At 40.0% G+C, this 52,849-nt stretch overlaps 2 protein-coding genes across 3 annotated transcripts in view; one reads left to right on the top strand and one right to left on the bottom strand.

Moving 5' to 3' along the window:
• Nucleotides 1–11,555: 11,555 nt before the first annotated feature.
• CGRRF1 (cell growth regulator with ring finger domain 1) lies at nt 11,556–40,598 on the bottom strand. Of its 2 annotated transcripts, XM_032405147.1 has the most exons (6): nt 40,372–40,598; nt 27,618–27,757; nt 20,688–20,865; nt 20,383–20,530; nt 14,172–14,279; nt 11,557–13,751 (listed from the first exon to the last, which is right to left on the bottom strand). In XM_032405147.1, the coding sequence occupies exons 1-6, from the start codon at nt 40,473–40,475 to the stop codon at nt 13,431–13,433; spliced, it is 999 nt and encodes a 332-aa protein (XP_032261038.1). In that variant the 5' UTR covers nt 40,476–40,598; the 3' UTR covers nt 11,557–13,430. The 2 variants fall into 2 exon arrangements, with proteins under 2 accessions (XP_032261039.1, XP_032261038.1); XM_032405148.1 differs by lacking the exon at nt 14,172–14,279 and having other exon boundaries at nt 11,556–13,751.
• A 10,875-nt stretch (nt 40,599–51,473) lies between these two features.
• Nucleotides 51,474–52,849, top strand: part of GMFB (glia maturation factor beta) — a 14,627-nt gene continuing 13,251 nt past the window's right edge. Inside the window, 1 exon segment of the mRNA XM_032405146.1 lies at nt 51,474–51,618. Within this exon segment, the coding sequence (XP_032261037.1) occupies nt 51,616–51,618 (3 nt within the window). The 5' untranslated portion in view covers nt 51,474–51,615.

Here is a 52,849-nt window from a genome sequence, read left to right as displayed (position 1 = left end):
CCCCCCCCCCCCCCCCGGCTTATGTTCAGTTCCTCAAATGGGCCAAGCTCACTGTCTTCTGGAGGACTTTGCACTTACTATTCCTGGAGAACTATGTCTTTCTGGCTCCTCATCCAGCACTTCAAAAGGTTGACTCCTCCCTTTGCTCAAATGTCACTTTCTTAGAGAGGCCTTTTCAGACCACACTATCTAAAGTAGTGGCCCTTTCCTTCCGGGAGCAGGTACCACAAGGGAGACTGTAGTGCTTATTCATTTATTTACCGCTTCATTCTCTCTCTCCACACACCAGATTTTAAGCTCTACAAGTGTAGGGACCAGCTCAGGACCATCACTGTCTTTCCAGGACCTATCACACAGAAGTGCACAGTCAATATTTGTGAGTGGAATGAACAAGTCTCAGGGTTAGAAGCTACCTCAGAAGACCCCAGGTCCAGTGCCCCATCCTGTACTTAAATACCCTCAAACTGTATTTTGAGACCCAGTCCATGAGCATGTTTTTACCTAAACTGCGACAAAACAAGAGTAGCAAGGACAATGTTTTTTCACTGTTCTAAATGTATTCAACTCAAAGGGCTTCACTTGGAGATTATGCTCTTCTTAGTTTTGGGGGTTATTAAAGCATCTTATATTAAATAACAGTGGTAGTAAGGAGTATTTGGCTATTAATGTCTTATGTGGAGAAATAAAAAAAAAAAACTTTGGGTGACTTTAGTTGGTCTCCTGGTTTTTCTGGCCCATGAAATTCAGAAGTCTGTAGGTCAGAGGTCACATCATTCCCTCTAAGTGGCTGTTTCCGGGGGTGGCCATTGACACGGATGATTATAATGTGCTTTCTTTAAGTCCTCTGTTGTGTCTCTGTAACTTGCACCCATGGCAGCCATAGGCTCGCACTGGTCAGCTCTCCTCCAAGGGTCTGCCCCGGGATGGTGTGGCCGACTCCAGCTGCCGCCTCTTTCCTCAGGGACACCCCACGCACTTAGTAGACTTTCTCAGAACTGTGCTGTGGTCTGAGGCCCTTCCTTCCCACTCCTTCTTCCCTCTCTGCTTTCACGGTCCTCACCTGAAGGCTGTCCCTGCCTGGTCCTGCTCCCTCCCCATGGAACCTTCTTGGGCATTTCCCCCCAATGAATGGCTTACACGTCTAATCTTGTCTTGGCATCTGCTTCTTGGAGGACCTTCCTGAACAGACATCCTATCCACTGGCTTAGAGTGACCCTGGGAATGAGACAAAAGATTCCAAATGTGATCTGACCAGCTATGCAACCAGGGACAGATGACAATCTTATTTCACCACCTATAAAATGGAGAAAATACTACTCATCTGTCAGGGTTGTTGTGAGGCGTGAGTAAATAACACGGACAGTGCCTCACAGTACTTGACACTCAGTAAAGGCAATGACCTGTCCCCCACACACCGTTGCCCTGAGGATATGGAAATGTCTGTTCAAACGTTGTTCTGATCTATGAAGAAGTGTTTTATAGGTTCAAGGGAAAAGTGAACAGAAGTGTAGATTTTTTGAAAGTTGTACATTTTAAAAGACCTGAATGAAGGTCTCCTAGGGTTATCAGTGTGTAATATCAGACAATCACATGTAAAATGAGCTCTAGTGCAAATTCTAACTTCCAAAGAGCAGATGATTAGGCAGTTGTCTGAGAGGAATGGGATTTAGCTGAGCTAGAAACGTCGCTGGCAGGTGGGGGAACCATTTCCTGATGGAAGGAGACGAGTGCAGGTGGTTCTTTGTCCTCTGTCCTCAGGAAAGGTACAGAACCACTGATGTGCATGCTGGTGAGAATAGGCTGTTCAGGTGGAGATGCAGAGAAGGAATTGACAATAAAAATATTAGACTTGGGTGAGTGAACAGAAGTGCCAGGACTGAGGAAGTTTGAAGACTGATTTAATATGAACCAAGTCAGCATCTGCATCAGACAGAACTCTGTATTTGCCACTGGGGTCTAGTGTGCTTCCTGAAAAGCAGACATAGCTCTGGCAAAGTAGCTTCTGCATTAAAAGTACTATTTAGGGGAGCCTGACTAGCTCAGTCAGTGGAGCATACGACTCTTCATCTTGGGGTGCTGAGGTCAAGCCCCACATTGGGCATAGAGCTTACTTAAAAAATATATTATTTATACACAATTGCAAGGTTCTCTCATAAGCTCATTAGAAGGCCTGAACATAACTGGCACATTACTTGGCACTTAGGAAGTACTTGATAAATATTAATTTTCCTTCTTTCTATGCCCAGGTTAAGAGTGTGTTCATTTGGTTACTTTACATCTTGGGTCTGCCTCACACAGAGACTTGCTTGATTCACTCTTCAAAGACATGCTCTCTCAAAATCCATGCAATGAGGCCTAGGACAGGATTGCCAAGGCTTGAGTCAGGATTGGAGGGGATGAAGAGAGAGAGATGTGGAGGAAGGAACCGCAGAACTAGTGACAGATGGAATGTGGGAAGGCTAAATCAGGAGTCAGGTTTGCGAAGATAGCAACAGTGAAAGGCAAGCCGGGTAAGGCCCAGGATCCGTGGTTTAGGAGACTACACTTGAGTTCAGCTCTCATCAGAAGAAGCTCAGAAACATCTCAGTGTTGGCAGGGGCACACATTCAGATGGAAAGCCGGCATTCTGTGAGCCCAGGGCAGGGTGGTGATTGCCTGCACCAGCTTCCCACATCCCGAGTACACTCTCACGTGGCATCATGGCTCAATCCAGGCCAAAACCCGAGCCGCTAGCTGGCCCCGGGTCAACCTGGCTGGGCAAGACTCAGGTAAGGCAGGGGAACTTGAGGAATCGGCTTTCGCTTTTCATTAAAGTTCTTAATTCTCTCAGGATAGTTTTCAAATTTTCTTCAGTTCCTCCATTTAAAGAATTCTTCCCCCCCAAAAAAAAGACTTCTTAAACCCAGTTTTAGGTAAATAGAATGCCACTATCCAAAGCCCTTGTTGAGCAGTTATGATTAGTTACTGTTCAAGAGTCCAACCAGAATGTGAGCTAGACAAGTATGTTTAATCCAGGAAGAAAGTGGCTTTTTTTTTTATTGTGGTAAAATATATAAACAAAACATTAAATTTACCGTTTTTGTAAACGATTCTTAAGTGTAAAACTCAGTGGCCTTAAGCACATTCACATTGTACAGCAAATCATCACTATTTCCAGAACTCTTCATCAACCCAAACTGAAACTCTGTACCCATCAAAAAAAACAAATCCCACTCCCCCCTGTTCCCTCAGCCCTTGGTAGCCAGTACCCATTCTCTATCTCTACAATTTATTTGCCTATTCTATAGGCACCTCATAGAAGTGGAATCACACAATGTTGTCCTTTTATGTCTGTCTTTTCACTTAGCATAATGCTCTCAAAATTCATCCATGTTGTGGTACGTATCAGAATTTCATTTCTTCTTAAGACTGAAGAATATTCTAAGAAGAAACCTTTTCAAACAGCTTTCTCTAAGATGGAGTTAGATAAGAGGGGGTTAACTCTAGTTTTTAGAACACTCAGTCAGGAACACTACACTTTTTACTGATTTCTAAACAATATAATTCAAACCAATTTACTGGTATGGTTATTTAAATAAAATATAAATACTAGCAAATAAACCACAGTTTCAAACACAGATACAGATGGATTCACACTTTTTAAAAATAAACAAATGTGTGAAGAATTAATTATAGTTTTTTTTTACAGTAAAACATCTCACGAGGTGTCATAGGTAAATTTTCAAATAAATACAGTCAGAAGGTTAAATGTAAGCATTGCAAAACTACTCCTACTTACAGGATTTATATAGGTCAGAATTACAAAAGTGGGACCTCAGACCTTTTGGAGGGATAACTTGTCCCAGATTGGCATAAGAGAGTAAAAATCACTTGTTCTCATCAAATCTTTATTCTACTCTGGTTATTAATTTAAGAATTGCCAGTATCTTTTCAACTAAAAGTGCGATTGAAATGTGTCCACAGATTTGAAAAGTTGAAATTTTAAAATGTACAAATCTAGGGTCATATTCTTTTTTTAAAAAAAGATTTATTTATTTTGAGAGAGAGAGAGTGGGGGGGGGTAGGGTCAGAGGGAGAGGGAGAGAGAGAATCTTGAGCAGACTTCCCCTGAGCGTGGAGACTGATGCAGGGCTTCATCTCATGATCCTGAGATCATGACCTGAGCTGAAATCAGGAGTCAGACGCTTAACCAACTGAGCCACCCAGGCACACCTTGGGTCATATTTCTACAGTCTAAGCAAAGATCAGACTCCCCTTCCCCAATATTCTTTTTAAAATTTATTTAATATATAGATTTTGTGGTACTTGTATTAATCCGCTTTGTTATATTTGTAATTTGTTACACTTTCCCCCAGTGCTCCTTGCAGCAACCTCTGTATGATGAGAAGATCCCACCATTGCCGGCACCAACAACTACTGTTGCACAGGATCTGTTAGATTAAATATTGATTAATCCCACATTTTCCACATCCTCAGAATGTTCCCAGTCAGAAAAGGTATGAGAAACTGCCTGGTTACGTATTTAAATTTTATTGCAAGATTTTTTCAAAGCCTTTATTAAGCTAATGTTCATTATGCCTCTTCTGGAGAGTATAGTCTAGGGCAGACCCTAAATTTACTTGAGCCCAGAACCCATTCTTCATTGTGTAGTCTTGTAGTATAGTGTTGCTTGGAATATGTTTTAGGAAATGCTTGGCTCTGATAATAGGGTCGAGAAAAGCAATAAAAATGATGAAAGAATTTTTAAATTGTATCTACAGTTCAGTGATGAAAAACCATGTGTTTTTCAGACGATGTAGGAAGGCAACTAGTGACTAAGAGTACAAGCTTCAGGCAAAATAAAATACAACAAAACTGCATTCAAGTCCTCACTCTTCCATCATCAAGTAGCTGTGTAATATGGGCCATTTAGCCTGTTGGTCTCAGTTTTCGGTCTACTTTAGTAAATTGAGCCAGAATTATGGGAGATAATATCTAATTGTATCAATTAGACTATAGCTGGGAGACAAAAAACACAACAATCATTTTATCAGAGATTATTAATATAAAGAGTCGTTAACTGAAAAGTCAAAAGGAAAACATGAAGGTATTTTAGAGGCAGCAACTGCAGAGAGCAGCTACCATCCCCAGGGCTGGAGAAACAAAGTAAAGAAGTTGGAATTACAAGAACGGAGAAGTTTGGAGGAGGGGCCTCCCAGAGCTGAACTTCTCAGACCACTGAGGACGGGGTGTTGATGGGCTGGGGCTGGTGTCCTGAGGGGGGAGGTGAGGAAGCAGGGTTGGCAAATGTCAGAAGAATGGCAATGGGGATTCAGCTGCTGCTCCTGGAATCAACCACCACTGCCCAGTAGACTGAGGTAATGCTCTCGAAGGAACAGGAAGCCCACAGGAAAGACACAGAAAGGAGCAAATCTTTTCTTCCTCTTATCTGCCAGTCTTCCTCTGTCGCTCTGATTTGCAAAGCTTTATAAGCAGCCCACTGGGGAAGCATAAATGTGGTCTACAGAGTCTTACCCCAGCGTCACAAAGCAGAGAATAGAAGGATGGGTCTGGGGCTGAGAGGCAATATCTTCATCACTGGCACAAACACAAAGTGCTTAGATCATAGAAACTAGACAACAGCTATTCCTCCTCCTAACATGACTAATTGACTCAGTCCTATACCTGGTACAAATTTGCAGAATTTCTGTAGGACGTAGCTATGATAAACACAGAAGAGACTAAATGCTAGAGGTTCAACCAATTACATAAAACAAACAAGGTAAGCATACTGTCACATCTTAAACTTAAAATGTCTAAAATAGAACTCTTGATTTTGCACAGCCCCTTCCCCAAATGTGTTCCCCTTTGGTCTTTTATTTTTTATTTTTTATTTTTTTTTAAAGATTTTATTTATTTATTTGAGAGAGCGAGAATGAGAGAGAGAGAGAGCACGAGAGGGAAGAGGGTCAGAGGGAGAAGCAGACCCCCTGCTGAGCAGGGAGCCCGATGTGGGACTCGATCCCGGGACTCCAGGATCATGACCTGAGCCGAAGGCAGTCGCTTAACCAACTGAGCCACCCAGGCACCCAGCCCCTTTGGTCTTTTAAAAGTGCAATTCAAACAAGGTCACCTCCCTATTTGATTCTAATATCTTCCCACTGCATAGAAGACAGTCCCAGCTCCTGCCATGGCTAATAAGGCCTGTCCTCTTTCCAACCCCATCCACACGGCTCCTCCTCATTTAGTCAATTCCAGTCACACAGGCCTTCTCTCTGTTTCTCCAACACACAAGCTCTTTTTCACTTTGAGCCATTGCACTTTTCATTTCTTCCACCCAAGTGCCAGACCTACCACCACCACCACCACCACCACCACCAGATGACTAGTCTCCTATCAGTCTCTGGGCCTTCTGTCTTGACCCCTTCCTTCTCAACAACATACCAGTTCATTCTCCACATTCAGCCAGCTAGCTCTTTTTTTTTTTTTTTATAAAGAGCAACTCAGATAAGGTCACCTCCTTACTTTAACTCTCCAGGGTTTTCCCATTGTTGTTGTTGTTTTTAATAAAACAAATCAAGTTACTTCTGATTAAAACCCTTCAATGACTCCTCTTTATTTCATAATAAAGCTTAACTCTTATCAAGCCCTTCCTGATCTTGCCTCAGTTTATCCAATGATACCCACTCTTGTCACTGCTATTCAACATTTTGTCAAGTGCTTTTTCTGCCATCTATTAAGATGATCTTATGACTTTTATCCTTCATTTTGTTAATGTGGTGTATCATAATCATTGATTTGCATGTTGAGACATCCTTACATCCCTTGAATAAATTTCACTTGATCATGGTGGATGATTGTTTTATGTGTTGTTGAAGTTACTTTGCTAATATGTTTTGAGGATTTCTACATGCAAAAGAATGTAGTTGAACCCCCTTCCTCAAAGTATATATAAAATTTAACTCAAAATTATTCATAGACCTAAATGATAAAACCCTTGGAAGAAAATATAGGAGTAAATCTTTGCGATCTTGACTTAGGCCAAGTCTTCTTAGATATGACACCAAAAGCACAAGTAACAAGAGAACAAGTAGATAAGTTGGACTTCATCAAAGTTAAAAACTTCTGTGCTTTAAAGACTACCATCAAGAAAGTGAAAAGACAACCAAAGGATGGGAATATATTTGCAAATCATATTTCTGATAAAAGACTTATATCTAGAATATACGCTCTTACAAGCCAATAATAAAAAGTCAACCCAATGGGCAAAAGATCTGAATAGGTATACAAATGACTAATGACTAATAAACACATGAAAACATGCCCAACATCATTGAGCTATTAGGAAAATGTAAATCAAAACCACAGTTATACTGTGAATGGTGGTTACCAGGGGCTGGAGTGAGGCTGGTAGAGTTTCAGTTTTGCAAAATAAAAAAGTTCTGGAGATTTGTTGCACAAGAATGTGAATATACCTAACACTACTGAACTGTACATCTAAAAATGGTTAGGATGATAAATTTTATATATTTTTTAACCACAATTTTAGAAGTCTAAATTATTTTTAAAACCCCACAATTATACCACTTCTACCCACTAGGATGGCAATAATCAAAAAGATAATGAGTGTTGGTGAGGATGTGGAGAGATTGGAACCTCTTTGCATTGCTGATAAGAATGTAAAATGGTATAGCTACTTCAAAAAACATTTGAGAAGTTCCTTAAAATGGTCAAAATAGGATAATATGACCCAGCACTTCCACTTGTTGCTACATATCCAAAAAGAATTAAAACATATGTCCACCCAAAAACTTGTAACCAATGTTCACAGCAGCATTACCCACAATAGCAAAAAAGTAGAAAAATCCAAATGTCCATCAACTGATAAATGGATAAGCACAATGGGTATATCTATGTAATGGAATATTATTTGGCAGTAAAAAAAATAAAATGCTGATTCATGCTATAACATGGATAAACCTTAAAAACATTATGTCAAGTGATGTTTTGTGGTCAATCACAACAGGTCACATATTGTCTAATTCCATTTGAGATTCTACATGTGATTCTATTCCATGAACTGTCCAGAATAGGCAAATCTATAGAGATCAGTGGTTGCCTAGAGTTGGAACAAGATGGCAGGGATTGGGGGTGACTGCTAATGTGCACAAGATTTCTTTTTGGGGGTAGTGAAAATGTTCTGAAATCAACTGTAGTGGTGGTTGGAAAACTCTATACTATACTAAAACCAATCACTCTATACTATACTAAAACTCTATACTATAACCAGTCACTATACTAGTAAACTATTGAATGGCACACTTTGAATAGGGAAACTGCAGGCATGTAAATTATCTCCATTAAGCTGTTAAAAAGAAAAAAAAATACAAAACAAAAAAGGCCATGCAGCTTTTACCCTGTTCACTAGGAACACTTGCTCTTGGAATCCTGAGCCCCCTTTAAAGAAATCTGACTACTCTGAGTCCACCAGGCTGTGACAAAGTCCAAGCCACAAGGAGAGGCCACATGTCCTAGATCAACCCCACTTTCAAGTCATCACAGCCCAGGCACCAAATATGTGAGCAAAGACTTCAGATGATTTTAGCCCTTTGGCCTTTGAGTCACACTCCCCATCACTTGAGTTTTCCCAACATAACTCCCAGGCAGGCCCATGCCTACCATATTCTGCCCCAATACCTGACCACGGAATCTGTGAGCATAATAAAATGGTGCTTGCTTTATACGACTCTGCTTTGGGTTGGTTTGTAAATACCACTCTTCTGGCTTTCCTCCTACCTCACTGTCTACTTCCTAGTCTACTGGTTCCTTCCTAATCTCCCTGAATGTTAGAGTATCCTCTCAGTATGTGGACTTCTGTTCCTGGGCATACTCCTTCAGCCACCTCACACAGATCCATGGCTTTACATACCACACTGATGACCTAAATTTATATCTTCAGCTGGACCTCTCCCCTGAACTTCAGAACTACTATATTCACCTGTTTATTTGACATTCTTACTTGGTTTCCAACTAGTATCTAAAATTGAACAAAAACAACATTGGTCTTTTCCTCCAAACGTGCTTTTTACAGTTGGCTCTATCTCAGCCTTGTAGTCATTAAGGTCTCTTTGCCTAGACATTCACATGGCTCACTTCCTGGCCCCTTCAGGTTTCCACTAAAACTCCTGGTGAGGCCTTCCTTGACATCCTATTTGAAGTAGTAACCCCACTTCCATCCTTCCCATTCCCTATGTGCCCAACCGAGCTTTGATTTTCTCCATAGCCCTTCCCTCCACCTGATCTGCTATATCTTTTACTAATTTGCTTCTCTCTCTCTACTAGAATGTAAGTGCCACAAAGGTAAGGGTCTTGCCTATTATTTTCATGCTGTATTCTCACGCCCAATGTGTAATGTCTTTGGCCCTCAATAATTATTTAATTATTGAATGAATAATCAAATGAGTTCAGGGAGCAGAGATGAGATCAAGAACACAAGTAGCCTCAAAAGTAGATATAATACACCTCCTCTTTTAGGGAAGAGAGAAAAGAAAGTCCACTGGCTATGAACATCTAAACAAAGTAGTAACAGTAGTACATATCACATATAGGGCTTCCTCTGTGCTCTGCCCAGGTCTAAGCACTTTACACATATTAACTGGGCTAATCCTCTCAAGAGTCTATAGGTAGGTTCCATTATCAGCATTTCTATAGACGAGGAAACTGAAGCAGAGTGAGATAAGTAACTTGTCCAAGGGCCAAGTGGCAGAGCTGGGATAAAAACCCAAGATATAGGACTTAGGGCTCTATCACCTTAACCTCCACACCAAACTACCTCTTGAAGGTTCTTTGCTGGAAGTGATACAGGACTGGTGGGATACAGAACATGAGAGGAGTTGAGGAGATTTGCAATAGCTATTGGGAGTTCAGTAGGGGCATCCAAGAGGGGGGGAAAAATGAAAGGATTGTTGAGCAGCAGTGAAGGCCTAGACACAACTAAACAACATGGCTCTGTGGTAGACTCCATTAATTGGTTAGTTCACTTGACCTTCTGTGGTAACAGCAGTAAAGAAACACAGTTGAGTTCAGCCAAGTTTGTGGGTTGATGGGGCAGGTAGAGCAGAGAGATCAAGAAAGTAAGCTAAGATAAAAACACATTTGTTTACCCAAAGGATAAAACAATACAGATTCAAAGGGGTACATGCACCCCAATGTTTATAGCAGCATTATCAACAATAGTCAAACTATGGAAAGAGCCCAAATGTCCATCAACTGATGTGGCATACATATACAGTGGAATATTACTCAGCCATCAAAAAGAATGGAATCTTGCCATTTGCAACGATGTAGAGGGAGCTAGTGTATTATGCTGAGAGAAATAAGTCAGTCAGAGAAAGGCAAATACCATATGATTTCACTCATATGTGGACTTCAAGAAGCAAAACAGATGAGCCTATGGGAAGGGAAAAAAAGAGAGAGAGAAGGAAGCAAACCATAAGAGACTCTTAACAATAGAGAACTGAGGGTTGGTGGAAGGAGGGTGGAGGGAGCTTGGATAGATGGGTGATGGGTATCAAGAAGGGCACTTGTTATGATGAGCGCTGGGTGTTATATGTAAGTAACAAATTACTAAATTCTATTCCTGAAATCAATATTACACTATATGTCAACTGACTAGAATTTAAATAAAAACTTGAAAAGAAAAAAAACACATTTGAAGTAGTTGAGTAGGGAACCTAGGAGCAAGTTAATGAATTATTAGAATAAACTCAGGGACCCAGGAACTAGAGGTCATGATGACAAGGATGAAGATTCAGGAGGAATATAATATAGGGAAGCATGTTCGAAATCTGGGAAATGGAGTTAGGGAATTATCCAGTGATAGGGCCTGTCTTAGGCAGAACAGGGGCTGAAATCATCTCCCCCTACCCTTCCTAAACCCAGACTATCTATGTTGATGCTTCAAATGCCCACAAGCCAAGACAAGGCTCTTCACCCCACAAAATTGGGAAGGCTTAAAAAATACAACAGCCCCATGGGAGATAAGTGACTCGTGTTGAGTCCTTGAGTTTTTCGGTTCCTCCTCTAGAACTGTTTTGGACATTAAGAGCCCTCCTAGGCACTAAGTTGGGAAGAAAAGGTCACTGAAGGAGAAGGTGGCCAATCACCTGTCAGGTCTGCTTATTGTAGCCCTGGGTGGGATTTTTGGAAAGTAGCAACTAATCTATATCAACCAAATATTTTCTCTAATAACCCATTCAAATAAAATGCTTTTGTAGATGTTCTCACAACATGTTACTTGTTCACTGCTACTGGAAAATTCTGACATAAGCCTGTAGGAGTCAGTGTGCTTGTTTTTACTTGATTACCTACCAAATTCCTCATATTTATTACCGCCAAGGGCAGGAAGATCAATTACTTTAGTCACAGCAAGAGAAGCTAAGGGCAAATCATCTTTAAAAGTTACAAAAAATGATGGGCGAATAGATAAACACAATGTGGTCTATACATACCATGGAATATTAGCCTTAAAAATGAAGGAAATTCTGACTCCTGCCATAGCACAGATGAACCTTGAAGATATTATACCCAGTGAGGTAAGTCAGACCCAAAAGGACTAATACTGTGTGATTCCAGGTATATGAAATATCTAGAATAGTCAAATTCATAGAGACAGAAAGTAAAATGGTGGTTACCAGGGGCCAAAAAGAGGGAGAATGGGGAGTCAGTGTTTAATGGGTATAGAGTTTCAGTTTAGAGTGATAAAAACATTCTGAAGATGGTTACTGATGATGGTCACACAACAATGTGAACGTGCTTGATGTCACTGAACTGTACACTTAAAAAAATAGTTAAATGGTAAATTTTCTGTTATGTATCTTTTACGACGATAAAACAGTTATGAAGAATGGAGGAAGATGGCAGGTGGAAATCTATCGCCAAGGAGAAAGCATATGTCTCTGACAGTTTCAGTACAAACAGATCTGTAAAGAGAAGCAGGGTGGCTGAGATGGACAAAGTGATCTTTGAGGGTCCCCCAGTTGACACCACAGGGTGAGTTTCCCAGATGAGCTGTTGCTAGCTAGCTGCTGCAGAGGCTGTAGCTTTCGCCTGCCCCTGCTTCCAGTGGGGGACGTGTTTCTAAAATGTTGTCAGTGCTCCTTTGAGGCACAGATACTTCGACCGTCAGAAGCCTTGCCTGATTCTTTGTAGCCCAGACTGCCAAAAGGTATCTGGCCCCTAGAAGGCATTTAATACACAGCTACAGAGCAGAGATGAAAGTTTGATTTGGTTTATAAAATGGAGAATAGGTAATGGCTTTTTCAGAGCATTATATTTGATTAGAATGAAATGATACTACGTAAAAACACTGATACAAAGATAAGGCAATATTCTTAATACAAACAGGACAAAGAAGTCTTGAAAATTTCCCTGAAGTTCAGTTTATTTGCCATGATCTAATTTCTTGGTGAGTGGGAGGTAATTTCCCCTGAAGACACAGAAAGCTCTGATTTACCTTTTTCTTCTTTGTCATCTTGGAAAGCATGGGGGATGGGGCTTTTTGCCTATCAGGTTACTATTCTGGAGGATATGGGTTTATTTGGAATAAAAATACAGTAGAAAAAAATAGTTATTTGTTTCTCTTAACAGCTTTTCTGGCTCCAAAACCTCTCCGGTTTTAGATGGATTTGCTATGCAGGAGGAAATCTAAGGTAAGGCATTACGAGTCTCACAGTTCTTCCCTGATAGGTCACATCCTGCTAACCTAGTCATATTTGACAATAATTTTAATTATCCAAGAAATTTTATTATCCAAGTTTTATATATCTGCTTCCTATAGATGAGTATCATTTTAACCTATGATACACTGAGAACAGATAAGAATTGTATCTTGCATTTATGATTTAAGACACTATATTAAAATTAAGACTTGTGTTTATGTGACTATAAGGAAAATTAGATGGATATTTATAAAAACTGTTATTTTAGGAAAAGATTTAGAGTTAGAAGCCCTTTCCAACTCCTTTGTAAACTGGGGAACATACAATTACTTTAGGAAGAATTCAGTTTTTTCCCAATTGCTCTCCAGATGATGTCAAAGGCAAAACATCCAGAGATCTTGACTTTTACCACCTCAGATTTTAGATGGGTTGCTTTTCAGAATTTTCCTAATCAACATCATATGAAATCCTCTAGCTGATAAAAGGCCAAACATTTACATTCTTCTCAAGAGTTGAATGAATTTTTATGTATTAACACAGATGGTATTCCAGTATTTATCATACCGAACAGGAAGGAATTCATTTTCATCATCCATGTACCATACAAACGTGAAGTTAAAATAGAATTTTCATCGATGGTCAACACAGTAGATTCCATGTTATGATTAATTCCAAGGATACAAATTTCTACATCTTCAGTGGAAAGCATACTCTTCAGTCATAACAACACTCTCAAAGAGCTCTCAGTTTGTCTTTCTCTTGCTCCTTTTGACTGCAAAGGGTAAAGGATTCCTGAACAAACTGCCTGCACATGGGGCACTGCTGGAAATACCGAACACAGCCATCACACAAGCATGCGTGTCGACAGGGCAGGAGCACCCAGTTCACAGTTCCGTTCTGGCAAACCACACAGTCCTTGCTGTTCTCCTCCGGAGGCTCCGCTTCACTCTCGGACAGCCCGGCCTTTTCCAGCAGACTGCGCTCTCTGCTTTGTTCTTCTGGAGAGGAATTGCTGGAGGGAGTGGAATTATTATTTGCAGACATGAAAAGTTGCTGAAAATCAAAAAGAAAAGGTTAAGGATAATCAAAAATGACAATTACTCTTTTTTTTTTTTTTAAAGATTTTATTTATTTATTTGAGAGAGAGGGAGAGGGAGAGAGGGGGGGAGGGAAGCAGACTTTGTGCTGAGTGTGGAGACTGATGTGGGCCCGATCCCATGACCCCAAGATCATGACCTGAGCCAAAATCAAGAGTCAGACGCCCAACCGACTAAGCCACCCAGGCGCCCCGACAATTACTCTTTAAATCTGGGAGTCATAAAAGCTGCTAAAAATTTGTGAGCAAACAAACCCAGTAGCAAATAATAGCTACCTTCTGTGATAACTAACTGAAAAATATTATCTCTTTATAGATGGTCATTCTTTGAAACTCTGCAAATAAAAGGATCAGAAATAAGACAACAGGGTACTTACCTTAAGATCATGAAATTGACCTTGAGCCAGGAGTAAATATTGATACAATATTCTACAGGAAAGTTTATAAGTCTTATCAGGAATATGAATTACTGACACCATGGAAATCTAAAATAAAAATTGAATACCAGTCAGTAATTAACCTCCTTACATTATTTCACAGGTATGTGAAATAAAAGAAAAATAAAAGGTTGATAAATCAGAAAACTTACAATAATTGATTTAAATCATAGTCACTAAAAAGGAACCAGTTACGGAACATATTTTTGCCAGAGTTATTTTTAATTATATGCAAAGTTACAAATTTAATGCAATCACAACAAAAATACCAATGAGTTTTTTCATAGAGTTATATGAGTTGACTCTAAAATTCTCATGTGGAAAAATAACACATAAGAATAGCTAGGAAAATACTGGAAAAAAGCTGTGGGGAGGATCAAGCCCAGTCAGATATTAAGACATAGTACAAAGTCTCTAAAATTAAAATAGTACAGGCACATGAACAGACAGGTGGCTAGAACAGAACAAACAGTCCAGAAACAGACCCAACTATCTATACAAATATGACAAAGGTGCCATCTGAAATCACTGGGCAGTCTTTTTAATAAAAAGTATTGGGACAACTGGATAGCTATTTGGAAAAATATAAAATTAGATGCCTTCCTCAAACCATATGTAAGAATAAACTCCAAAAGCATAAGAAACTTAATTATAAAAAATAAAACCATGCAAGCACTAGAAGAAAACATGTGAATTCCTTTTTACTCTCAGCATAGGAAAAGACTTTCTAACTATGACTCAAACCCCAGAGGCAGATGCATTCGACTGTATAAAAATTTAAAGCTTGTATGACAAAAAGCCCCATTGGCAAAGTCAAAAGACATGTGATGAACTGGAAGAAAATATTCACAATATCCCTAATTTATGAAAAACTTTTAAATTTTGAAAAAAAGTAACCAAAAATCCTATTAAAAAATGGGCAAAAGATATGAACAGACAATTCACACAAAATTATAAACATGGTCCTTAGCCATATTAATAGATGTTCAATTTCACTCACAAGATAATAAATACAAATTAAAACTTCATTGAGATATCACTTCGCACTATTGGACTAATAGCTTTCAAACGTTTATCAATATAGTCTATGGAGAAATGGTCACTTTCATATATTGCTGGTGGAAATGTATAAAAAAGAAAAAAAGGTACAACTCCAAGGATATATAACCCCAATGGAGGGGAATTTGATAATAGGTATCAAAATGACATACCTTTACCCTGCAACCATACAACCTCACCAATATGAAAATACATACGCATAGGTTATTCAGTGCAAAATTATTTGTTACTGCAGAATACTGGAAATTGGGGCGCCTGGGTGGCTCAGTTGGTTAAGCGACTGCCTTCGGCTCAGGTCATGATCCTGGAGTCCCGGGATCGAGTCCCGCATCGGGCTCCCTGCTCGGCAGGGAGTCTGCTTCTCCCTCTGACCCTCCCCCCTCTCATGTGCTCTCTCTCTCAAATAAATAAATAAAATCTTTAAAAAAAAAAAAAAAAAAAAAGAATACTGGAAATTACCTGAATGTCCAGCCACAGGAGACTGACTAAATAACTATGGTACCTATACATCTTACATACCATCGAATGCTACACAGTCATTGAAAAACAATGTGAGGAAGAGCTCTATGAACTGATCTGGAGTGATTTCCAGAGATATTATGAAGTGAAAAAAACAAGAACATGTATAGTATATAAAGTGTGATAACTTTTGAGTAAGAAAGAAGAGAAAATAAGAAATATATACATCTCTATCTTCTCATCATTACAATAAGATGTTGGAAGGATAAACCAGAAAACAATAAACTTGGTTATCTACAAGAATTGGGGTGTATAAGAATGGGGCGCACCTGGCCAGGGTGGAGCATGCAACTCTTGATCTCAGGGTTGTGAGTCTGACCCTCATGTTGGGTGTGGAGATTACTTAAAAGTAAAACTGTTAAAAAAAAAAAAAAAGGCGTTGTGGGAGGAGATGAGAGCAACATCTGAGTATACTTCCTCTTTATGCGTTTTTCTGATTTTTAGGAGAACTAATCCAAGTAATTTATGAACACAGAATTTGACTATAAACTCTGGGGCAGAAAATAAGGAGAGGGCAGTTGGGCACCAAAATAATTAAATTCAGTAATGAATTATAAATCATTGGGGGGAAAATGGAATTCGTGAGGCCATATGGATAATAAACAAAGAAATAAATGGGAGGTCTATTGCTTATAGTAGAATACTGAAGACTGGCTGAAGGGCTGGAATTGGAAAATAATCATTTTGCAACCATCATGGTAAAGATAAAATCTATTAAGAATTATCAATGGATATTAAATCCAGGGGGGCAAATTTTCATAAAGACTGGGATTTTGTGTGGTCTTAAAAGTGTCCCCCTCACGGGGTGCCTGGGTGGCTCAGTCGGTTAAGCGTCTGCCTTCGGCTCAGGTCATGATCCCAGGGTCCTGGGATCGAGCCCCACATCGGGCTCCCTGCTCAGCGGGGAGCCTGCTTCTCCCTCTCCTCCCAGCTCGTTTCTCTCTCTAGCTATCCCTGTCTCTCTCTCTCAAGTAAATAAATAAAAAAAATTTAAAAAAAAGTGTCCCCCCCCCCCAACTGCTTATTATTTGCAAGGGAGGGGAAAAAACAGAACAGAGGAGAAATGAGATACCACCTTGCTGAGAGATCAAACTTAACATCACCACTAAGGGGAAAGAACCTCATGTGCCTCCAAAGGTGAAAAGCCCTGAAAAGCACGTGTCATCACCTGTGCGGTAGACTGACTGAAAATGCACAAGTCCAACCTGATCATGAAGAAACATCGGGCAAACAAAATGGGAAGGGTCCTATTTTACAAAAGGGGTGTATGTGACTGTATTCTTAAAAAATGCTAATATCGTAAGAGACAAACCCAGGCTGTGAAAATGTTCTAGATTAAAGGATGCTAAAGATACATGACAAACAGACTATCTGACTCTAGACTAGAACCTGTACTGGAGGGGGAAACGTGCTGTAAAGAAGGCTGCTAAATCCACTGACATATTGGAATATAGGTCATAGATTGGATAAAATATTTTATCAATGTTAGATTTATAAAGTTGATGACTATATTGTGTTTATATCAGAGAACATTCCTATTATTAGAAATATTATAAAAAATACATTTTTAATATAAAAATATATTTATATATATATAAAAATATTTTTAAAATATAATAAAAAAGAAATACACACTACGGTATTTGGGGTAAAGAATCATGCATACAACTTATTCTTGATTCATTAAAAAAAATATATATGCAAACATATATGGGCATAAAATAGTGCCAATGGTGCAAATGTCAGCAAATAACAACAGGAGATCTGGGGAAAAGGTAGAGGGGTGTTCTTTTGGTTTTCTATTTTTGCAAGTTTCTAAAATTATGTCCAAATGAAAAGTTTAAAGAAAGAATCCTACTATGGTTGTAAACATATAATATTCTTTACAGCTTTATAAAGATTTAATAATTTGGCAATGGCTTCAGAACTTGTAATACTGAACCAAAATGACAGGACTGGTATAAGACAGTAATATTATCACCTCACACGAAAATCCTGCCATTCGATTTAATATTAAAAGCTTTGGAAGCTACTATCATGCTAGTTTTAAATATACATGTAGCTGTACATATATATTTGATATGGAAAAGATCCTCAAAATATACTAAATGAAAACAGGTCACAAAATAGTACATATAATTTAATACTGTTTTTGTTTAAAAATCACATATATAAAGGTCTGCAAAGATACAAATATTCACAGTGGTTAACTTTGGAAGACAGAATATAGATGATTATGCTTTTTTCCTTTTGGCTTATCTAGATTTTCTAATTCTATTTCCTGCCACAAACATGCATTATTTGAGTAACAGAGAAAATATAATTGAGTAAAAATGAAAACAAACGTCGAAGTCAAAATACTGCAATTAACAATCCCTGCTTCTACCTAAAATGACAAACTGACTACACTATCAAAGTGTAATTTTTACTGTTACAACAGGAATGGTAGAGTTTAATTTTTTTTTCTTTAGATTTAGACTCTGACCCCCAGATAAAATATTGAAAAACCAAATGCTCGGTTTGCTTTTAAAATTAAAAACAGGGAACATTAATACAAACTATGCTAACAAATATGCTTTAGTTCCAATATTAGCCCCAATCTGAGTGATAAGAGATGGAGAAGCAAGATTAACAGGAAAAAAGAGAGGGAGCCTGCTGATGAGAAGAAAAGACCCAGAGAAGGAGACGTTAAAAGGAAAAGAGAAAATGCCTATTAAACCCCTGAGGGCTGGCCATCCCAGGTCCCCTGTGGGAATGCATCTCCCACAAGTACAGCTGGGCCATATCATCTTTGTTCCAGTTGGATCTGGGAGCTGAGAGCAAATCTTTCCCTGTTTATAATGCCATTGACTTATACACTGGAAAGTGGTTAAAATGGTAAATTTTATGTTATATATATTTTAACACACACACACACACACACACACACCTCTGTTCAGATTGAGGAAGAAAGTTAGAAAACAAAGAAGACTCTGAGTTCCTTAAATAGATAGAGATCACCATCAGTGAGGGGGAAAGAAGCCAAAAGGGGAGGCTGGGAGGAAGGTGACAGATCTGAGCCTTTCTGTTTTGAATGAGAGGAAGGAAGGAAGGGAGCTTGGAAGACACGGGTGACACGGTGGTGACAGAAGGGTTACCTTGCTGGGGTAGGCGGGGTAAAGAACGGAGGCTGGAAATATGAAACACCAACCTAACAGTTCTTATTTATCTTCAACTGAACAGGGTGAGGGGGAAGAGGGGAGGAGGGGGAGGAAACCAGAAGATCTCTCATATGCGCTTCTCATGCACAAGTAACTGACTTGCTGTCAAGCTCTATGAGGCTCAGTAACATTGCTTGGTATGACTGGGTTGTTGTTTTTTGTTTTGTTTTGTTTTTCACTTATCCTGTTTATTGAGCACCTATACTGTTCTAAGCACTGTGTTAGGTGCTGGAAGCATACTGTTTTTAGTATGACTTATTTGGAAAAAAACAAATTGACTTCAGTTCAATGGAACTTCAATTTGGTAAGATTAAAACCTCAAACTGTGTATGAGCAGGGTCTAGATTTCTCAATAAGGGTCTGAACTTTCCAAATGCATGAAAATGTACACTTGTTTCGAGGAGATATTCCTTTAAAAAAAATTTTTTTTAAGGTACTGGCCCAGACTACAGAGGCTTACTGGTTCCATCTCTTCCTGAATGACTGGGAGTTTTCTTTAGACTCCCATTTCAGTCTTTATAAGAAGAGTATTTGCCCTAACACACAAGGTTGTTGGAAGGAATAAACAAGTTAATGTTAGCCAATGTACTGTATATATTACAAAGTATCATAAAAATGTTACCATATCATTAATAATAAACATATCGATGTCATGCACTTCAGAAAAGTAGTAAATTGGGCATAAGGGCATTCTTACCATGAAACAGTTTCACCAAAAGTTTATTTCATGTATATGCTTCTACCATACTCAGAGCTTTGTCAGGGCTCAGGTCCTCTTAGATCCCTAAGATGCTTTTATCTTACTAATAGGGACAAACTACCAGACTAAAGAAATAATGAGCACATAATGAGAAAAAGAGACCACTACAATTACTGAAAATACAGGGATCAAATACATAGAAGATGTAGGTGCAGCAGGGGCTATGATGGAAACAAGGTGACTTGCAAGCATGTAAAGAAAAGAGGGAATATGGTCCTAAAATGGAGCACTTCAGATGATTACAATGCTTATTCATTCAGTGTTAAAAATGCTAAGAATAAACAAGCTTCCCAAGACTCTTTCTATCTAGCAAATATGACAGAATATAGAATGATAAAATTAACTTAATTCAACTATAATATACCTTTTGTTTTCTAAATAATATCATAGTCTTGTAACTCATATGGAAAAAAAGTCATCCTCTGAAGGAGCTGTTACATGTATGATCATCATACAGGTGTACTTCCCAGGTATTCCTTCTCCAAGAAAAATGTGTCTGGGCCAAATGTAGATCCTCAGAAATTAAAATAAAACTTTTCCTATTCACCAAATAATTATGACCCATCATCCAAATCACTTAAAGGAATGCTTCCAGAATTTTAAAGTTACTTACAATATCATAAATGTCTCGGTCATCCTCATCAGCTAGGGTCAACAGTGCTACCAATGGATAGCGAGATCTGGGCACTGTACCAAAGTCTTCAATTTTAGTATCTCTTGGTAACTGGCAATATATTTCTTCTTTGCTGTCCTTTTTAATACTTTTTGAAAATGTAAAGGTAAATTGCCACTATAACCCAAAATACAGTAATACCAAAGGTGATCAATAATAACGGAGCAAATACTTTATTTTATCCATAAAAAAGTCTAAAGTCTAAAATTTTCATTGGTTAATGGATATATCAGATAAAAGGATACAAATACTGTTCTTGATAGAGGTATTCACTGTACAGAGCATCTTCCAGGGCTTGGGGAGTGCTTATTCGGAAGCAATAAAAGTGCTTCTGCAGAGCTTCATATAATTTTTGGACACTGCACCCCCAGTAGCATGTCAGGAGGCTATCTTCAAGGCAATCTGTTGTCAAAGTTATGCCAGCTGTAGAAAACAAAGAAGAAAAGAAGACAAAGAGAAGAAAATTACCTAATGTAATTTCTCATACAATTATACACAGTGAATAACAAAAGCTTCCTTTTGGAGGCTGGCCCGGCTGATGCCAGTTAAAGGAACTCATTAAAGGGCACGTGCCTGTAAATGAAGGAACTGGTCCCTAAACAAGTGATAGAAAAACCTCAACATCTACACAATTTTGAAGCACTATCAGTAAACTCTTATTATTTATACATTTACACTTGGAAATTATCAAGTTAGTTTTTTGTGTGTGATTTCGAGACTTCTCCCACATAGAGTTTAAAAACTGAAACATAGTTCACTATTGATAACCTACTGCTCTAATAGCATATATAATCCTAACTACAAGAAATAGTAGAGCTGTCTCCAAAAGTGGATATATGCAACCTTGTAACTGTAAGAAACAGAGCAGGACTGTCTCTGAAAGTGGATACACATAACTAATGGGGTCCACAAGATGATCACTGGAGTAGAAAAAATATGAAAAAGAAATCAAGCCTTACTAATATTAATATACACATTGACAGCATTAATATATACTCTTGTCACACAGTTAATGTCCCACATAATATGCAAAACATCCTAAGGAAAGAGCAGGGATTCCAAAACATGAAGGGCTTAATAGCAATGCCCTCATTCATTTATTTGCTTTCAGCATAATAAAACATATTATAATTTGAGTAAACCTGATTAAGTAGAAAAATAAATTGTAAGTGGACATACAAATTATATTGTTTTACCTATTTATTAAACACTCACTTTGGACATACTACTAGCATCCATACGATTTTTCCCCTTGCTCATAGCAGTTGTAGCAATATTAAGTTCAAGGGCAGCAATATCTAGGGTCTTATACTGTTGGCAGTGGAAATTGTAGCCTCTGGTGCTCAGTGGCAGTGGTGGACTTGCAAGACCAAAAGTACATGGTCTGGGTCATTGTTCCTGGCGAACAGCCTTGGTCTCTGATTCTGGGTCTCCAAACCTTTATTGGCAATTCTGTAAGTTACCCAGTATCCTTTGACTGGAGTCATTTCTGTTAACTTGCTAATGGGAATTCTGATGGATACATTATGTAGTTTTAAAAAGGTGATCAATGGGGTGGCTGGGTGGCTCAATCAGTTGGGTGTCTGACTCTTGATTTCAGCTCAGGTCATGCTCTCAGGGTTGTGGGATGGAGCCCTGAATCGGGCTCTGCACTCAGCGGGCAGTCTGCTTGAGATTCTCTCCCTCTCCCTCTCCCTCTGCCACTGCCCACCGCACTCACTCTCTCTGTAAAATAAATAAATAAATCTTTTAAAAAATATATAAATCATCCCTTTACAAAAATAAAATAAAAAGGTGATCAAGAGTATGTGTTGCAAGGATATACACAAACACAAGCAGATGCTCTACAGGATACCAAAAATTCAATTTCTTACTTTTCTTCCCCGTAATTAGTAGTATGTGCATAGAGTTTCAGATTTGGAGTCTGCGTAACAGCAGCGACATAGGATAATTTCCAATCATAGTTAAGCAAAACTTCTAATCAGCAGGAACATTGCATAGGTAATTGGAACAGAATTTGATTTCAAAGTTTTATATGATTCCAATCATCAGGTATTATTCAAGAATGGGAAATTTAATAAGCTATTATTTTTCAGTTAGCTATTAAATAGCCAAAGAAAACCACTCCATCAATACAAATTTAAATATATATTTATATACATTTAATATACAATTGTTATATTAATTTATACATTATATATTAAAACATGTATCAATATGTCATGTTCATATATACTATTTATATTATGTTACATAACAATGTTTATATATTTAAAGTTAATACCTATATTAAAAATCATACATCCTTTTCTCTATGAACCATACAACATGAGGTAAGGAAAAAAGCTGACGTAGATACGAAAGGGAGAAATAGAAAAGGCATATAAAAGAAAGTGGAAAAAGAAAAAAAGGAACCCAGAAAACGATTTCTTAATATTCTTGGCAGAAATGTGTAAATGTGAAAAGATGTTATGTATGGAGCTCTAGTTATATCAAAATGCTGGAATCCATCCAAATGTCCAACAATAGGGGATTAAATGAATAAAATATGGAATATTCCATAATGAAGTGATTATGGAGCTCTTAAAAAAGAACTGAGGCATGGCAAAATACCTGCATATACTACTTTGAAATGATCTTCAGAATATATACAAATGAGAAACGCAAGACGGAGGCAAGGATACAGCATACTCCTGTTTATCTCACAGGAGAGGATATCCATATCTACGTGTTTGTTTACACTAAAAAAGAACCATGGAAGGATAAGCCCTAAAACATGTAAAACTACCCAGTTTATTTGCTTTGTAAAACACACCAGAGTTCCAGAGATTCAGAGCTGCATGAAAGGTTTGTTTACAGACTGCATATACGTGACTGAAGTGGGGAGCGTGTCAAAGACTACTGACAACTGGATACTAATCAGACTTCAACAGAGTATGTCTCTGAAATTAATATTATAAGTTAATGAGAAGGGAGAATACAATCAATAAATTCTACTCTCCACAATCTCTCCTACACTTGTCCATGCCACAGACTGAGAAGAGAATGTGTTGATTTAGGGCGCCTGGGTGGCTCAGTTGGTTAAGCAACTGCCTTCGGCTCAGGTCATGATCCTGGAGTCCCTGGATCGAGTCCCGCATCGGGCTCCCTGCTCGAGAGGAGTCTGCTTCTCCCTCTGACCCTCCCCCCTCTCATGTGCTCTCTCTCTCATTCTCTCTCTCAAATAAATAAATAAAATCTTAAAAAAAAAAAAAAAAGAATGTGTTGATTTACATTGATGACAGTACAAATCCCCCAGGCAAAACCGTTCTCCCTTTGGATTTTCCTACTTCTTCTGCAGACAGTTCTCATTCTTACATTTTCTCAGTCTTCTAAAATTCAGTGCAAACACAATGCCATCTCAGATTGAGAGCAATAGCAGACTTGGAACACAGCCTTAAACCAGAAAAGTCAGAATCGAAGCTAACTGAAGCAGCATGGGGGTGATTTCCCTCAACCTGCCCTTACGTGCCTTGCTGTAACAGCCAAATGAAGCCCCCATAAGAGACAGCCTTGCAAAAAATTGCAAAAAATAAGGATTACAGTCAATGAGTTGAGCCATTAAAAAAAGGAGACACAATGGGGCTGAAAAGCCACAAACTTTCTTTTTTTTTTAAGATTTTATTTATTTATTTGAGAGAGAGAATGAGATAGAAAGAGAGAGCATGAGAGGGGGCAGGGTCAGAGGGAGAAGCAGACTCTCTGCTGAGCAGGGAGCCCGATGTGGGACTCGATCCCGGGACTCCAGGATCATGATCTGAGCCGAAGGCAGTCGCTTAACCAACTGAGCCACCCAGGTGCCCCAGCCACAAACTTTCTTGAGGAGAATCCCTGAGAAAGAAGAACTAATGTACAAGGTGATCATGCATGAGGATAATAAATCTAGAATATTGGGAGATGAAAATTTTACGTTGTAGAGAATAGAGGTTCACAAATTCCCCTGAAAATGCTATGTGTGTCATTTTGTCTAACCCTTTTACCTTTGTTAGGTCTCACCAGGGTGAATAAGCCAAAATATAAGGAAGCTGTTACAAAGGGACAGGAGAATTTCTGAACCAGTTGAATTAAACTCAACTAGCACATCCTGAGTACCTCCTTTCAATTCATTAGAGCCTTTTACACTGGGGACATGGAAACATCATAAATCTAAATCCGGTATCACCACATAACAACAAAAGAAATCCCAACAAGCCACCCATAGTAAAGAGAACTAAATGACTAAGATTAAAACTGATTCTCTTGCTCATTTTCAAGTAAATCAGGTCTTTAGATATTTCCCTTCCCTCCCTACATGCCAGGCACCTTGGGTACAGTGGTGAAAAAAGACCTGGATTTTTAAACTATCTACACATCAAATGAGATAACCTTTCAAAATGTCACAATTAGTGCTTAGAATATCATTTAAATGTCCTGGTTAGACATCTTTAATGATATCCACTGTTCCACAGTTTAAACAAATGAATTTTATTCTGCCAAATATAATTCCCACCAAAATCCTTCTCCTTATTTGCCCAAAGAAGATAATGAATGATAGGCACTGGTATTTATTTTATTTTTTTAAAGATTTTATTTATTTGAGAGAGAGAGAGAGAAAGTATGGGGGGTAGGGCAGAGGAAGAGGGAAAAGCAGACTCCCCACTGAGCAGGGAGGCCAACTTGGGGCTTGATTCCAGGACCCCGAGATCATGACCTGAGCCGAAGGTAGATGCCTAACCGACTGAGCCACCCAGGCGCCCAGCACTTGTATTTTAAAAATTAAAATACTTCAATAAGCATGCTATAAATCCACACATTTAAAAAAATTTTTTGTGTACTTTGGTAATGCTGCATGAAAGTTGCTTGGCAGCTGAGAGGTCTTCTATTTACTGGATATATTTTCATTTGCTTCGAACATTTACAGGGATGCAAGGGGGGCAATTTTTGATACTATTTCTGCCTGAAAGGAAGACTGGTGGATTTCCTCACACTTTGTACCTCACAAGTATCCTGTGTTTGCTCACAATTTTTTCAGTTTTTCAGCATTTCCCGGCTTGTGGAACTATGTAGCAGGAAAGACACCTTTGTATTGGCAGCTTTTTGTATTGGCAGTCCTACTCAAGACCCCATTGTGACATGGCAGAAGGTCCAAGACCTGACCACAGAGGTCAGAGGTCACTAAACTACCACTGTTCTGTACATTTTAATTAGGCATGTTTTCTAAACAGGTTAATTTTCTCTGTCATATCTTGAAATTTGGTCTTCCCAAGTGAAAAATGTCAGAATGAACCCCTTATCTACCATTAGAGGGGAAAAAAAGAGGTCCTTAGTTCTCTTCAATTCATAGGGTGATAGTATAGCATTTACAGCTAAGGAAGAATAAGAAACTTTGTACTTCTTCATTATGAATTAGTATTTACTTAAGGTTGATAATCCCTATTGAATAAGTACACTGATTTTTTTAAAAAGATTTTATTTATTTATTTATTTACTTATTTATTTACTTGTTTATTTATAGAGCGCACGTCAGCAGGAGGAGGGGCAGAGGGAAAGAGAGAAAGAAAGAACCTCTAGCAGACTCCATGCTGAGCACAGAACCCGACTCAAGGGCTCGATCTCACAACCCTGAGATTATGACCTGAGCCGAAATCAAGAGTCGAACATTTAACCAACTGAGCCACCCAGGTACCCCAGTACACTGATTTTTGACATGTGATTCTGGAAGTTAGAGACAGGAAGATGACTATACAAGAAGGGTCACAGAAGCCTAGGGAGCAGGGTATCAAGAAGGAAGGATTGGTCAACTCTGTTAAACTCTGCAGATAGTGTTAACTCAGGCCTACAAAGTGTGCACTGGATTTTATGACTGCTGGGGGTCAGGGTGGGGGCAGAAGTGATGATCAGTGACCTGGGGGAAAACCATTTCAGTAGAGGGATATAGGCAAAAATCAGACTGCACTGATCTGAGGAGTGAAAGTAGAGCAGGCTAAGGGAAGAAGGCAAATGCAACCTGCTTTTGAGAAGCATGGCTGTGAAGGGAAGAGAAAGAGGGCAGTAGTTACAATAAGATAAGAAGTTGAGAAAGTTTGGGATTGTTTTTAAGATCCCAGGAATCTGAGCACATGTGAAAGGTGATAGGATCTCAGCCCAGAAATCTTTGTAGAGCCATGGAGCTGTACCTAAAACTGCCCACTCCAAAGTCCAGAAGTTCAAAACTGAAGTCATTACCTTTCTTCCAAAACTTGCTGCTCCTCTTGTATTCTTTATCCTGGTAAGAGGATCTGTCTGTGGAGAGCCCCTGCAAAGAACCTTCCCCCACTCTTCTCTCTCACCTGTCCCACCCTGTGTTTTAGCCACAACAAACCACTATTGTTTCTCTACTGCATTATTCTGTTTCTATATCAGTGCTTTGTTCATGCTTCTCCCTCTACCTAGAATATCTCCCAACCCCATAAGTTAAACACCTACTTATCTTTCAAGACTCTACTCAAAAATAAATAAATAAATAAATAAGATAGACTCAGCACATTCTTCAATGAAGCTTTTCCTGAATATGCCTCCCCACCTCAGCAAACTTAAACCATTTCTTTCTTTCTCTCTCTTTCTTTCTTCCCTTCCTTCTTTCCTCCCTCCCTCTCTTTCTTTCACTCCAGTGGTTCCTAGATAGTCTTGCAGACAATTTATTTTTCCAAGTAAGTGCAGAAACAACTATTATCTATTATTACCATCTCCCAAAATAACGTCTTATACCAAAATAACTTATACCCAAAATACCATAATTTCAGATTAAAAACACTTGTTCTTGAGACGTTAGCAACCTTCCAGTAACTGTTTATGCTATACGATCCATACATTTCTCACTGCACTTAAGACCCATGAAAATGGCAGTGTCCTAACAAACTTCTCTTATTAACAATTAAGATACTTTATTCTTCTCACACGAATGCCTCTGTTTGTTAGTTGATAAATTCCTGAGGAGCAAGTTTGGTGAATTATTGGTCTTTATATCTGTAGTACAAAGTACTACATAGTACAGCTCCCAGAATAAAACAGGTGCTCAATAAATACTTGTTAATTCTAATGAAGAGAAAGCATATAGAAAGAAAAATGCTAAGAAAGGGGCACAGAAAGAAAATGATCTTTGGAAAATAGCCACCAACTTGTAATTGAAGCTGAAGATGGATTAGTGATCTCTAAGCCAAAAGGATTCTTGACTTGTCTCATTTGCTTTTTGAAAACTCTTGTGTTGAACTGGGTTTCTTCTGAATTTCTCAAAATTACTGGAACATCCCAACCAAACCTGAAGAAAAATAAAAATAAAATAATACATAATTCTATCAAATACTGAAACTTTATGTGAAGTATGTTGTGCTTCATTAGTTATTCCTTTTAACATAAGCACCACAACAAGAGATCAATTTATTCAGTTTACATTATATTACGGAATTAATCTAGAGTTGAGAGATTAGAGGCCCCATACAATTGCAATATATCGTTCAGCTGGCTGAATTGACATACTCCTGTAAATAAAGAGTTCTATTGTTAATATTATTGCTGATAACAAAGTAGTGCAGTCATTACAGAAATTGTACTTAATATAACAGCAAAAATATGAGAAGAATTATTTAATTTTTAAATTGATATAAAAAACAAGTTCATATTTAATATGTGGACTATTTGATATTATTTATGGAACAGGAGAACTTTTTTTTAAATTAATTTTATTTTATTATGTTAGTCACCGTACATTACATCATTAGTTTTTGATGCAGTGTTCCATGATACACCCAGTGCTGGAACAGGATAACTTTTAAACACCAAATACAGCACTTCATTTACATAACATATTTTCTACTTTTATTAAATTTCATGTAAAACTGTGAAAATGCACATTGAACAGATTAGAAGGAAAATGAAAGGGACCAAACTCAATTCCTTATCAAATTAGAAAGCAGCTAAGTTCACTGAATTAAAAAAAAGTAACTTAAAATGAATACACATTAGTTAAACCAGGGGACTTTAGGTTAAGATGGCATTCATACTCTGATGCACTCTCTTCTCTCCAGACACTTAGTAGTGATGGATAAAAAATAAAGAGAGAAATCAAAAAAGACCACACTGAAATGAGCAAACAAACTGTGGTGTGTTGAAACAAAGGAATAGTAGTATTCAGCAATGAAAAGGAATAAATTATTGCTACAGCCACATGGATAAATCTCAAAAACAACATGCTGAGCAAAAGAAGTCTTACACAAAGGAGTACACGCTATATGATTCTGTAATATAAAATTCGAAAGCAGGCAAAACTAATCCATAGTAGAAATAAAAAAACAGGGCAATGGTTGCTTCTGTGGGGTGGAGGGGTATGGACTGACCAGGAAAGAGCATGAGAAAACTTTCTCTGGTGATGGTAATATTGTACATCTTGAGAAGAGGTTTGAGTATAGATGATGTGTTTGATAACACTGAAGACTTGTATATTTCATTGTGTGTAAATATTACTTCAAAAGAAAAAAAGGAACTATAAACAAAAACAAATGTTGACGGACACCTAGGTGGCTCAGTCGGTTAAGCATCCGACTCTTGGTTTCGGCTCAAGTTATGATCTCAGGGTCATGAGACTGAGCTCTACATCAGGCTCTCTCTCTTTCCCTCTCCCTCTGCCCCGCCCCCCTTTTCCTCTCCCTCTCCCCCAAAAAACAAAACAAAACAAAAAAACCCAAATGTTGAGCTCCAGTTAATAATATGTAATGCTTTAGTGTCTACGGGAAGAGTAACAACTTACTTTGAAGTGATCAAGAAATAGGATGGACAAATACGTAATAAAGACTCTATAGCAAAATACTGATTGTAGAACCTAAGTGATGGGCATAATATGTTCATTGTATAATTTTTTCAAGTTTTCTGTATGTTTGAAAATTTTAATAATAAAACGTTGTAAAAAAAAAAAAAAGAGACATAGTGGGCTCAAAGACAAATCTTTATGGTTCTGAAAAGGGAAAGAAATATAAAGTAATGAGTAAGGCTGATGCCATGGTTTGATGGGTCCTGAGTCTGGCAGCAGGCAGTGGCCAGTAAGCCTTCCCATAGTAAAAGGACCTTATAGGTTGCCCACTCAAAACAAGAGCCAGAGCGAGTTTCATAATTTGAATCCAGGAACTGGGTTAGGCCAATATCAATATGGAACAGAACTGTCATTGTAAGACCTGGTCCTTGACTGGGGAGCATCTAGGAATTGGGTTGGAGACAATTGTAAAATGGTTAAACAGCAAGGGTGATGACAAAGGGTAGGGAAGAAAACTTCTACTAAAATTTAGGTTGCAAACCAAAATTTCAAAACACATGAATAAATCTAATACCAAGAGAAGGCCAATAAAAGTAACACATGGAATAAAGTTACACTCTAGATGAATTTAATTTTATGGAACAGTTAGATAAGGCTGTTCTGGTCCTGCTTAAGAAAGCCAAAAAGCAAGCCTCTAACAGATCAAACTGTTTCCAAGTAAGTTAACTGTATCCCAAAACAAAGCTCAAGAATATATATATATGAATACAAAAATATCCAGCACCCTAAAGTAAAATTCACAGTGTTTAGCATCCAATAAAAAATTAACAGCCATGCAAAGAAGAAAATATGACTCATTATGAGGAGAGAAACTAATCAAAAGAAATGGACCCTAGAAATGACATGGATCCTAGAACTAGTAGACAAGAACATCGAAATAATTGTTATAACTACTCCATATTTTCAAAAAGGTAAGTAAAGATTGAGCATACTGTACGGAGACATGGAAGATATTTAAAAAGACCCAAATCCATTTCTGAAGATGAAAAAATACATTTGAGATGAAAAATACACTGGATGAGATTAATAGCTGACTTAACATTACAGAACAAAAGATTAGTATATTTGAAGACTTATCAACAGAAAGGATCTAATATGAAACACAGAAAGGGAAAAAAAGGCTGGACAAAAATACCTCAAAACATCAGTGAGCTGAAGGACAACTTCATGCAGTTTGCAGAGAAGGGGCAGAGACGTACAAGAAAACTACAGATGCCTATCACTCAGGAACATAGATGCAAAACTTAACAAAATTAACAGATGAAATCCAACAATATATTAAAAGGCTAATACATCATGACCTAGTGATGGCTTAGCATAACATTAAAAATTTAATGTAATTCACCATATTAACAGACTGAAAAAGAAAAACCATATGATCATCTCAATACATGCAGAAAAACCACTTGCTAAAATCCAATGTCTAGTCCTGATAAAAACTGTCAGCCAACTAGGAATGTAAAGGAACTTAACCTGGTAAAGGACAGCAATAAATATGTAGAGCTAACATCATACTTTAGGAAAAACTGCTTTCCTCCTAAAATCAGGAACAAGACACTTAATAGCTATGTGTCCTCAAGCAATTGCTCAACCTCTGTGTAACAGGTTTCCGGACAGGAACAGAGCTTGGCACTTCATAAGTGCTAGCAATGATAATGCTGATCATGGAGTAGACATAGGCGGTGGCAGAAGAGCTAGAGAGAAAGAACAAATCCAGTAATTTCTCCTTTTTGAACCTCAGAATCAGTTACCCCGCAGCTTCTGTGTCCACTGCCCAACATTGCCCCAGTGCCTTTTAGCGATTAGGTCAGGAATGTGAAATGGTAGGACACAAGATACAATCTTCCCACGAGAGCCATAAGATAACACCTTCTTCTTCTTTCCTTCATCCCGTGGAGTGAAAAAAACAAAGCGAGAAAACACAATTCTGTGCTATACATACTCATTCTATTTCCTGGCCCCTTCATCATTTTAATTCTCCCTACCATCCCCTACCCCTTTTTCTTTCTTTACCCCCACCGCCTGGCTCCTTACACCCACATTACCAGCAGTAAACACTGGAATCAGAGCTCATTGTGGTCAGTTCTACTGTAGGTTCAAGCATTATATTTCAGATACTTTATCATGTTGTACCTAAAAATTTCAATTAAAGAATCTTTAAAGGTGTAGGAGCCAGAAACCCAAAAAGCAGGGCTTTGAAGAAATATCTGGAAGCAGCCTGTTGTGAGCACGGAATTCCTTTACAATATGCTTTATTTATTGTGTGTCAACTATACTTCAATAAATAAATTTTCAAGAAATATATTTTTTTTATTTATTCCGTGATATATCTGGTTTTAATATAAAAAGTATTATTTCTCCAAATCTTTATATAAAATCAGTGTTGTAGGAAGATATGCCATATCTGTTCTGTGGTTTTGAATACACCTCAGAATGGAACAAATAATTTGAGATATAAAGTTTTGCTTCTTTTTAAACATGCTTATCCAAGGCTGCTTGGCCCAGCATCATATCAAGAGCTGCCAAAACACACCTATTATTAAAAGAAACTCATCTCCCTAGATTTTTTTATTTCTCTGCCTCATGCTTACTCTTGGGTCTGCATTTTCAAATAGCCTCACATCCTTGATTTGAGTCAAATACATCTTTTAAAATTGGTATTATGGATCATGCTAAACCCTTGGCCTTTTTATGCTATATAACCTTTTTACCGTGAAGGATAACATACAGAAAAGTACACAAAACATAGTTCAATGAATTAGAAAGTAATTGGTATTCGGGTTAAGAACCCAAACAATATTCTCAGAAAGTCTCTTGTGTCGCCTTCCCTCTCCACTATCTTGACTTCAATTACTGTAATTTAGTGTACTTGTTTCTGAATTGTTATATAAGTGGATGCTGTGTATACTTTTATTTCCTGTTTTACAGCTTTATGCTTGCAGATTCATCCATGCAGCTATACTTAGCACATTTTTGTGGCTGTATAGTATTTTATTGTACAATAAATGTGCTGTAACTTGCTTACACGTTCTACTCTTAATGGACATTTAACTTGTCCTCACATTTTGGCCATAATGAATAATGCCTATACAAACATTTTCATATAAGGCACTTGGTGCACATGCGTATACTTGCATTTTTGTTAGGTCCACACACGCTGAGCATGGTATTTCTCAGCCATAAGGTCTGTGCTTCTTCAACTTCAGTGGGTAATGCTAACAAATGTTCTACGGGGTAGTATCAATTTACACTCCCATGTTCCCCTTGCACCAAATCCTTGCCAAAACCTTATTAGCCACCTGGTAGGTATGTGGTGGCACTGCGTTATGGTTTTAATTTCTATTTCTCAGATGACTGATTATTCTTATTTTTAGAAATTCTTTACATGTCCTGAATACGAGCCCTTTGTTGGATATATCTTCACCCGTCCTACGTCTTGCCTTTCACATTCATAATGGTATCTTTTGATGAACAGAGTTCTTAATTTTAACACAGTTATTAACCTTTTCCTTTAAGGTTAATGCTCTTGCTCTTTGGCTTTTCATTACTGGCTTATCTGAATTATGTCCTGACAGTGCCACGTTTCTGAATTATGATCTCGGGCATTTTTGCATTCCTGTCCTCTTAAAGGACTTAGCCAGGCATGGCTAGAGCAGCCAATCCTGAATCAAGTCTCTGCGTCCATATCTGACTTCACCAGCCCTGTTACCCCGATATCCTTATGCTTTGGGGGAAACAAGGGTTGGGGGAGGGAGGGTATAATTCACTGTGTAATAGAGTGATGTTGCAGTCTGAACACACCTCTTGTCTGAAGCATTATGTTTAATGTAGTCTGAGATCATGTAAGCCGGTTTTGGGGCAGCTGACACACGGATGACTCACGTTGAACTTTCAGCCTAGTATAATCCTAAACCTTCTCACATACCTGACCCAGCATGAACTTGCTCATTTTTGCACAAAAATCCACAACTGCCACAGTTTTAACCTGTTTGATGTGGACCAATATTTCTATCTTTAACATATTACTCAAAAGCCTATATGCAGAGATGACCTGGAATAAGGTTAAAAATTGGAGACTGGTCAAACAGTAATCCGTAATTGGTGCTGACAAATGGTTCTGTAAAATCCTGGTAAACAGACCCAGTGATGTGCCTCTGGCCACCATCCTAACATCTGGTCTTTTCCACATTTTTAATCAAAAACTAGAATAAAGACATTGATGCCCTGTGTATGAGACCATGGCTGATATGACATTACAAGGAATAATAAAATAAAACAGTAAAAGAGAAAACTGACAAATTTTCTTTTCAATCAAATTTCATCTTTATCTTTATCTTTATCATCTAATCAAAGTCATGTCGGCAACTGTTAGTAATAGAATACCAACTAAATAAATGTTTCTAAACATTCATTACTTTATTTTATATAAACTTAGTTCCCCTTTTTTCCATAAAGAGAATTTTCTATTCTCTTTCCTTTACTGATACAATTTTATACTTACTCCTCCTGGATTTTTCTGTAATTCTGGTTCTTCCCATTTCTAAATTGTTTGTTGTACTTGTTCATAATGTTTAAACTTCTAGCACAGCAATAATCTGTGGACCTCCAATTCTGACCACATTTTTCTTATTGCCTATATAATGTCTTACTCTGCCCACACTTGCGAAGCTTCTAATCAGAGGCTGAATTGGTAGACTGGACCTCCTTTCCTTGTGTCTGGAGTCTCATGGAGCTCCTCATAAATAAAGGCTACTTTGAAGCTAAAATTTCAGGCTCAGCAGTACAAGTTTTATTACCCCTTCAGCCTTGAGTTCTCAAGCCAATCAGAAAGCAGACAGGCAGTTGTTAATTTGGGGGGGCCTTCTCTCCCGGGTGATCTCCCAAAGGTGGTCTCACCCAGCTAGCTGTATACTGACACTGGATCGGGATATAAAAACCATTCACGGGGAGACCCTTGGTAGGGGAGGAGAGTCTCTGAGGGAACTGCTGTGATAATGCTATGACTTTGGGAAAATGACTCAGTCTCTAAAATTCTGTGCCTTTACTTGTAAAATGAAGGGCTAAAATAAGTGACCTTAAGGCCCTACGAAGGTCTGAGATGTCATTTCTAACAGTTTTGTGTTTTCTTCTAGATTGTTCTAAAAAATTCTTGCCAATGCAAGTGTCAAGTATTGCGTGCTCTAAGCAAATACAAACTAAAGTCATCTTCTTTTCCTAAGGAGGAATCTGTACCTCATCACCAGCGTCATCACACACACAACCTACTGCATTCAACAAGTGAGATGAGGGGGCACCTGGGTGGCTCAGTCGGCTGCCTTCGGCTCAGGTCATGATCTCAGGGTCCTGGGATCGAGCCCCGCATCGGGCTCCCTGCTCAGTGGAGAGTCTGCTTCTCCCTCTCCCTCTGCCTGCCTCTCTGCCTACTTGTGCTCTCTCCCTATATCTCTGTCAAATAAATAAATAAAATCTTAAAAAAAAAAAAAAACAAGTGAGATGAGAAATTGTCAAGGTCAGTGTATCAGGCAGGGTCGGCAGGAGACAGAAGCCACATCTGTTATTTAAACATAAAGAATTTAATACTAATATAAAGAACTGTTAATCAAGTACCAAAGACTGAAAATGCAAGAAGGGGACACTGAGGTATCCTAGCACGAAGCAGTTACTCACTCCTAGGGTGGGGAAACAAAGAGAAGCGTGGGGATTATTACAATTTAGAAGCTTGGATAAGGGATCCCCCAGAGCTGGCATGCAGACTTTTGTGGTAGGAGAGCTGGCCAGCTGGTGCTGATATCTCTGAAGAAGTGCGATAAGGCTCATTCTAGGTCTGAGGAAAAGTTGTCAGCTAAAATAAACTGCTGCTACTCAGGCCAACTGCCAGGGCAAAGGCCAGTGCTGCAGGAATGCAGACCAGGAAAAGGAAGCAAACTGTTAAGAGGAAGTCCCTTCTTCCTCCTCCAGCCTTCCAGTCTCTTTCTAGCATCCTCTACTGGCAGATTCTAATAGGGAGCAAAGGACAAGAGAAAAATGGTTTGCAAAGTCCCATCCCCAGTATTACCAAGCAGAGCACAGAAGAGCATGTTTGCTTCTGAGACACAACAGCCTTTGAGAAAGATCTGGAGGATGACTGATAGTATGTCCTTGTGGCAGCACTGAAGGGTACAGGGTCCTTCGTCTAGGGGACCTCACCTCCCCTTTAATCAGACGCTCCAGGTCTATGGATTGGCTTATATCTGTAAACTGTGTGAAAGGTGGTAACTCTCCATTGTGATGACTCAAGTCAGGTTTCTGGCTCCAGACATGGAGTTTTTCCTTCTATGTAGTTCATGTAGCATTTAGTAGGCTGCCCATCTATTTTATTCCTAGAGACACTATAATGCATTAGCCACTGCCAAAAATCCTTGTAAGCCAAAACATTCTCTGCTTTATCCTCCACTGCCCATTATGGAGCATATGTCCACCTCGACTCCTGTGGGGTGCCACTGGACCTCAAGTCAGGAGCTCCCACCATCATAAACAGCCTACAGAGAACAGAGATTTTCAAGGATACAAGTCTCCTCCCAGCAATTTATTTCTCAGTGCCTTCATGAAAAGTGTATCTTCTGCACAGTCTTAAAGGACACAGTGGGGGGGGGGGGTGGGTGTGCAGGTTGCACATAATAAATCCAGTCCAATATTCCTATCTTTCTAAGCCTTCAGATTCCTTCCTCATTATGCCAGGAAAGTTCTAGCACCTCAACCTTATTACATATAGGCCACCACTGAGTCCAAGTTTCAGTCAACCAAATCTGAGTTAATACCTTAGATTCAAAATTTCTTGAGAACACACCCAGATCAATAAATTTTATCTGGGGCACCTGGGTGGCTCAGCTGGTTAAGCATCAGACTCTTGATCTCAGCTCTGGTCTTGATCTCAAGGTCATGAGTTCAATCCCTGCCTTGGGCTCCACACTGGAGGTGGAGCCTACTAAAAAATAAATAAATAAAAGAAAGAAAAGAAATAAATACTTTTATCTGATTTAGTGTTACATTCTATCCTTCCTGGCCTAACCTATTTACAACCCATTCTCACAGATACTGCTCCTTCCCAATGATACAAATTAGTAAAATTTTGCAAATCTTTTAGAGGCTAGGCTCTTTCCAACCAGGTTGGATTTTGTCCCTGTTCTTTGGAGCATGAAGAGATCTGGGCCTCATAACAAAAGGTTATAGAGATAGGTCTTGAGTATAGACATCCTCTGCAAAGCAATTACTCTAGGAAAGGTTATTACAGGACCTTCAAGCCAAGGAGGGACAGTTTTTTGGACATGGAAAGCTAAGCAGGCTGCTTCCATGAACAAAGGAGAGTCAGAATGACCCGGGTTTCAAGACTCTCAGTTTTATCCAAGTCAACTTAGATGTTCGCATTCCAAGTCTCAGGGCTCTGGTTCTTTCTTTCCACTCGGTGCCCTAAATGAGACATTGACAAGGTTGTGTAATTCTATTACCAGCACAATTAAAACTGTGTTCAATGTTTAGTTCTGTGGCTACATGAAAGAAAGTGCTTTAGAACCCAGACCCTCTCTAATTCTTTAAGAGTTGACCTGGGTGTTTTAAGATCTTAGCTTATCATTTTCTTTTTGTAAGGGCTCCAGTGATCTCAGAAGCAACCATCCCACCCATCCCTCAGTCCTTACAGTCAAAAAGTCCTTTAGCCACTAGGTCCCCCAAACACTTCAGAAATCATTTTATCACAATCAATCAAAGGTAGTAATCTGATGAATCGTGATGCCAATACATGCCATGGATTACTAGAACCTTATATCCTGTTGGCAAGGAGCTGAAGATGTGACCAAGGTAATCCCTGAAGCCCATCTTTGAGAGTTTCTCCCCCGGGATCCCAATTATAGTAACAATTTCTTTATTAATACCTTTTATAAGTCCAATCGGGAGACAAAAAACACACCAGTTATTTTAACAGAGGGCATTTAATATGAGTAATTGTTAACCATATGCTGAAGAACTGAAAAAGCTAAAAGGGGACAGTGAGTATCGAAGTAGTACCAGTAGGAAGCAGCTATCACTCCAAAACAGGAATAAAGAGAATTACTACAGCTGAGAAATTTGGAGGAAGAACTGCCATGGAGCTGGGACTCAGATCTGAGGAAAGGGTATTGATATCTTTGAAGGGGTGCAATAGGCTGGTTCTAAGAGAGTGGAAAACTACAAACTGGAGAAACTGGGGCCAACTATTCATGCCAGAGTGAGGCACTATCACTGTGGTGAGACAGACAAGAAAAAGAAGCACACAGGAAGCAGCAAGCCCTTTTGTCCTCTACCCTTCCACTCTCCCTCCCCTGCTGGCAAAGCCTGCTAGGCAGCCAGCTAGAAAGAAGAAATGTGGTTTAGAGGTTCTGCCCCAGATTCACAAAACAGAATCTAAAGGGGTGCTATGGAGCTGAGGGACAATAGCTTAATAACCTGTAGTCAAGCAGGGAGCAGCTGCAGAGTCAGGGTACCTGATTATCTGAAACTGTTAAAGGATGTGTGGCATTTTGGTCTCCTTTCTGCACAGTGCCTGGCAAACAGCAACCTTAGATTCAAAATTATAATTGTGAGCTATTAGAGCTCACAATTAATAAATGTGAGCTATTAGAGCTTAATAAATGTGAGCTATTAGAGCTCACGAAACCACCAAGGAGTTAAAGAGAAATACCATACTTCAGTGGCATGATTCTTTGCTATTGCTATTGGGATTCCAATATTCAGATGTTCTTGTTCTTTCTCCACCCCCACACAGTGCAAGCAGACAAGGAGAACAGTAGAAAGAAGCAGTGGGAAAGAAAATTAGAGCAGTGCTGAGGTAATGGCGAAGACACGAAACCAATAGGGATTATATTTTGGGAGGTTAAAAAAAAAAAAAATAACACAGGTGAAAAGCATAGTGGATTCATGGGTTTACCTCCTGTCTGGGTACTATTAGAAAGTTGCTTTTATGAGATCTAGATGGTTTTCTTTGTTTCTACTCAATGTATCTGTTGCCTTGGCTTAGGTTAGCAAATAAACACTAGTAAAAAGTTTATCTATATGGACAAAGCTAACCCAGCTAAAGGGAATGGTTAGATTAGGTTCAAGATAACTGGTTAGGCCCAAATCAGAATGAAAGTGATTGGCACTTACATGGTCTTGGGTCCTCAGCAATGCTTAGCCCAGACTTCCAAAAATTCTACAGGTATCTGGCCTTCCACCCCTCTAACATCATACCCAAATGGAGGGCTTATGTGATCATTAAGTTTTCAAAACAAGTCTTAAACTTGGCAGAGCCAGAATTTGAATCTAGGTCTGTCTGACTCCAAAGTGTCTCTTAACCACTACAAACATGAGGTTCCTGACTACCCTTACCCACAGATGCCACCATCATTGTCCATCTGGTCCTCACTCATTTTCCTCTTCCCAATATTATAGATAGATATCTAAGATATCTAATTAGCTGGCCTACAGAAAATTAAAATTTAAGGATATAATGCAATGATCAACGAGTTACCTATTTTCCTGAATGGAGGAAAATTACATTTCTTTAAGAGAATAACCTTAACATTATAGTCATTAAGAAATCTTGTGTTCGGGCACCTGGCTGGCTCAGTCGGTTAAGCGTCTGTCTTCGGCTCAGGTCATGATCCTGGAGTCCAGGGATTGAGTCCCACATCGGGCTCCCTGCTCAGCGGGGAGCCTGCTTCTCCCTCTGACCCTCCCCCCTCTCATGCTCTCTCTCTCAAATAAATAAATAAAAATCTTTTAAAAAAATTAAAAAAAAAAGAAATCTTGTGTTAAGACTGCTTTACTCACTTAGGCAACCAAGTTGCAAATTTCAATTACAAACTTTCTTGAAATGAACAATAAACAACAATAAAATCTGAGGTGTCCATAACAAATTGCATAAGACCGGTCTTAATCTTCTCCCACCCACAAACAAGGAATTTTGTGCTCTACAGCAGGCAGGGTGAGGGGCAGTATGGAAATACTAAGACTGGGCTTAGTTTTTAAAGATGGCATATAGTTTGAGAAATTAACAAGGGCTTGTTTCCTTTCTGTAAAGCAATCCTATATATGTGATCAAAGCGTATTTTAAGATTTGTTTTACACAGGCTGATCTATTCACTAACACGCTTCCTCTGTCCCTCTGCTCATGTTGTATCCCTGAAATGCCTTCTATTCTCTATCATACACACTTAACTTCATTTGTTTCTCAAAATACCGATTCTTCAAAATCCAGCTCATGTCTCTCTCCGCAATAGATGAATTAGTAAGATGGTTTCAACTAGCCGTATTTATAAGGCTTCTCTAAACATGATACAATGGCTTCTCCTCAAGAGAGAAATTTTAGAATCTCTGAGCTAGAAAAATTGCTCAGGGATTATCTAACAGTCTATTCTCCTTGTCTCCAATGGGTAAACTGCCCCTACCCGTTAATGTAACTTATCTCAAAGGTCTTTTCCAGCTCTAATCTTATGGCTTCATAGTTCTGTCGACTAAATATTACTTCAAAAGGCGTGGAATATATCTAGAAACCATTAAATTCCCAAACGGTAACGGAGTTCAGTTAGAAGTTACGCTGAAAGATCTGAGGTCAAGTGCTCGGTTCTGGTCAGAACAACAATCAACTGTGTTTACTGTCCACGTCTGTGCACTGTACCGCCGGTGACTGATTCACTCTGGGCACACAGTAGGCCCCAATCCGGGACAGAAGCTTGCTGGTCAAGCACTCTATCCCAACACCGAGACGAGGCCCTCACTGACCGCTTTATCTCTTAGAAACAAAGCTGGGTAAAATACCTCAATCCGGCACCACCCCCCGATACCCGCTGCGACGGGGACGGCACAGTGATGCAGAGCAGTGATGCAGGTGCACAACGCACCTTGTTTTGCTCCGGGAGCCAGTCGGAATTCGCGGCACCAGCTCCCCCACAGCCCCAGGAGCGCCAGCCTCGCAGCTCCCCCGGCTCCGATGCCCCCCCTCCTCCGCTGTTCTCCGCGACCCCACTGCCCCAGCAGTCCGCCCCTACGTCCCTTGTTTCTAACCATGGGGCACTTACCATCCCAATACCAGGCCGGTGGTCACGATGAAGCAGGTAAAGACCACCGCGATGTAGAAAAGCGGCGAATACTCATACAGCGTTACCAGCAATACCGCAGCCATCAGGATGTCCTAAACTGAGCCGAGCTTCAGCCGCCCAGCCCAGCCCACCCGGCCGGTGTCAAAGCCACTACGGTGCCTCAGAGCTGACAAACTTCGTAGCTACGCACTCGCCCGGGGTTCTAAGGCTAGACGTCAGGGCAACCTCGCCGGCCACGGGAGCCAGAGTGCCAATCACGACGTCGCCTGCAGGGCTCGCCCCGCCCCTCCTGCTCCAGTCCCGAGCTATTGGCTTCGCAGAGGGGCGGTGCCCAGACTGGACTCACGGGATTGGTACCCGGAGAGCGTCTGTGTGTCCTAGCGGTCAAGGCTTTTCTGCGGCAAATTCTAAATACGCATAGCGGCCAAATCTGTCCAAGGATCAGGTAAGGTTTTCTGATGACACAGAGAGGAGGCACAGTCCGAAATCCACGTCGCAGAGTCTAAATCCCGCATCTTGGATACGCGGCAAATTTGAGAGGAGAAGAGCCGGCATCTTGGGTTCTACAAAGTGAAGTAACCTCACACCTGCTCTTGTTTTATCTAGAAAAGTTACAGTTAGATACTACGAAAGACCAAAAGGAGTCTTACAAGCAGTTTATACGAAACTTGTCGGCCTTTTCAAGTTGGATATAATGATAAAGGAAAATTAGCATTGCGTATCAAGATTCTCATAGAAGTAAATCAACTGTCCTCCCACATTCCCTTCTTTTTCTCCTCCCCCTACCTCCTTCAAATTAGAATTAGATATTTGAACTTTTTTGTATTAATTTTTACTTTAATAATAATTTTAAATATATACGTGTGTGTGTGTGTGTGTGTATATATATATATATATATATATATATATATATGCCTTTAAGAAAGGAGCGAAATGCTCATCCCCCTCTCCTCATCCCCATTCAGCCAGCCCCATGAAGGTAGCCTCCCTGGAAGTCCCTCACACCTCCACTGACAGCTCATCGGTTTGGATTTAGCCCTTGGCCACACGCAGTTACCACAGAGACAGGTAATTTAGTCTTTTATTCTGAGCAGCAAATCACTAGTAAAATTAATGTTGGAGAAAGATGAGCTAAATTTGTTCTATGGCTTCACATATCTCTTGGCCAATGACCATGTGTTGTGTACTCTCTGGAGTAGTGCTGTGTAAGCAGCTTGGTTCAACAACATAATTTTTGATAACTACATATATGATTTGTGAAAGTATATAGTTTATTGTTGGACAATTTTTAAAATTATAAACAACACAGCAATGAACATTCTTAAAGCTAAATCATCTCCTTAGGTGGAACTAGAGGTGGAACTTTTAGTTCAAAAAGTATGCACATTGTAAGCCTTTAGGGAAACAATGCTTCTCCAGAAATATTATACCAATTTATGCTCCCACCCTTTCATCCGCAGTTTTGTGATCATTTGATATTGTCACTTAAAAAGCTTGGCCAATGGGAAAGGCAGTTTTATTGCAATAAGCAATAAAGAGTTTTCATAATGAAAACAGGGAATTCCAAGTTAAAGTGGCATATTAAACATATGCCTATAATTTTGCTCTCTCCCCAAACTCCACTAAAACTACAGTAAAGGGATGTAAAAAATAAATCAAAAACAAGAAGAGGAAATAACATAACAGAAGCACATATTGGAAGATGGAAAGCAGCTGAACAAGGATAATTCACTAACCAGCCCGTGAAAGTCAAATCCCAAACCAGCAGTGGAGAAAACTGACTCAACTTGATTTACACTGAAGAATTCTCAAAAAGAACATGAACTATCACAAATTTAACTCAAGCCTTTATTTCCCATTTGGATATCTGATACAACAATTCCAACTTGTCACTTTACTTCCAACATTGATTCTTTCTAACACATAATACACGATACACAGTGCAGGCAAAAATTATTTTTTAACATGTATCCTTTATTTTTAAACATGTTCTATTTCATTCCACCACCCCAAATCCTTGATTGCCATGCTATGTATCCTTGAGGATGAAGTCTTAAGTTCCTTGTTTGACATCGCCATCTCTACATGATCTGACTCCCACTTACTTACTCAGTCACAAAATATTTGTTTTGTGTCAGATATGTGCCAGACACCATAGAAGGCATTAGGGATACAATAATAAGCCAAAAATGACATATCTCTGTTCTCATGGAATTTATCATCTAATGGAAAAGAGAAACATTAATCAAAGAATCTTGAATAAAATATAAAGGCAAAATTATAATAAGTGCTATTAAAAAGAGGTACATGGAGCTAGAGGGCATATAATGGGAGACTAGTGAAACATAAGGAAGATCAGGAAAATATTCCCTGAAAAACAGATGATTGAGCTGAGAGCTGATGGAGAGAGATTTACCAGGCAAAGGGACAGGAGGGGAGAAAGCATTTAGGACAGAAGCTCTAGCATGTGCAAAGGCCCTGAGGTGGGAGAAATCATAGCACACCTGAGAAAATGAAAAGCCAATATGACTAAAGCATGGAGAGTGAGGAAGAGCATGCTAGGGGATGAAAAGGAGAGATAGGTAGGGCCCAGACCATACATGAGTCTTGCTATTTTAACTACTCAACTGTACCCTTAGAGCAATGAGAAGCCACTGATATGATTGAAGAAGGGGCATATTATGGACTGAATTGTGTCCCCCCAAAATTAATATGCTGAAGTTCTAGTTTCCAATGTGATTGTATTTGGAGATGTAGCCTTTAAGGAAGTAATTAAGGTTAAGTGAAGTCATAAGGGTAGGATGCTAATTCAATAGGAGTAGTGCCCTTATAACAAAAGAGAGACACCAGAGATCACTTTCTCTATGCAGGTGTATACAGAGAAAAGTCCATGTGGGAACAGTGAGAAGGCAACCGTCTGCAAATCAAGGAGAGAGTTCTTTCCAGAAAGCCTGCTGGCACCTTGATCTTGGACTTCTCACCTCAAGGACTGTGAGAAAATTAATTTCTTTTGTTTTAACCACTTGGTCTGTGGTATTCTATTCTGATAGCCAGGCAGATTAATACAGGGAGTGACATTCTGTTTGCATTTTCAGTCACTTAGGCTATTGTGTAGAAAACTTATTGGAAGGAGGCTGGGATGAATATAAATGAATATGGGGATATCAATTAACTGGATTCTTTAAGAAGTCCAGGCAAGAAGTATTGGTAACTCTGATTAGGATAGTGACGAGGACTTGCAGTGAAGTGGATTATTAGTCAGAAATTATTGCATTTGTAAGTGACAAAACTTGAAACAAAACAGTAAATCACTTGAGATAGCGATGTGTTTCCCTTTCAGGCAAAAGTGTGGAGGTAGGTCAATGCAGGACTGATACGGTGCACAGTGCAAGGGAACCAGGCTTCTATTTTGCTCCACGATGTATAGCCCCCATTCCTAAGGTCGCCTCATGGTTCAAGATGCTTGTTGCAGCTCCAGCCATTTACTCCAACCCCTTCCAGCACCCACCCCCTTCCCATTCTGAGACTGCAGTCTGAAGGGGAAGCCAGAACCTCAGTACAGTATGGCCTGCTGAACTTAGTCAAGCCCCACGTTATTGCCACGCTCCAGCACACTGGAAGGGAAAGACTTCCCCTCCTTCCCACTCGGCAGATACAGGCCTTCTGTCCTGGCCCCGGTTTCCACATTCTTGCTAGCAGGAAAGAGGACAGAGAGAAAGAATGAGATGATACTTCAGTTTAAGGAAACTCTAAGGAGGCAGCACTCATTCCACTGGCCACAACTCAGCCTCATGTCCACCTTTAACTGGAAGGAAGGTTGGAAAATACAGTCTTTGTTCAGGGCAGCCACCTCTGCTGTTGAATACTATCGCTCCTGTTCAAGGTGGTACAGAACCAAATGCAAATCCTCTCTCTCTTACTATTTCTTTTTTTAAGGGAGAGAGAGGGAGGGAGGAGGGTAGAAGGGACAGAGGGAGAGGGAGAGAGAGAATCTTAAGCAGGCTCCACACCCCAGCGAGGAGCTGGACAATGATGTGTGGCTCTATCTAACCCAACCCTGAGATCAGGACCAGAGCCTAAATCAAGAGTCTGATGTTTACTGACTGGGCCGCCAGGCGCCCCTCCTTGCCTTCTTTGTTAAAGAGAAAGTGGACTACCAATTTCAGTCTTTTCAGCTTCTCCAATATCATACCTATTTAGATGCTTTACTCCAACCCCTTCCAGCACCCACCCCCTTCCCATTCTGAGACTGCAGTCTGAAGGGGAAGCCAGAACCTCAGTACAGTATGGCCTGCTGAACTTAGTCAAGCCCCACCTTATTGCCACGCTCCAGCACACTGGAAGGGAAAGACTTACCCTCCTTCCCACTCGGCAGATACAGGCCTTCTGTCCTGGCCCCGGTTTCCTCTACCACATGGCATAGGCTAAATGCCATTTTTAATTTTGCCACGGTCTGGATTTTGAAATGTTGGTAGAGCTTTAAAATTTTATAAAACCTTTCTCGGTAGTGTCTGGCTTTTTCTAGATTTACTGTGTTTCTGGGGATTCAAAAATCCTATTTTGGTAGCCAAAAGCTGCTTGCTTTCTTCTGCATTCCTAACATCACAGTTCTATTTATCCTTTGAGGCTTATTCATGCTTCTGACTGACCAAGGAGAAGGTCTCATAAGAGAAATGCAAGCAAATATTAACGTGTTTTTAAAAATTATTATCTGCATTGCACAATTTTCTTGGCGCTGTTAACCCTTTCATTTTATATGGTCTTTCTATAGCCTACATTATTTCTTGGAAGGGCAAATTTATGTCTATTGTGAAGACACCGGTAGAAACATAATAAGCATCATAACTCTGAGTTTCAAACTTTGAGACAACTATTGCCCAACAGAATTGAATGAGTGTGCAATTGGATATAATCCCATAGATGGCAGGAATTGTGAAAAATCTTGTATGTAGTACCTTGGCAGAACCTGACTCCTAGTAGCCCACTGAACTTCCAAGTCCCTCTAGTAAAAACCTCTCATGGTCTTAGCTGTTGGGCTTCTGTCATCTATATATACTATGTGACAGGAGGCTACCTGAAGCTCACTCCAACTGAGCTGACACTGATGACTTATGTGGTACATGGTCTGTGGCCCAAAGCTTAGGACATTCATCTAGGACAGTGGTTCTCGACTGGGGTTGCTTTCCCACCTCTGTGCCCTGGCAACATTTGACAATGTCTGGACACATTTTGGTTCCCAGTGGGGGAGGAGTTACTGGCCTCTAGTGCAATCCCCGCCCCCCCCCCCACACACACACCTGAAGCCCTGCATGACATTTGGTATTCTGCTAAACACCCTACAATGCACAGCACAGTGCACCCACAACAAAGAATTATTTAAATCCAAATGTCAGTATTGCTAAATTGAGAAACTCTGATACAGAAAATTCTTTTGGTTCTGGACACTTCTCACCAAATCACTGTTTCCATATTGGCCCAGGCCATGTCTTCCATGGATCCCCAAAATAGCCTCCTAAATGGTTTTCTTGCTTCTCTATCTCCCAAAGTCTATTCTTTTTTAATTTGTTTTACTTTTTTAATATTTAATTTTTCATTTACATACAGTAAAAATCATTACGTCTCATGTACAGTTCTATGAGTTCTAACAAATGTACAGAGGTCATAGAACATTAGCACCATCAAGTTTCAGAATCACAGCTCAATTTTCAAAGTCTTTATTATGCTCTTTGGGTCTGTCCCTCACAGGGGCCACTCTGGGGTTAATCTGAGTCTTGGCAATGGTTTATATTGTAGGTAAGTTCTTGTAGTCTTTGCTATGCTTCTGTGGGTGTGTTCTACATACATGGACCTGGGGTATGTGCCCTGGTTCAGTTTCAAACTCTGCTCTTCAGGACTTCCCTTCTACCCCTGGACTCCCTTTCCCTGTTCTTCTGGTCTGAAAGATGGGACCCTCCATTCTACACTGTTGTGCAGTTCTATGTGACTGAGCCTGTCCTTCAGATGAAATGGCAAGAGAAAAGGAAGAAAAAAAAGTAACTGGCATACCTCCTTCACTCTATGCACAACAGTGCCCCTTTCCAAATTCCTCACAGAAAGATGGATTTTTCTCTCAGGTTTTAGGTGCCTATGCTCCTGCCCTGCTGAGACAGAGCTAACGATTTTGGTGGTTGGTGTTGCCCTCGGGGCAGGGCGAGGAGAGAAAAAAGGGGAAGGGGGGGCAATTCCTTCCACATTCTCCTGTTGCACACTCTTCCCTGATCCAGACTGTTCTCCTGTCATGCAGTAGAGGAGGAAAAAAGAACAAGAAAATTCACTGACACCCTACTGGTCATTCTTCAGATCCTACCTTCTTGTGGTGGAAGGCCTAAAATTAAGGTCTCATATTATGTGCTGCCATGACATTTGGTCACATTGGGCATGACCTAAATGCAAGCTCTGCTCCCTACTCTGCTCACATAGATAAAGTCCTCTACCCAGACAACCCTCATCATGGGGACCAGGCACAGGGCCTGCTTCTCCTTCAGTGGCAGGCTTCAGGTCCCCACCAACCTGGGCACCACACCCTCTTTAAGCCTACCTCACACAGCCTCTAGTTGTTCACTGTGTTCGCAAGGGCAGCTGCCTGACCCTGCATGGCATTTGGTGTCCCCCTTCCCTGGACTCTGAGTATATATGACTACAAAACTGCCATCAGTCTCATATGTCTAGTGTTGAGTGTTATGTGTTTGGCTATCCCCATAACCCCAGGGCAGGAATCCCTCCTTCACAAACAGGATGAAGAGGAGACCATCAAAACTTTTCCATGGTACTGGCACAAAAAACAGACACATATATCGATGGAACAGAATAGAAAGCCCAGAAATGGACCCTCAACTCTATGGTCAACTAATCTTCGACAAAGCAGGAAAGAATGTCCAGTGCAAAAAGACAGTCTCTTCAACAAATGGTGTTGGGAAAATTGGACAGCCACATGCAGAAGAATGAAACTGGACCATTTCCTTATACCACACACAAAAATAGACTCAAAATGGTTGAAAGACCTAAATGTGAGATAAGAGTCCATCAAAATCCTAAAGGAGAACACAGGCAGCAACCTCTTCGACCTCAGCCGCAGCAACTTCTTCCTAGAAACATCGCCAAAGGCAAGGGAAGCAAGGGCAAAAATGAACTATTGGGACCTCATCAAGATAAAAAGATTTTGCACAGCAAAAGAAACAGTCAACAAAACCAAAATACAACCGACAGAATGGGAGAAGATATTTGCAAATGACATATCAGATAAAGGGCTAGTATCCAAAATCTATAAAGAACTTCTTAAACTCAACACCCAAAGAACAAATGATCCAATCAAGAAATGGGCAGAAGACATGAACAGACATTTTTCCGAAAAAGACACCCAAATGGCCAACAGACACATGAAAAAGTGCTCAACATCGCTTGGCATCAGGGAAATCCAAATCAAAACTTCAATGGGATATCACCTCACACCAGTCAGAATGGCTAAAATTAACAAGTCAGGAAACGACAGATGTTGGCAGAGAAAGGGGAACCCTCCTACACTGTTGGTGGGAATGCAAGCTGGTGCAGCCACTCTGGAAAACAGTATGGAGGTTCTTCAAAAAGTTGAAAATAGAGCTACCCTATGACCCAGCAATTGCACTACTGGGTATTTACCCCAAATATACAAATGTAGGAATCCAAAGGGGTACGTGCACCCCGATGTTTATAGCAGCAATGTCCACAATAACCAAACTGTGGAAAGAGCCAAGGTGTCCATCGACAGATGAATGGATAAAGAAGATGTGGTATATATACACAATGGAATATTATGCAGCCATCAAAAGGAATGAAATCTTGCCATTTGCAACGATGTGGATGGAACTGGAGAGTGTTATGCTGAGCGAAATAAGTCAATCAGAGAAAGACATGTATCATATGACCTCACTGATATGAGGATTCTTAATCTCAGGAAACAAACTGAGGGTTGCTGGAGTGGTGGGGGGTGGGAGGGATGGGGCGGCTGGGTGATAGACATTGGGGAGGGTATGTGCTATGGTGAGCATAATGAATTGTGCAAGACTGATGAATCACAGACCTGTACCTCTGAAACAAAAAATACATTATATGTTAAAAAAAAGAAGAAGAAGAAGGTAGCAGGAGGGGAAGAATGAAGCGGGGGAGATCGGAGGGGGAGATGAACCATGAGAGATGATGGACTCTGAAAAACAAACTAAGGGTTCTAGAGGGGAGGGGCATGGGAGGATGGGTTAGCCTGGTGATGGGTATTAAGGAGGGCACGTTCTGCATGGAGCACTGGGTGTTATACACAAATAATGAATCATGGAACACTACATCAAAAACTAATGATGTAATGTATGGTGATTAACATAACATAATAATAATAAAAAAAACCTTTCCTTCTTCAATTCACTGGCTATTTTGTTATTATTTACTCTTTAGAGTCCTTAGGTAGTTGTGTTTATATCCTGCCCAGAGCTTTTAGTTGTAATCAGTGAGAAAGAGAGACTGCAGCTTGGTTACTCCATCTTGGCTGGCTCTGGAAGTCCCTCTGTCCCTACAGTCTGACACAATAGCAGAAGGATCTTCTTAAAAGGACACTGAAGTCAGAATGATTCTGCTAAAATGTGTGACAGACCACATCATTCCCCTGCTCCATCTCTCCAATAACACTATATCTTGACTCTGTAAAAGCCAGAGTCCTTATGATCATTTACAAGGCTGTAAGATCCAGCCCTCCAATCCCTCTATGACTTCATCTACAACTCACCCCAGCTCATCCACTCCAGTCATTTGATTGCTTTTTTGTCCCCTGTAATAGCATGTATGCTTCTGCCTCTGGGCCTTTGCAGTGTTGTTTCCTCTGTGTGGAATGTTCCTCCAGATATCCACGTGGCTAATCTCCACAGCTTCAAATCTTTGTTCAGATATGACCTTGCTAATGAGGACTAGGACTACTACCCTATTTAAAATCACAAATCCCTCATCCCCTGCACTCCCAATCTCTTTTCCTATCCTCCACCCCCACACTAATCACCTTCTAACATAACAATTGTTTACTTATTTATTATTCTTATTGTCTATTACTTCCTCCTCCCCATTAGAATGTTAGTTCCAGGATGGTAGGGATTTTAAATCTGTTTTGGAGCTTGGTGCCTATTCTATAATGGGCCCTCAGTAAATATTTATTGATGGAGTGAAGTGGTGGGAATATATAAATAATACAAATATACTTTAGCAAGTGTGCTGTTACAGAGAAAAAAGGACTTAGAAAAAATTCAGGCCAGAAAAGATTATTCTAGTTCTGATCTTCCATCAATTTTTACTTAGAATTCTCCTTTACCATTGACCCTGATCTTGTTTTCATGTCAAATGCTTCCCTGGGGATAGAACACATTTCAGTGACTTCAACACAGCTTAGTATTGATAGGTACTTGACTTTTTTATATAGGTTAGCTAGGCAGAAAAGTTTTGGAAAACATTCTGGAACTTTGTGCCATACCCCCCCCCCCACCCCCTTCGTAAATAACCCAAGCCAGATGGCATTTCCAAGCCCCATTTAAAATAGCTGTAATATTTTTACTGGTTAAAACATGTTCTATAGAATGAGTTCGAAGTTTTTGTACATAGTCTATATTAATTTTATACCTCCCATAAAAGAAAATAAATCACATTTTCACCAGTGTTCTTATCTTGTCAGTACACCCAGTTCAACCTCTCTTTGGTGTAATATAAGACCAGCCCATTTCATAGCTGGTAACACTTGGGAAACATTAAAAAAAACAGAATGAAAGGGGGAAAAAAAAAAAAACAATGGATTTACTATTTATCAGGTGTGATATCATGTAGCTTAATGTTAAATTTTTCACCTTTTCCTCCAATTCCTCCTATAGATGTAGAGAGAGGAGATTGGGAAAGGGTGGGGAAGGTTGGGGGAGAACCTATGTTAAAGTCACATATAAGCTCATGGACCACTAACATCACTTTATCTTCTTCCATCATTTGTTACATGGTACTATGTGTCAAACTTACCAGTCCCCTTCTCATGATAAAAAGTATTATGGGGGCAGATCACTATGAGAATGTAGTTGAGCTGTGGAATTTCTTATAGCTAATACTTTTATTTTTCTAATTTATGAGCAAATATAAGTATTGTATCAAATTAGTTTATGTATTTTGAACCCTGACTTAATGTTATTTATTAACATGCTAACAATTCTTTAAATTTAAACATTAATACAAACTTTAAAAATTCTAATAATTCTAATGAGGAAGGATGGCAGTGGGAGCATGTTCTGGAATTTTCTTTTTCTGTGGTTCTTTCACTCACTCAGCAAATATTAACTGAGCACCCATTATGGACCAGGCGCCATGCTAGCACTGCCCTGTGAACACCATGATATCCTGCCCCAGGAAGTGTCTTTATTGAAGGCAACTGTATGAATTCTAGAGTTCAAACTTTACTTCTTCCAAACTGCTTTCCTCACTACATTCAAAAATTAGCTTGCTCCAGTAAGTCTGCATCTCCTACAGAAACTTCTTTAAGTGTCATGAGGCAGTGGTTCATAACACCTATATAGACAGCAATCATCATTCAATCATACTTCAATAAATAAACGCCATTGAGAAAAGGAATGTATTCATCAAGTCCTGGAAAGTGGTGGGGATCCGGGGTGGGGGTGGTCAGAGAGGGTGGGAGGAAAGGCAGGCGTGCCTAAGTTTGAGGGACCTTTCAGGGATCTGGGGGCTTTGGTTTCAGTTTCCGAGTGGGTTGAACTCCACGCTCAAAAATAAAGTGGAGAGTTAAATTTGGAAGGTAGGCTGTGGTCAACGCACATATTTGCCATTGACATGATTGACTTAATCATGCCACCATGAAATTGCTCTCAGAGTTTGAGTAAAGTTAAAAAGGAGCAAGAACGGGCTTGAATGTTAAGAGTGCATTTCAGCAGGGTGGCTCCACTCTCAGACAGACAGACAGAACCTCCTTTCCTAAAAAGAGCAGGAGCAAGCGGGCGCTCGCGTTTCGCCTAATTTTGAGCCGCGCCTCCTGCCGTCCGCCGTCACGTGCCGGCCCGCCCCGGCCGCGTTGATGGGCGGGGGGCCCACTCTGCCAGGCGCCGGGGCAGGAAGGGAGGCGGCCGCCGTGCCATTCTTAAAGGGGCCCGGAGGGAAGGCGAGGAGCTGCTGACGGCCGGAAGGAAAATGGTGAGTTGCCGCCGGGAGGGCGGGGGCCGGAGGGCTGGGCCAGCCAGCCGGGCTCTCCCGTTTGCCGGAGCCGAGTTCGGCGGGCAGCGCCCGAGTGGGTCGGCGGCCGCTTCCGCCCCGGCTGCTGGCGCGTGCCCACAGCCAGGGACTTGGCCTCCCGCCGCTGCCACCCCGCGTAAGGGCAGCATCCTCCAGCCGGGCCTGGGGTCGACCCGCCCAGCGGCTCCTGGGACTGGGGTGCGGCCAGTGCGGCTGGATCATCCTCCCCCAGTCTTTCTGGATGGAGGCTTCCAGCTCCTGAACTGCAGGGTCGGAGGGGCCGGGGGTCCGGCCCAGCGAAGGGCTGCCCCAAACGCCGGTTTCTTTGCCAGGACCCGGGCCAGGCCTGAGGGGCCGATAGGCGCTGAGCACCTTCCTCCTGGCGGCCTTTGCAGGGAGGGCTCGAAATTTCAGATTCCATTCTCATGGCCTCGCCTTAGCTTCTGTTGTCTCCTTCCCCGGCCTGCCTCTAGGGCTTTTTCCGTATTCTTGCTTTCTTCCAGTTAGGGCAGTTGGAAATCTTTTGACCTAAGGTTTTGGTCCTTAGCCTTAAAGTGACCGTCAAAAGCTTTAGTTTGTTCTGGGGCTTTGGCTTCCGTTCTCGAATGGGTTGAACCCCTCGCTCAAAAATAAAGTGGAGAATTAAATAAATTGCCCAACAAGAATTTTCTGGATCTTTTCTATCGGGTGTTTAAATATGCTCATTTCTTTAGTTAGAAACAAAACACAATCCCCCACTGTCCTATCTCTGACCTCCCACTCATTTCTCAACCCACCTCCCTCGAATAGATCTTGTCGTGGTCACCAAATCCAAGGGACTGTCTTTGCTTCTCATCTTTCCTGACTTTTCATCTGCATTCCAGGCACTTGACTGCTCTCTCCTTTTTGAAGCATTTTCTTCGGCATGCTTTACCCTTGGCTTCTGTTTTTTCTCCTACTTTTCCTGTTGGTCCATTTGTGTCTCATGCAGACTGAAGTTTGCCTTACCTGGATATCACATGTAGGAGTTCTAGGCTACAGTCTAATGCTTTGTTTTCCATTCTGTATTCTTTCTCCATACTTTCTTACACTCATAGCTTCAATTACCTCCTACCTGTAAGCAGATGACTTGTGAATTTTTATCACACTTGCTTCTGAGATCCAGTCCAGATCTATATATCCCACTATTTAGTTATACTCTAGGAAGCTTTTC

The sequence above is a fragment of the Phoca vitulina genome, unplaced genomic scaffold (assembly GCF_004348235.1).
Source record: "Phoca vitulina isolate PV1807 unplaced genomic scaffold, GSC_HSeal_1.0 scaffold7, whole genome shotgun sequence".
NCBI classification, from domain to species: domain Eukaryota; kingdom Metazoa; phylum Chordata; class Mammalia; order Carnivora; family Phocidae; genus Phoca; species Phoca vitulina.
The sequence above is the reverse complement of the archived record's forward strand: the minus strand, read 5'-3'. Positions and strand labels throughout refer to the sequence as shown.

Coding starts and splice junctions, on each gene's coding strand:
- CGRRF1 (XM_032405147.1), bottom strand. CDS start 40,475: ATGGCTGCGGTATTGCTGGTAACGCTGTATGAGTATTCGCCGCTTTTC. Junction 27,758..40,371: donor ACCGGCCTGGTATTGGGATG/GTAAGTGCCCCA, acceptor ATTTTTCTTCAG/GTTTGGTTGGGATGTTCCAG. Junction 20,531..20,687: donor CTCTATCAAGAACAGTATTT/GTATCCTTTTAT, acceptor ATTTTCAAAAAG/TATTAAAAAGGACAGCAAAG.